General features: G+C 47.0%; 3 protein-coding genes, 1 long non-coding RNA gene and 1 pseudogene across 6 annotated transcripts; 1 reads left to right on the top strand and 4 right to left on the bottom strand.

Moving 5' to 3' along the window:
- Positions 1 to 34,206: 34,206 nt before the first annotated feature.
- LOC136456326 (uncharacterized) lies at positions 34,207 to 41,174 on the bottom strand. Of its 2 annotated transcripts, none has more exons than XR_010759412.1 (3): positions 41,066 to 41,174; positions 35,182 to 35,236; positions 34,207 to 34,447 (listed from the first exon to the last, which is right to left on the bottom strand). It is a non-coding gene; the product is annotated as an uncharacterized lncRNA (long non-coding RNA). The 2 variants fall into 2 exon arrangements; XR_010759413.1 differs by lacking the exon at positions 41,066 to 41,174 and adding an exon at positions 40,684 to 41,032.
- A 1,559-nt stretch (positions 41,175 to 42,733) lies between these two features.
- Positions 42,734 to 44,528, bottom strand: LOC136456321 (anthocyanidin 5,3-O-glucosyltransferase-like; annotated as a pseudogene).
- Positions 44,529 to 44,627: 99 nt separating this feature from the next.
- LOC136456325 (large ribosomal subunit protein cL38-like) lies at positions 44,628 to 45,254 on the top strand. Its single transcript, XM_066456147.1, has one exon. The coding sequence runs from the start codon at positions 44,716 to 44,718 to the stop codon at positions 45,097 to 45,099; it is 384 nt and encodes a 127-aa protein (XP_066312244.1). The 5' UTR covers positions 44,628 to 44,715; the 3' UTR covers positions 45,100 to 45,254.
- A 2,175-nt stretch (positions 45,255 to 47,429) lies between these two features.
- Positions 47,430 to 52,233, bottom strand: LOC136456324 (iron-sulfur cluster assembly protein 1-like). Its single transcript, XM_066456146.1, has 3 exons — positions 51,775 to 52,233; positions 49,070 to 49,124; positions 47,430 to 47,958 (listed from the first exon to the last, which is right to left on the bottom strand). Exons 1-3 carry the CDS (start codon positions 52,100 to 52,102, stop codon positions 47,799 to 47,801), a joined length of 543 nt encoding a protein of 180 aa, XP_066312243.1. The 5' UTR covers positions 52,103 to 52,233; the 3' UTR covers positions 47,430 to 47,798.
- A 150-nt stretch (positions 52,234 to 52,383) lies between these two features.
- Positions 52,384 to 55,657, bottom strand: LOC136456322 (1,4-dihydroxy-2-naphthoyl-CoA synthase, peroxisomal-like). 2 transcript variants are annotated; one of them, XM_066456145.1, is made up of 10 exons: positions 55,614 to 55,657; positions 55,292 to 55,571; positions 54,991 to 55,113; positions 54,777 to 54,878; positions 54,175 to 54,213; positions 53,981 to 54,079; positions 53,736 to 53,783; positions 53,444 to 53,539; positions 53,233 to 53,355; positions 52,384 to 53,139 (listed from the first exon to the last, which is right to left on the bottom strand). In XM_066456145.1, exons 2-10 carry the CDS (start codon positions 55,556 to 55,558, stop codon positions 53,023 to 53,025), a joined length of 1,014 nt encoding a protein of 337 aa, XP_066312242.1. In that variant the 5' UTR covers positions 55,559 to 55,571; positions 55,614 to 55,657; the 3' UTR covers positions 52,384 to 53,022. The 2 variants fall into 2 exon arrangements, with proteins under 2 accessions (XP_066312242.1, XP_066312241.1); XM_066456144.1 differs by lacking the exon at positions 55,614 to 55,657 and having other exon boundaries at positions 55,292 to 55,605.
- Positions 55,658 to 71,289: the final 15,632 nt, after the last annotated feature.

Here is a 71,289-nt window from a genome sequence, read left to right as displayed (position 1 = left end):
AACTCTAGTGGATTGCTCGTGTCATTGAGTTACCTCACTTGTGGGTAGGTTCTTGCGGTGTCCAATTGTGCGGACGAGGTTCTTGCAACACCTCTTAGCTGCCGAACCACCAAGTGTTGGTTGACACAACGGGGACTAGCGTGCTGGCAAGCACGTGAACCCCAGGAGAAAAATTGGTTGTCTCTTGCCCTTTGGTATTCTCCCGATTATTGATTTAGTATTCATCTTGTGATTGTTTCACTCCTCTACACGGCAGTATAATCACCCTACCCACTCATTTATATTCTTGCAAACTAGTTGTGGCAAGCTCTTTAGTGTAATTAGAATTGAGAGCTTGCTTTGTTATTTTAAGTTCATCTAGTGGAGCTCTTTAGAGTAGCAAGTTTGAGAGCTCTGAGTGAGTAGTAACATTGCAAGTTGTGTGACTAGTAATCATTGCAACTAGAATTGTTGGATAGGTGGCTTACAACCCTTGTAGAGCTAGAGCAAGTTTGCATTTCTCTATTTGTCATACTAATCAAATTGCTCCAATTGATTTGTAGATTTTTAAATAGGCTATTCACCCCCCTCTAGCCATATTAGGACCTTTCAAGCCCGCGGCCTCGGTGTCGGGTGAGGCGGAGCCCGTCCTTAGAGGTTGGGCGAGGCGAAGCTAGCCCTCACAGAGGTCAGGTAAGACGGAGCCCACGGCCTCGGTGTCGGGCAAGGCGTAGCCCGTCCTCAGAGGTTGGGTGAGGCGGAGCCAGCCCTCAGTGGTTGGGTGAGGTGGAGACCATGGCCTTGGTGTCGGGCGAGGCGGAGCCCACCCCTAGAGGCCAGGCTTGGCGGAGCTTGCGCACCTGGGGGTCGGTTGGAGCTGTAGTCATGCCCTTGACTGCTCGGATGAATCAATGTTGATGGTTATTAGCTCCTCTTCAGGTACCTTAGTATTGGTCCCCATCAGTAGCTCCCGAGCCTACAGAGGAGTAGAATACTCCTTCGGAGGCTTTTCTGAAAGGGAGGACTCTAAAGGCCTCGGCCCTCTTTTGTTGCCCACAGCGTGACCTTAGTGTGGTGATTCCCTTTCCTCGAGCCCCCTCCTTTAGTAGGGGCCCGGTCCAGGATTAGTTCGTCTTTGCGATTGTCTTCCCTCAAGCGTTTTTTCCGATAAAAAATGAAGGGGCCGAGCCGTGCCATGATTTTCCTCTAAGGACGAATCACGACACCCGGTGAGCTGTTAATGGGCTAGTCTGAGTGGGGCCCCTGGCATCCCATTCGTGGAGATCCGGGTTGGGTCAGCTTAGTGACTGACCCCAGATTCTCAGTGGTCAATCCATATAGTTCTCAGGTCCGTTCAACCGATATCGAGTGCTAAGTACCTTTCTTTGAAAAAAATCATGGATCATAACCGGTCGACACTCGAACGTGGGCCGGAATGCCCTCGGTGCTCGTGCGCCTGAGTACTGGCCGCTAGCGGGCCCATCCCTTTCCACCTCTCACCCTAAAGGTGCCTGGAGCGGTTGTCGAACCTGTCGATGGGTCGACCTACGAACTCTTAGGCCCAGTCGAGCCGTAGAGGCGCTTTTAGATCCGTATTCCTCTTACTCGTGATGAGTCGTGGCCTGTCCGGAGAGGCGAAACGTCCAGCGAGTTTTCTGAGGGAACGAACAGAGATTGCGTGCGCACGTCCTGTAACACCCTTGGTGTTACGAGCTTGTTTAGCACCGCGATTTAGGCCTAAGAGAATTTTCTGAAACAAGTTTCTCGGATTTTTGATTTAAAACGTACTCGACGTGATGAATGAATCCTGTGTGACTTAATTTTGTGGACTCGAATAGACGCCCAAGTTAAATTACTCCATGCATAAAGATATTTAGAAATATCGAATGACGATGCTAGAGAACGGTTTGTTCTATTAGATTAAGCATGAAAAGCAACTTTTATAAATAAAATAAATCTATTAATAAATAGAATGATATATATAGCTTTTTAGTCTAATTTAAATTCAAGCTTTGTTGAGGTTAATCTCATGCTGGCTAGCCGTGTCGGGACTTGTTCTGCGTGCAGGGTCTTGCCGCCGTTGTAGCTCGTACTGCGCTGGCTGCACCTACGACGTTTGCCTCCCTCACTAGCGTCTTATCCGTAATTAAAGGGTGCACGTGGTCCTGTTTCTGCCTCAGCTCGTGTCATTTCGCCGATGTGACCGTGCCGAGCGGACCGGGCCACTCTGTGCCGTTGCTGCTGCCCCTACCCTAGCTTCTTGAGGACGCCGAGTTGTTGCTCTCGCTCTGCTTTTTCCTGGCCACCATCCGCTCTTCCTCTCTCTACTGCACCGCTGGGCCACGGTCGTCACCGCTCGCCCGTCGCTTTTTCCTTTTCCCTTCTACGAGTGCGCCCCACCTGGGCTCGCGTTGCCCCACGCCGTTTCCATTCTAGGATGGCCACATCACTTTGCTACCCCACGCACGCCTTGGTCGGCTGCCCACGTGCGCTTGCTTCCTCGTCGGTCCCGCTCTCGTCCTTCCAGACCTTGGCCGCACTCGCTGCTGCTGCTGCCCTCATGCGCCTTAAGCCGAAAGCTGAGCCACCACTACCGTTTTGCCCCTCCCTCGCGCATGAAGCCCCCAGCCCGCACTGGTCCGCTGCCCTGTAGCACGCGCCTAGCCGCGACGGCCGTGCCCTGCCCCCTTCACGTGGGTAGGCGAGCGCGCGCGAGTTTCCTTGCCCTGAGTCAGAGTCGCTACCCTAGCTCTGCTCATCCTTCTCACTCTCTCATTGTTTTCCTCTCGCCCGCAGCACCGCCGTGGCCGCGCTCTTGTCGCCGGCCACTGCATACGCAAACGCACGGGAACCCCACTGTCCCACGCTGCTGCCGCACGCCATCGTTGCCCTGCTCTAGGTCTACTCGCCAGTGCCGGTCCTCCTCATATTTCCAGTGCTCAATAAATTCTGACACAATTACAGTAGCCTACACATGACCCCAATAGTCTACTGTACAAATTTCATTTCATTTGGAGCCATAGCCCCACTACGTGGCCCTATGCCGCATCCACACCGTCCGTCGCCGTCCGTGGCCTAGTCTCCTCGCAAGCACATGCGCACCTCGCGGCTCCGGGCGACCTCAAGCGTGGGCTCGCGAGGTCAGCCGGCTCATCCGCACCCTCGTGCCCCTTATGCGCCGAGCCAGCCGTAGCGCCGCGAGCAGCACACCGGTGTACTCTGTTCGCCAGAGACCACCACCGTGCCACCTCAATCTCTTCTCTGGCATGGTTTAGCTTAAGGTGGGCACCCACATCCCTCCATCACCCCAGCGTCTCCTCTTCGCACGCACGCGCAGACGCACCATGAGCGGCGCGACACCACGCTTGCGCAATCAAGCAGGGCATGCTAGTAGCCGACTGTGCGTTTCTAGCTTGTTGACGTCATCCCTGCGTCACACCCATTATAGGGCCATTTTCTTGTAGGAAAATAAATCCCAGAATGCATTAGGAATACCTGCATGGCCTATTGGGCTGTGGCTTGCGCACCTGGCCCAACAGCGCCAGCTACCGGCCTGCCGCCGCCGCACTGGGACGCTCGCGCCTGTGCCCCCGTCGTGGGCCGGCCTGCTAGCATCAACCTTGGTCCACTGTTGCCTGGGCCGTGCACGCGCCTGTGGGCCGTGTCGCGCTGGGCCAGCCATCATCGCTCGCGCCCACGCGTGCAACCCGCCCTTGCCTAGGCCACCGCGCCTTAACGCGCTGCTGGGCCGGCCGGTGGCCACCGTCTGCGCGCTGGGCCGATCTCGTGCCTCCTGGCTGGGCCGTTGCTGGCGCCTAGGCCGTGCATCTACGTGGGCTGTTTTGGTGGCTGTCAGTCCTTTCCAATTCTAAGTGCTTTTCTAAACAGGTTTCTAGTTTAACTTGTAAAATCAATATAAAAATTTGTAGTTATCCAAAAATCATGAAATCAGTTTTGTTGAGTTCCTAAAATTATGATTTACCTAGTAGTGTATTTTGTTCACATAGACTTGATATGTTTTTAGGGTTGCTCTAATTATTTTAAAATGCTTAATATTGTTAAAAGGAGAACTTATAGGAATTTTTGTGGTAAATTGGTAATAGTGTTGGATCTAAAATTTCTACAATAGGTTCCTAGCAATATTAGGTACTCATTGTAATTGTTGTAGCTCCAGGATAATTAGTTAGCTAGATAGATAATGATGTCCTATTTTGAATAAAGATTAAATTGATAGAACGGAATAAAGAAACAACTTGGGTTTGTATAACTAAAACTTCGGTTGGGAAGTAACGCCTGATTCGACAACATGGATATGTAGACTAGCGCGTTAGAACTATCCTGTTAGCTTGTGAGACGTAATCGGATTTCTAAGCATTTCGATTGTCGACGATTATTTACATCTATGCATTTGCATCAATGCATATCATATAGGTACGATGATGGCTCAACGGATCAATTGAAGGATGATTGAGAATCCGAAGATGGTGTAATGGTATTCTCTCTAGGAGAGGATGCAATGACTTTCTATCCAGATGATGGTGGATGATCTGAAGATGCAGATACTAACTTTTTAATATAATCTTACCCAGACAAGTCTCGGCGCATAACCCCTACTTTTCTGTAGTTTAAATTATATTTATGCATTAAGTTTAAGGAGTTGAATGAAACCCACTTGCATATATATCTTTATCCTATGAGTCTTACTAGTATTACAGGATTGTATAGAATGATATGCTATAGGAATCTGGTAGAAGTCGAGTGATTGCCTGTCACTCGTGAGAGATAGGAAATCTATTACTGTATTATTATCACTTGGAAAATATAAATGGTGGAAAGGAAAAATGGTGACCGGGCAGGGATATAGTTTAGGTATTGGTGGGTGTGAGAGGTTGTGTCGCCGCGGACGCGGGATATAGCTTGGTTACACTGTTTTCCCTGTCTGTGTCGGTTAAGGACCGGTCGTTGCATAAGACGCTAGGCAAGTCACAGATTTATTATCCTGAGCACATACTTGTGTATGGGCGCTTGGAAGACTTGTTGCTCTCTTGTTGTGAATCCGCCTCTTTTCGGATCAACTGTCAGGGTGGTTTTTTTTGGGTTAGGAGGTCCTTGCACTGCACTAAATTCGGGACTCAGTGGCGGGGGCTTGGAGTCCTAGTTTGGACAGGGACCTGGACACCCAGGACAGGAGGATGATGGGTTAGTCCTGCTTGTGCCTGGGGTACAAGTGGGGCGTGTGTTTTCGGGGTACCCAGCTGGAGACATTGGTTCGTGAATCGCCATCGAGTCAGTACGACTTGTCTTAACTCTAGCACCGTAGTAATAACTGATAGATGGAAGAAGGAAATTCTGATTGCTTACCACCTGCTTGAAAGTAGCACATGTGCTTACATAGAATGGTTAGTTAATGAACCAATACGACTGTTAATAAAAATCGAATATAAGGACGCACACTTAGTAATGCTTCCTGCAAATATAATAACCCACAAGTCAGATAGCCTTGTATATCTTTGGAGTCTCTTCTTTCCTCCTGTTGGGTAAGTCTTACTGAGTAAAATTGAGTACTTAGGGTTTCATTCCTCCTATTGCAGGTGACAGGCGGATGCTAGAGCTGACTCTTGTGTGTGGACTCCTCCTGGTGGGCTCAACGAGGATTCCTTTACGTTGCGATCGTAGTTTTTATTTGTAACTCTTACTAAATGTTTTTGTAAATAAAAGTTTTATAATCTATTGTCATAGTTTATTTATCACTGCTTCATCATACCAGGAATAGATAATTATTTTTGTTGTAATTCTGATCACATGTTTATATTCCGCTGTTACATTAAATTGTTCATAACTCTGATAAGATGATTACATTCTACTGTTATACAATAACTATTATACTCTGATGTTGTATTAAAAGTGATGTAAGAAATAGTTAAGAATGATGTAAGCTTTATTCTCTCATTTGTGATCCTGATGAAAAAATGTGGATTTTTGGGTTCTCCCCTGCGGTGTGTCCGACGGAACCGAGTAATTTAGTGTTCTCCTTTGGGTGCTTAGTGTCTAATAGAAGACGAGCACTCTTGGGAGGCATTAGATTAGGCGGTTCTGCCACATGTGGTATCAGACCATAAATGAGGAAATAAAGGTTCAAAAACCTTTTCTAAACTAAAATTTGACAACCTATTGTTGTAAAAAGTTAGGGCGTTCAACTGCGAAGTTATATAAGTAGCCCTATTACTATAGTTATGTATCCATGATAGATGGCACTTTGCTAACTTAGGTAGGTTTAATCAAATTTTCTGTAGGTACATTGACTCGAGCATAGTTCAATAATATCGACTAGCACAGGGAGAGAACGATGTGCCAAAAATCTAAGAGCGGTTGCCCTATATGTTGGCAACAGTGGAAGGACGTATAGGACATGCATTCATGCATATCCTGTTTATGCATGGTAGCCCTCGTATTGCTTATAGATACGCCATCATAGGTGTCACGTGTGTCGTATTGTGCATGACTGACCCGTTTCTGTTCTAGAGTTAGGTCTGCACTGTGGCTTCATGTTTCGTATTCGCCTGTGGTTCACGCCTGTCGTGACCCACGTCTCCCCGTACCCCTTTTTTGCGCTCTTGTCGAACCCTTGCCCTGCAGTCGTACTAGTCAGTAATGGCCTCGGACATCGCGCGTCTCGAATGCACGAAAAATTTGGTCGATTCATTCGTAGTGATCCCACGCCAGGACCACTGAATGCTCCGCCTTTATAAGTAGAACCTGGCTTAGCCATTGGTACCACCACTTGGCGCACTTTAGCTCGCTTAGCTTTTCCTTTGAGCCAGCTTTTCGCTCAGCCATCCTCACAACCACCGCCAGGGATGGCAAGAGCCTGGGTTAGTAGTTATTGCCTGAATGTTGAGGGTTTTCCCAGAATCCTGCATTCCACCCTACAAAAGCTCGGAGTCAAAGATCATCTCAAGTATGAGGGCCATGAGTATGAGGAGCATGGCACCGAGTGGTGTGAGGTTACCGTCTACATCGGGAAGAGTGAAGAGTTCCTCGACCTCACTGAAGCCTGGAGTGTGACCGCAACCGGGTTTAGCTTCATCGACACCTACCAGGTTGTGGCCCGCAAAGTCTTGCGGTACCGTTGTCAGATCTATGAAGAGCCCATTGCCCGTACCCCCATGAGATTCTTTCCACCTTTGGACAAGAATCAACGGGTATGGAGGGCTCGCATAGAGGCTTTGCAAGGGCGGGATGCGCAAGAGGACAGTCCTACCATAGTGCACTTGACCACGTACCTGCTCGCACTGAATGAGCACTATGACTAGCAAGCCTTGGAACTAAGGATCCGCCTCCAACGAGCGGAGGAAGCTGAGATCTTCACCCGGATGCTCCAGGTGCAACTGGTGGAAGCGCATGCCAGTGCTGTAGCCGCTGAGAGCCGGGAGACTGTCATGTCGAAAGCTTTGAAGGAGGCTGAAGATCGGCATGTCCATCAGCTATGCGAGGCCTATCTTGTCACCAGGGCCAAGCGTAGGACGCTGGCTGCTGAAAGGCAGGATGCCCCGATCTTAGAAGGGATCCCTGTCCACCCGTTAGAAAGAAGGAGAACCGGCGTTGCAGTGTGTGGGGGTATTAACCCCTATACCCTTATGGCTAAGCTTGGACCGGCCTGGATCGATGGGTCCGGTCCACCCGAAAGACGATGTGCAGCCCAGCCAACCTGATCGGAGTCCCGCACAAGGAGTCAAGGCAGATTTGGCGATCAAGCAGGATCCTGGTCGATTAGAATAGGAATCCTTATCCGGCCACATATGGCAATTGTAAATGACTAGGATTAGTTTCCAGATCTGTAACCCTGCCCCTCGGACTATATAAGGCGGGCAGGGGATCCCTCTAAAAAACATCTCTCATTAACAGACAGCAATACAAATCAGACGCAGGACGTAGGTATTACGCCTTCTTGGCGGCCGAACCTAGATAAAACCTCGTGTCTGTCTTGCGTCACCGTCTTGTTTGTGGCTTGTGCATCTGTCTGCCGACAATCTACTACCTTGGGTATACCCCTAGGTAGACTGCCGACCATATTTCGTCGACAGTGGCGCGCTAGGTAGGGGGTGTGCATATTGCTCTCCAAGCAAACAAGATGGTCATCGTCTCCGCCTCCATGGCTACGCCGAACGGCCTCACGTTCACCATCGGCCAGATCACCTAGACCATTGGCTCTGACGACTTCATCGCCATGGCCACAGAGGAGGCGTGGATTCAGTCTATGCCGACCACTGCTTCACCTGCATCGGCTACGGCTCCGACCACGACAGGTACGGCTCCAACCACAATAGATCTAGCTCCGACCATGGTACATCTGGCTTCGACCACGCCTGTATCATCTTCAGCCACACCGACAACTCGTCGTCCGCTTCCCCGCTACAAAGGGAAGCAGATCGACAACACCGACCTGCTCGACTCCATCGATCGGGTCGACACCAAACTCGCTGAAACCCTAGCTCTGGTAAGTACAATTCAAAGTCAACCTAACAAGCAGGTAACCGCTCCCCACAACAGATCTACCCGACTAGCTCGGACCAGTCGTCCTGCATGACTCGGTACAGATCTTGTGGTCATATCTACTCCTGAAGGGCGCTCCGCTCGTCGCCGGCCAGCCTTCGCGATGGGTCTCCAGCTCTCTGAGTACGAAGCCTCGATAGAGAACCACTAGGTCCAGCCCTATGGCATGCGAAACGCTGCCTGTAGCTACGCATATAACCTACAACACCGCTTGGATCTGTGTTTTACGCACCGACCTCGGCTGAAGCCACATGACTTCGTCAACATGATCCGGACTGAAGATTATTAAGAAGGATCCGTCCACACAGTCCAAGAGGGCGACTCTAGCTCCTCGTCTGGCATCACATCTAAAGCATCTGTCCACACCGAGCTTCAGCATCACAAAGACGATGGCGCCAAGTACGATCTGGATCTGCCAGACCACGCCCTAGGGTTTTCACAATTCCTGTCTTTCCCACCAAGGCGAGGGGATTTGATCCATGTTGTCAGCAATGACGAACCGCCAGCGGTTGGCGAAACAGAACAAGAAAGGACCACGTGCGAAGCATGCAATATTGACCGGTTTAATCGTCGACAAATCGAAGCCGAAACAGACCAGGAGGCACGACGCATAAGGGTCCAGCCACGTGACCTCAATGATGCTTTCGACAGGGTGGGGGACAAATAGGTCTTCATGACTCCAAGTGCCAACGTTGCCGTCGCCATGGCAACAATGCAACGGCTACCCAACACCCCGGAAACCCAAGCGGTTCGCGATGAAATACAAGCCTATCTGACGGCTGCCATGGCCCAGACCGTAGAGATTGTAAATCAAGTCCGGGCTCCATCTGTCTCAGTCGAGTTAAGCCACAGCCGCCAGCTCCCAAGTCGCTCACAGCCACTCAACCCACATGGCTCGCGCAACAACGACCCATTAGACAACTGTCAAGGCGGAAACAGTGGCCACGATGGTGGTCAGGATGACAACCGCCGTCGGGAGGACAACCATCGTGACGTCCGGGACAATAATCGCCGAGACAACCGCGACAATCGCCGCGATAACCGTGGTCTTAGGGCTAACCCAGATGGCAATCGAGATCGCCACGATGGCAATAACGACCTCCACCATTACCTCGGTGGATGCGATCTACGCGCTCGCATCAACCAGAGAGCCAATGATCGAGCATCCTACGAAAGCTATCGTCGTATGGAGTATGACACCGCCCACGGTCCACCGGGTTTGAAGCAGTTTACTCCACACCTTCACCAAGTCATATGGCCTAAGAATTTCAAGCTCGAGAAACTTTAGAAGTATGACGGCAAGGAAAACCCCAAATTATGGGTCATGCTCTACAAAACTACGTGCAGATAAGCCATGGCTGATGAGCACGTCATGTCTAACTACTTCCTAGTCGCTGTCGGCCATGTAGGTCACCAATGGCTAGTCAGCTTGTCGGCGAACTACTTTGATTCTTGGCAGGAGCTTAAGCAAGCCTTCATTGACAATTTCATCGCTACTTGTGAACAACCGGGCAACAAGTATGATCTGCAACAGATCCGAGAACGAAAAGATGACCACTGCGTGAGTACGTCCGGTGTTTCTCAGAGATGCGCATCAAGGTCCCATCAATCTCCGACAATGAGGCAATCGAGGCTTTCATCACTGGCCTCCGCTTCCACGACGCCCTAAGAGACAAGCTCCTCCGGAAGAGACCAGAATCGGTCACAGCGCTCCTAGCTACCGCTAAGAAATATGCGGACGTCAACGATGTTAAGAAGATAATTATTGAAGAAGCAGCAAGGGTTCCACGCTCCGACCACCCCCCACACCGCGACGACTATCGCGGTAACCTTGGTCGAAACAACAATTTTGACCGCCACAACCAGCGCAACGACTCCCATGACCACCGCGACCAACGTAATTAGCGGCGTAACTGCCGTGACGATTACAGGAGCAAGCGTGCTCAGGAAGACAACGGCGAGGTCAATACCATTAAAAAGGGTGGCGGACGTCGTAATTACGAAGACAACTACGCCAAAGCATTGAAAGGGCCCTGCCAGCTCCATCCTAAGTCAAACCATACCATTGAGAATTGCCACGTTCTCAAGTCTATCTATACGCGTCAACAGGCTCCGGACACATCCGACAAGCCTAATGATGCAGGGGAACAACGCAACGAGGATAACGACGACGACGATGCAGACCCTCGTCACAAGTACGTCAAGCCAACCGATCGCGTGCACACCATCATCAGAGGCAAAGTGTCCATCAAGACTAAGCGGGAATGCAAGCTGCTCGCCCGTGCTTGCTTGAACATGGCCAACGTCGATAACCTCCTCGCTGATCCATGGCTCCCTCCGTGGTCTCACCGCGAAATCTCTTTCAGCAGAAAGGACCAATGGGCCACAATACCGGAGCTAGGACATTTTCCCCTAGTCCTCGATCCATGTATCAACAAGGTCCAGTTCAACAGAGTACTGATCGACGGCGGTAGCTCCATCGATATACTGTTCAAGAACAGTCTGCCCGCCCTGAAGATAGCTCAGGCGGATCTTAAGCCATGCGAGGCACAGTTCTAGGGTGTTCTCCCCGGACAGAGCTCTACACCTCTCGGGCAGATCACGCTACCTGTGCAGTTTGGGACCCCGGACCACTTCCGCACCGACTACGTCAACTTTGTGGTCGCTGACTTCGATGGCACCTACCATGCTATTCTTGGTCAACCGTCACTCACCAAGTTCATGGCCATACCTCATTACAGGTATCTGGTGCTCAAGATGCCTACCGAGAAAGGAGTCCTAACCCTCCGAGGTAACGTGTATGCCGCTTACACCTGCGAAGACGATAGTTTCAAAATAGCAGAGGCCCATGACCTCTCTATTCGCATGGCCGAGACCATGCTCGATGCTAAGAAGACCTTAGCCAACCACCTGGAGATCCCAGAGCTCGAGGCTCCATGCAAGAACATCAAGTCAAAGGAGCACAAGGTGATCCAGCTGGTCGACGGCGATTCCAGCAAAATGGCCCTTATCGGGGCCAACCTGGATCCCAAATAGGAAGACGCGCTCATTGGGTTCTTGAGGAGCAACGTGGATGTGTTCGCATGGAAACCTGCCGACATGCTCGGTGTACCTTGGAACTTGATTGAGCACTCCTTGAATGTCAACAGCAAGGCCAAACCTATCAAGCAGAAGCTACGACGTTTCGCTCGCGATAAAAAGGAGGCGATTAGGGTAGAAGTTACACGGCTTTTGGTAGCCGGATTTATCAAAGAAGTGTATCATCCGGAGTGGTTAGCCAACCCGGTTCTTGTACACAAAAAGAATAATGAATGGAGAATGTGCATTGATTACACTGATCTCAACAAACACTGCCCTAAGGACCCCTTCGGCTTACCTCGCATAGACAAGGTCGTAGATTCAACCGCCGGTTGCGAGCTCCTTTCCTTTCTTGATTGCTACTCTGGTTATCACCAAATCGCTCTCAAAAAGGACGATCAGATCAAGACGTCTTTCATCATGCCTTTCGGCGCCTACTGCTACATGACTATGTCATTCAGGCTCAAGAACGCCGGGGCTACATACCAACGCGCCATTCAGGCCTGCCTCACAGACGAGATAAAAGACGACCTTGTAGAGGCCTATGTGGATGATGTAGTTGTTAAAACCAAGGAAGCACATACCCTTGTTGACAACCTAAAACGCACCTTTGCAGCCCTCAATACATTCCAATGGAAGTTAAACCCAAAGAAGTGCATCTTTGGTGTTCCTTCTGGTATATTGCGAGGCAACGTCGTCAGTTATGACGGCATACTCCCTAATCCGGAGAAAGTCAAAGCTGTCTTAGACATGAAGCCCCCAAAAAGGTGAAGGATGTCTAGAAGCTTACCGGATGCATGGCTGCTCTCAGCCATTTCATATCAAGATTAGGAGAAAAAGGACTACCGTTTTTCAAACTGCTCAAAGCATCCGAGAAGTTTGAGTGGTCAGAGGAAGCAGACGCTGCCTTCATGCAGCTAAAACAATACCTTACATCACCTCCGGTCCTCACTGCTCCCAGAGAAGACGAAACTCTCCTACTTTACATTGTGGCAACTAATCGGGTGGTCTCCACTACCATGGTGGTCGAGCACGACGAGCTGGGCCACGCCTATAAGGTATAGCGGCCAATTTATTTCATCAGTGAGGTACTCAACGAATCCAAGACCAGGTACCCACAGATTCAGAAACTGCTCTACGCCATACTGATAACATCCCGAAAGTTGAGACATTACTTCGATGGATATCGTGTGGTGGTCATGACCAAGTACCCTTTGGGGGACATCATTCGCAATAAGGATGCGAACAGGCGCATCATCAAATGGGCAATGGAGCTATGCCCCTGCTCCTTGGAATTTGCAAGCCATACTACAATCAAGTCTCAGGCACTTGTCGATTTCATCGTCGAGTGGACAGACTTAAGCACGCCTGCCTCTCCGGGATCCGATGAATATTGGACGATGTACTTTGACGGCTCTCTCAACATTGACGGTGTGGGAGCAGGAGTTCTTTTCGTGTCACCATCCAAGGAGCAGCTCCGGTATGTCCTCAGGATTTATTTCCCGGCATCTAATAACGCCGCCGAATATGAAGCATGCCTGCATGGTTTATGCATTGCGGTTGAGCTTGGTGTTAAACGTCTCTACGTCTACGGAGACTCGGCTCTTGTCATCAACCAACTCAACAAGGACTAGGACACGACTAGCGAAAAGATGGACGCATACTGCAAATCGATAAGAAAGCTAGAAGGCAGGTTCTATGGCATCGAGTACATACACGTGGTCCGGGACAAGAACCAAGCAGCGGATGCGCTATCAAAGTTAGGATCATCCCGAGCCAAAATCCCACATGGCGTATTCGTCCAAGACCTGCTCACGCCTTCCATCGAAGAGGAAGATTCCATGGTCGACAAAGCTCCAGACCAGCAATTGGTGGCTACGGTTCCGATGCCGAGCACAACCGAGCCACCTCTGACCACTCATGAGCCAGACTGGAGAACACCTTTCATCAAGTACTTAACAGATGGCAGCGGTTATACTGATCGGACAGAAAACGAGTGCCTAATGCGTCGCAGTAAGCAGTATCTGCTCGTCGATGGCAAGTTATGGCGTAAAAACGCAAAGGAGCAAATCTTGATGAAGTGTATAACCCAGGAGGAAGGCCAACATCTTCTGGACCAAATCCACTCTGGCTCCTACGGCAACCACACGGCCTTAAGAACACTGGTCGGTAAGGCTTTCCGAGTAGGGTTCTATTGGCCGTTAGCAGTAGCCGACGCAGAGAAGATAGTCCGCCACTATGAGGGTTGTCAGTTCTTCGCTAAGAGAATCCACGTACCAGCACATGAGATTTAGACGATACCAGCCTCTTGGCCCTTCGCATGCTGGGGACTGGATATGATTGGGCCTTTCAAACCGGCTCCTGGGAAATTTACATGCGTCTTCGTGCTGATTGACAAATTTTCTAAGTGGATAGAATACATGCCTTTGGTACAGGCATCCTCAGAGAAGGTTGTCACGTTCCTCGACCAGGTCATCCACCGTTTCGGCATACCCAACAGCATCATCACCGATCTAGGTACTCAGTTCACCGGGAACGCTTTTTGGGACTTCTACGATGAAAGGAGCATAGTAGTAAAATACGTCTCGGTGGCGCACCCTAGAGCTAATGGACAAGTCGAGCGGGCAAATGGCATGATCTTGGACGCATTGAAGAAGAGGATGTACAGAGAAAATGACAAAGCTCCTGGAAGATGGCTCAAAGAGTTACCAGCCGTGGTCTGGGGCCTCAGAACTCAGCCCAGTCGTAACACCGGCGTCTTGCCATACTTTATGGTTTATGGCGCTGAGGCAGTCCTTCCACTAGATATAGCTTTTAGATCAGCACGGGTAGAGAACTTCGATGAAGGCAAGGTCAATGAAGTACGGGAGCTAGAAGTGAACAGCGTAGAAGAGAAAAGGCTCGATTCTTGTGTACGTACGGCCAAATACCTTGCTGTTTTGCGTAGGTACTACAACAAGAACGTTAAAGAGCATTTCTTCATGGTCGGGGATTTGGTCCTGAAGTGGAAGACGAACCAGGCTGGTGTCCACAAACTCGCAACCCCATGGGAGGGACCCTTCATGATCAAGGAAGTCACACGACCAACGTCTTATAGGTTAGCTCACCTGGATGGTACGGACGTACCAAACTCATGGCACATCGACAAGCTTAGACGTTTCTATGCTTAACTACTGAGATATGTACTCCTCTTGTACTTTCGATTTACTTTAATAAAGCAATTATGATTTCTCCGACCACTCTAATGTGTCACTTCAAATTTTATGGTTATTCTAACTTAGCCAGTAAAAGTCGACCACCACTCCTTCTATGGTTTTCGGAGCAGGCCCTATCTTCGGTTCTTCCCAACGCGTGCATGGGATCCGCTCTCTACATTACAGGTGATCGGCAGGTCCCCCTTGGTTTGACTTGTCCGCGTCTACGTGTGCACAGATCACCGTACCTCACACTCCGACCACATGGCAAACTAGGGCCGCACAAACTTTTCGGAATGATATGTCGAGCAAAATGGTACAACTAAACAGAACGTTAACATGTTCTCACTTAGTTACACCAAGATAAAGTTTCAAGCTTAAATACGTTTTATATAAAGCAAACAAGCTTATAATGATATACAGTTATGTTATTACAAGCTTGCCTGAAGAGGCTCAAGTTTACAATAACACAACTATGTCCTCCTTCTACAGCTCTAAGCCTATTACATTAGCTGGTCGGGGCGCGTGGCACTTACTGCTCACCGCTTCTGATATCCTACTCGAGTCTCGAGGACTCTTGTGCTAGTCGAGCTGAAGGGGATGGCCCCGCCGATGCCTGGCTGGTCGAGACCGCAGGCTTCGTTGGTTGGCTTGCTACTGATGGCGTTTCCAGCTGACTTGTTGATGGCGTATCCTGTACAGGTGCTGTCCTACCTCCACACAGGTTAATGTCGCCAATTATCTTTGATGACAAGTCCAGCTGGGCTATCCGAAGCTCCTCCACCTTGTCTGGGTCTACCTCCTTCGGGTACCCAGCCTCTAGGCATTTGAGATTGATCAGGGGTAGTGGGCATGCACCATGCTCAGTACATGGGCACCCGTGTACTCACCTGCCTCCTTCACGAACTCTTGGAATATCTACATCTCTCGACCAGTCCAAGCTGGGGCGTCCTTGGCTCTTCCTCTGTGAGCGCCGGGTCGATAAGGTCGAGTACGGGCACAATGCCAGTTGCCACTTCCTGGCACCGGTTCTTCCACGTGTCCTGCTCCTCAGTGGCCTCGAGGCATCATGCTTTCCAGTCATCACGCTCTTTGATCATGGCCTCTAGGTGCCTCTTGGCATTGACTTTTAAAACTGAACACCATACAAGACATCAAATGTAATGACAAGACAAGACAAGGCGGGCAATAGAATAAGAAAGGTGGTCTGGAATACTTACTTTTCAGTTCCTCCTTCATCTTGGTTGTGCGGTCCTGGAGTTTAGACTGGTCGCGCGCCATTTTCTCGTTGTCCTCCTTTAGGCGACCACATTCTGTGGTCACACGGCTATTCTCCCCTTGGAGGCGGGTCACTTCAGCTTCTAAACCTGCATTAAAACTGTTACTGCCAACAATGCAACAACACAAGTCCTACACTTGCTATGATAAGATTAAAGCTTACTTGTTTTCTCCCGCTCTTTGTTATTGAGCTGGTCGACCAGGTTTTGGTTCTGTGCCTCTCGCTCTGTCCTCTCCTGGTCGGCGGCTTCAAGTTGGCAGCGCAAGCGTTCCACCTCGGCCGCTAGTTCTTTATTGTTCGCCGTGATCCCCTCAATCTGGTCAAAGCACCTCTTTCGGTACTTTGCGGTCTTCATCAAGTCCTGCATATAGACAAGCTAAGTCAGGCAGTTCGACTATATAACAGGGTCAGGTGATCAAACCAGACATACCTAGACTTCTATCACCAGACGCTTTGCCGCTCGTTCAACTTTTAGGGTCTCTTCGACCTCTGGGATTTCTTCGTGCATAACCCACTCGTCGTTCCGTCAGCGCGACACATATACATGTTGTCGCTTATCTTGAGGATGACCTAGGACCTTTTCTACTTCGTCCTCTTCAGCCTCTTGTTCAGGGGGTGGCGCTGGTCTGGAGTCTGCAGTCTCCAAGACCACCATGGCTTTCCCACGAGCTGTTGCATCGGCAAGAGTGCTCTACGCCACCTCCAGCTGCTGCTCCTCGTCTCGGTTTGGTTCCCTTGGCGCCAAGGTATCCACCTCAGCAGGGTTAGTGCTTGGAACACTTGTACTTAGCTCGGCTATCTTCTCGACAAGCTGCTCGGGGACTCTCGTCGGGCTACTCGCCTGCTGAGGTTCTGGTGGAGTTTTTTCTATAGGTTCCTCCACGGATGGCTGCTGGGCAGTTTTTTCTGCCATTGCTGGCGAAGTCGTGCCGCACCTGGCTAGCTGGTCGGGATTTTCGGTGGACGCCGACCTGATACACCATGGAAGAGTTCAGAAGACAATATTATTCAATACAAATTACAAGTTTACATCAAAATCATAGATACTTACAGCTTTGAAGCACGGAATGATGTGGCGAAGGAGCGTCTCCTTGATCGCCCCTGCTCCGCATGCTCGGCGGGTTCTACCGGGTCTTTCCTGATGACCGGTACTGGCACCGGGGTTTGATGCTCGACACTTCCCTTGCTTGTCCTCTGTGTTGCAATGGTCGGTGATGCGATCACTGCTGGCACAGAGGAGCCACCCTGCTTCATCAATCCCATTTGTCTCCTCCTCTTTCGAGGGACGAGCCAGAAGATGTCCGCATCCTCTGCTTTGTCGTCTGAAAGGGGGAAGATGGCTTGGCGTCGTTTGTTGGCAGCCGGACGCTTGCCAGCAGCTCTGGTCGATGCATCCTCCATAGCCTCGAGTGCCACCCAGTGGACGTCGTCGGTCCTAGCGCTAGTCTGGGCGGCTGGGCCAGCAACTTGTGGCCAATCCACACCAGGGGGCGGAGACACAAACACTATTGCCCGATCACGACCATTACTCTGAGACACATAACGGAGACAACCGTCAATTTCTTGTTACAACATGATTCTACAGTTACAAGGAAGCATCATTTACATTTGGGGGAGGTCTGGCCAGCTTGAAGGCGTGCTCGATGTCGTTTAACCTGACGTAATTGGGATCGACCAGGTTGAATAGCTCCCCAATCCTGGCCTTGACTTCTATCTTATCGAGCGCCTCTTTCCTGGTCCTCGTTGGATCTGCGCTCCCCTAGTACTTGAAGCTAGGATGTACCCTCTTCTGGTAGGGCTGGATCCTTCGGTTGACGAAGTTCCCGACCACGCTTGGACCATCCAGTTTTCCCCATGGGATCATCCCGAGCAGTTCTGCGATCTGCTCCAAGTTCTCGGGCTTCTCCGACCAGCTGTTCTTCTTCTTCAGAATCAACCCCACGTCGTAGAGGGTGATTGTGTTCGGCTCTTCACGGATGTAGAACCACTTCTTGTACCATTCGTCTAGCGAGGTGTTCTAGGGGCAGTGCAGGTACTGGGCCTTCATGCCATCACGCAGATTGAGGTAGACGCCTCCAGCTATCTTCGAGCCACCGCTCCCTTTCTTCCGCAGACAGAACATGTGGTGAAAGAGGTCGAAATGGGGCTGGAAGCCACCATAGGCCTCGCAGAGATGGATGAAGGTGGAGACAAGAAGAATCGAGTTGGGATGCAGATTGCAAATCCCAATCTCGTAATACAAGTAGAGACCCTGAAGGAAAGGGTGCACTGGAACCCCAAAACCCTGTTTGAAGAAATCCTCGAACACCACAATCTCACCTGGTTGTGGGTCGGGGAAGCTTTTTCCTTCCGGCGCACGCCATCCTGCGAGCGCCTTGTTGTGGAGCACTCCCATGGCGATGAGGTCTTCGATGGTCTGCTCATTGCTCCTTGACTTCCACCACTCCTTCGCCATGACTCCGCCTTTCTTCTGGGCGTCTCTCTTTGCCATTAATCTACCCTTGCTAAGGGAATGGATGCGGTGGAGGGGGGATTGGTGATGATTTTTTGGGGGAATAGGGTTCGGCAAGAGGCAGAAGAAGGTTGCGGCTGCGAATGACAATGGGGAACGGTAAAAGTAACTTACTAGATCTACATTATAAATAACAAAGAGCCCCATCGTTTTGTCTGCCCAAGATTCTTGGGAGACGTGCGCACGTGCTGTAGACGGTTGTTCACACAACCTCTAGATCTACGCCAATAAACACGCCCCATCGTTACCAGTGCACGCGCCTCTTCGTTGATAGTGTAAGAGGGCCCACACTGATGCACCTCCATATAGGTGCCAAGCGACTGTTTTCAAGAAAAGAGCAAGAAGACAGAGTGACATACTATACCCGTCTACTTTTTTGACCAGACGTGTCAGACTGGACTTGGTAGAAAAAGGAGATAAATAAATACACCAAATAATATACGAGTGGCATTCATATTTTCGCTACATGTCTTGTGCTCAAGGATGATTCAGACTACTACAATGCTCGGGGACTGCCCAGACCACTACCATGCTCGGGGACTGCCCAGACCACTGTCGTGCTCGGAGATTGCTCTGACCACTGCCGTGCTCGGGGAACTGCTCCAACAACTGATGTGCTCAGGACTATCTCGACCACTGCTCGGAGAATGGTTCTCCTCAGGTACATGTGATTTGTACTCACATATAGTTGAGAGACATTTATTTAAACCTTGCTACAAGGCTCATACTTCGCCTTCCAGCAAGCTCGGGGACTATGTCGGTACGATGCACCTATCGGTGCATCTTGTATCGCCTGTACAATGATTGAATTCTTAACCTTGGTGGAAATTCTTTTTTAGACCCTGGCACCACATGCCTACGTCACCTAATACCAGGCTCAGGGACTAAGTGGGCACACTTCACCTTGCGGTGAATGTGTTTTAATCGACCCCTGTGCTTTGAATGATTGTAAGGATTATCAATGTGCTCGGGGACTGTCCCGACCACTGCTCGGAGAATGGTTCTCCTCGGCTACATGTGAGTTGTACTCACATACAGTTGAGAGACATTTATTTAGACCTTGCTACAAGGTTCATACCTCGCCTTCCAGCAAGCTCGGGGACTACGTCGGTACGATGCACCTGCCGGTGCATCTCATTTTTGTTTGTACGACAATTGGGTTCTCAACTTAACTGGGAATTCTTTTTAGACCCTGGCACCACGTGCCTACATCACCTACTACCAGGCTCGGGGACTAAGTGGGCACACTTCACCTTGCGGTGAATGTGTTGGTTTTTTTGACCCCTACACCTCTGACGTTCAAGGACGCTATGCTTCAAGACCACTTACATTTCTTTCCAGAAATACAAGTGGGCACACTTCTCAGGACGGAAATCTTTTTCTTTTTTCTTAAGAGCACCATACATTCTTCGGACAACTTACTTCTCCGGCGATGATGGTGGTCAGAAATGTCAAGAACTCAAGCCTTACTTGTCGAAGAAGGTTAAAATGGCGTGTCGTAGCACAATACATGGTGCTCGGGGACTAGCTGTGGGGGTATTAACCCCTATACCCTTATGGCTAAGCTTGGGCCGGCCCGGATCGATGGGTTCGGTCCACCCGAAAGACGACGTGCGGCCCAGCCAACCTGATCGGAGTCCCGCACAAGGAGTCAAGGCGGATTTAGCGATCAAGCAGGATCCTGCTCGATTAAAATAGGAATCCTTATCCGGCCACATATGGCAATTGTAACTGACTAGGATTAGTTTCCAGATCTGTAATCCTACCCCCGGACTATATAAGGCGGGCAGGGGATCCCTCTAAAAAACATCTCTCATTAACAGACAGCAATACAAATCAGACGTAGGACATAGGTATTACGCCTTCTTGGCGGCCGAACCTGGATAAAACCTCGTGTCTATCTTGCGTCACCGTCTTGTTTGTGGCTTGCGCATCTGTCTGCCGACAATCTACTACCTTGGGCATACCCCTAGGTAGATTGCCGACCATATTTCATTTACACAGTGCCACCAGCACCTCCACCTTCGGAAGTGTCAGAAGTAGAGCCCTCGATTCCTCTCACTCAGCCATTGCCACGAAAAGATGCAGATCCGTAGCCAGGGCGGTAGAAGAATCCGTAGGGCCTAGGAATGAAGATGCGTGGTCTAGAGTAGATCTGTTGCCTTGGGATGTTGTACCTGTAGTAGTAGTGCTTTTTGTCACTGTCCTCTAGTGTTGTACTCTTGCTGTTGTTGTCGTCCGTAGTGTTGAGATCGTCCGCCGTAGGGAAGGTGAATGATGTACCAGGAATGGGAGACTAGATGTCTCTATGATGTACCTATATGAGACCATTGGAATATGTGTTTTATTTATTTCGCTGTGTGATTGCGTCCATCTACCTTTAGGTCTCAATAGACGTGCTTAAAGTTTTCAAGGCAATATTAAGCGGGATACAAGAGAAGTTGCCATTCAGATATCAGCAAACCAGTCATGATTGGAGAACATTGGACGCTGTATTGACTAATTGTGGATGTCCCAGTAGAACACTTGAATCTCTTTAAAACAAATCTATTATTGGATTTGAATTCTTGTTGTGAAGGGAACCTTTGTTGTTTGAATTTTCCCTTGCATAGCGTGTAAGTTGGTAATAGTTGTCTAGTTAATAGCTTATGGTGCCACGATGAAACCGAGGGCTCCCTGTGGAATAGCTGCCACATGGTGACGCTGCTCGGCATGCGCTGGTATCAAGGTTGTTAACCAAGTTACACCACCATACTGCTTTTGCTACAAATAATTTCCTTGGAAATGTTTAGGTGTTCAAACGGGAAATCCACAACGGGTTGATAAGATAGTGTTCTCTCTAAGTAAACAAGAGGAGGTGGTTTTGGAGGAAGAAAGTATGACATGGTCTCAGTCTACATGAAAGGCGGATGTGGTCGAGTAAATGAAATAAAAAGAAGAGTAGTAAGGAAAGTTAGTAGTGGATAGTCGGGAGTGATTGTAAAAGCCTGAGTGGATGTCTTGTCCCAAGCCCTGTGTTAGTTGACCGCACTACGCTTGCCGGATTGTTTCACTGCGTGCCCTACGGACGCTGTCTTTGTTGGGTCCCTTAGCTTTCCGTTCTCGCGTGGCCACAAACTCGTGCCGCACTCGCCGTCCTTGTGCGCTGTGCGCTTTTCCTTTTTCTCTAGTATCCGGTCGGCTCTCGACCCCCACGTCTCTTTCCTCATACCGGACCCCCCCTTTTCCCCTCATTTCTTTCTTCTTTTGGAGACCACCCGCACGCTTGCCTCATCGAGTGGACCTCCCCCTCTCTAATTTATTTCCCATCCGTTCACTTGTGTAGGGACCGCACCATGGCTGTGTTTACCCCATAGCTTGAACCGTCTGTGTATTCCATCCACTCCGCCTCCACTTTCGGTGTGCTGCACCCCACCTCCATTCGCCTCTATAAAATACCCTTGGTCCTTGGTTTTCTTCTCCATCCCCATTTCCCTCGCATTCAGAGTAGAGCTAAGAGATTTAGTCGTCCTCTGAGGAACTAGGTTCATCAATCGGAGATGATGGTGTAATATGAGAAGAAGAAGGATCTGGTTCGTCGAAGAAGTTCAAGTTCCCTTTGGTTAGTTGGTCTTAGGGTTCCCGATGTTTGACTTCTCAGTCTCCTATTTCTAGATCTGTTGGACCTACGCCATGTTTTGGATACTCATTATCTTGTTGTTTCTCCATTGCTCTCGTCTATCTCGACTTCTGGATTAAGTCTCAGTTGTACTAGGTTGCTCTTAACCATGTATCCCTAGATCCCCGTGTGGTTTAGTATTCGAAGTCATGTAATATTTTGTGTAATCCCTGATCTACGGAATGTAATTGCATTTCCCCTTTTCTAGTTCTTGCTTCGAATCTCGTGATGAGATTCTTTTTAAGGGGGTTGGTTGTAACACCCCTGGTGTTATGAGCTTGTTTAGCACCATGATTTAGACCTAAGAGAAAATTTTGAAACAAGTTTCTCGGATTTTTGATTTAAAACATACTCGACGTGATGAATGAATCCCGTGTGACTTAATTTTGTGGACTCGAATAGACGCCCAAGTTAAATTACTCAGTGCGTAAAGATATTTAGAAATGTCGAACGACGATGCCAGCGAACGGTTTGTTCTATTAGATTAAGCATGAAAAGCAACTTTTATAAATAAAGTAACTCCATTAATAAATAGAACGATATATATAGCTTTTGGGTCTAATTTAAATTCGAGCTTTGTTGAGGTTAATTACATGCTGGCTAGCCACGTTGGGACGTGTTCCGCATGCAGGGTCTTGTCACCACTGTAGCGCGTACTACGTTGGCCGCACCTACGATGTTTGCCTCCCTCACTAGCGTCCTATCCATAATTAAAGGGTGCATGTGGTCCTGTTTTCGCCTCGGCTCGTGTCATTTCACCGACGTGACCGTGCCGAGCGGACCGGGCCACTTCGTGCTGCTGCTGCTGCCCCTACCCTTGCTTCTTGAGGATGTCGAGCTGCTGCTCTCACTCTGCTTTTTCCTAGCCACCATCCGCTCTTTTTCTCTCTACTGCATCGTTGGGCCATGGCCGTCACCGCCCGTCTGTCGCTTTTTCCTTTAACCTTCCACGAGTGCGCCCCGCCTGGGCCCACGTTGCCCCACACCGTTTCCCTTCTAGGACGACCACATCACTTCGTTGCCCCACGCACGCCTTTGCCAGCTGCCCACGTGTGCTTGCTTCCTCATCGGTCCCGCTCTCATCCTTCCAGACCTTGGCTGCACTCGCTGCTGCTACCCTCGTGCGCCTTAAGCCAAAAGTTGAGCCACCACTACAGTTCGCCCCCTACCTCACGCGCGAAGCCCCCGGCTCGTGCTGGTCTGCTGCCCCGTAGCACGCGCCTAGCCACGCCGGTCATGCCCTGTCCCCTTCGTGTGGGCAAGCGAGCGCGCGCGAGTTTCCTTGCCCCACGTCGGAGTTGCTGCCCCAGCTCTGCTCGTCCTCCTCGCTCTCTCGTTGTTTGCCTCCCACCCGCAGCACTGTCGTGGCAACGCTCCCATCACCAGCCACCACATATGCAAATGCACGGGAACCCCACGGTCCCACGCTACTGCCGCACATCGCTGTTGCCCTGCTCTAGGTCTACTCGCCGGTGTCGGTCCTCCTCCGTCGCCGTCCGTGGCCTGGTCTCCTCGCAAGCGCGTGCGCACCTCGTGGCTCTAGGCGACCTCCAATGCAGGCTTGTGAGGTCAGCCAGCTCATCTGTACCCTCACGCCCCTTCTGTGCTGAGCTAGCCACAGCGCCGCGAGCAGCACACCGGTGTGCTCTGTTCGCCGGTGACCACCACCGTGCCACCTCCATCTCTTCTTCGGCATGGTTCAGCTTAAGGTGGGCACCCACATCCCTCCATCACCCTGGCGTCTCCTCTTCGCATGCACGTGTAGACGCACCATGAGCGGCGCGACACCATGCTCATGCAAGCAAGCAGCCAGCTGTGCGTTTCTAGCTTGTTGACGTCATCCCTGCGTCACACCCGTTATAGGGCCCTTTTCTTGTAGGAAAATAAATCTCGGAATGCATTAAGACTTCCTGCACGGCCTATTAGGCCACGGCTTGCACACCTGGCCCAACCGTGCCAGCTATCGGCCTACCGCTGCCGCACTAGGCCGCTCACGCCCGTGCCCCCACCATGGGCCGATCGTCATCGCTCGCGCCCACACGCGTGCCCCGCCCTTGCCTGGGCCACCGTGCCTTACCACGCTGCTGGGGCGTCCGATGGCCATCGTCTGCGCGCTGGGCCAGTCTCGTGCCGCTTGGCTAGGCCATTGCCGGTGCTTGGGCCGCGCATCTGCGTGGGCTATTTTGGTGGTTGCTAGTCCTTTCCAATTCTAAGTGCTTTTCTAAATAGGTTTCTAGTTTAACTTGTAAAATCAATATAAAAATTTGTAGTTATCCAAAAATCATGAAACCAGATTTGTTGAGTTTCTAAAATCATGATTTACCTAGTAGTGTATTTTGCTCACATAGACTCAGTATGTTTTTTAGGGTTGCTCTAATTATTTTAAAATGCTTAATATTGTTAAAAGGAGAACTTGTAGGAATTTTCGTGGTAAATTGGTAATAGTGTTGGATCTGAAATTTCTACAGTAGGTTCCTAGCAATATTAGGTACTCATTGTAATTATTGTTGCTCTAGGATAATTAGTTAGCTAGATAGATAATGATGTCCTATTTTGAATAAAGATTAAAATGATAGAGCCTATTTTGAATAAAGCCCTTTTCCAGCAACTCTTCCAACTGTTTCTTCATTTCAGCCAATTCCTTCAGAGCCATGCGGTACGGGCATCGGGAGATAGGAGCAGTACCAGGCTCTAGCTCAATGGAGAACTCCACCTCTTTGTCTGGTGGTAATCTAGATAGATCTTCAGGAAAAACATCTAGGAACTCACATACTGCCGGAATAGAGGCAAGATCAGGAGAAGATTCAGCATGAGCAACAACAGGTAAGGGTGGATCTGAGGGTATCAGAAGAGACATTCTATCCTCAGAAGAAGGAAGTTGTAACTCCATAATTCTCTACTTCAAATCCAAAACTACCCTATATACACATAACCAGTTCATTCCTAGAATAGCATCAATGGCTTGCCTAGGCAGTATCATGAATTGGAGATGGTAAGTGTGAGTGGCTAATACTAAGCTCACTGTGTCTGTCTGAGTGTTAATGCACATCTGCACACCTAGAGTACTGATTCTATAGACAAACGGTATAGCCATAAGTGGTATATTGTGCCGGTGTGCAAAATCCATGCTCATGAATGAATGTGATGCACCAGAATCAAATAACAAATAAGCTGAATGGGAATCAATGGTGAACATACCAGCCATCACCGGTTCATTTTGCAATATCTGCTCAGCCTCCATGAAATTCACCTGTCCAGATCGGCTGACTGGCACTTTCTTCTTGATCACTGTTCGCTTGACTAGCCTAGAGTTAGTCGATGGCTAAGCAGACTAGGCCGATTGGTTTTGCGGACACTCTCGGGCATAGTGGCCATCCTTGCCACATTTGAAACAAGCACCCGACTTGTTTTCCTATCCTAGACGAGGTGGGACTTGCTATCCTTGGGGCTAATGATGTTGCACCTGGTGAGTAGGTGCACGGTACTGTGTGGAAGGAGCCTAAACAGTCTATTGAGGCTGTCGAAACGAATGCCCACCTAAAGATTGATAGGGCACCCGCCTGACAACCTATACTTTCTGAGTATGGGGGTGACTAGAAGACCTCGTAGCCACTCGCTTGTGCTTCGATTCTACCTAGGAATCCCACTACAAGCCCTCCATGGTGATGGCAGCATTCATCATCACCCAAAAGGTCTCATAGTTCCCAGTATAAAGCTCCTTCTGTAAGCTACAAGAGAGGCCACGATAGAAGCGGTCCCTCTTCTTCTTGTCTATATCCACATGAGTTCCAGCATACTGGGATAAGTGATTGAACTTATTGATGTAGTACATCATGAACATACTCCCTTGCCGCAGGTCTAGGAACTCAGTCAGCTTCCTGTTGAGAACACCAGCAGAAATATAAAATTCTCTAAATGCTGCGGTGAACTCCTGCTAGGTCACCCGGTGATCTAGCTACTGCATGGCATTGAAGGTATCCCACCATGCACTCGTGGACCCCTTGCGCTACAAAGCGCACTTTCTGCTCATCCGTTACAGTGAGCAACATAAACTTTTGCTCTAGAATGCGAAGCTAATGCTCCACATCTAGGGGCTCAGCCGATGGTGTGAACATGGGCGGGTACGTCTTGAGGAAATCCTGATAAGAGCAGGGTCCCTCAGGACCGTGGGCACCACCCCCGTTCCCACCATTGCCCTCATGTCCTCCACGGGCGAAGCCACCAATAGCATGTGCCAGCAGCTTCATGGGACGGGCTAACTCGCGGCGAGCAGCCATCATTTCTGCCATCATCTCCACGTGAGTCATCGGAGGTGGCGGTGGTAGAGGAGGAGCCAGAAGTGGAGCCTCATGGCTCTCCCCATTGCTGTGCTCATTGGCCCAACCACTTTCACCTTAGCCTTCGCCAAGACCGTGGCCCACCTCGGCACTGGTGCTCCCATGACCGAACCTCAGGTTCATCTATAACAGATAGGAACCAACCACTTAGGACAACCTTCTAGATCAGAAGTAAGGGATTAGATAAATAACAAGATATTTATTAAAGCATTCTTTTTGTTATCCTATCAATTTATTAATCCAAATTATACGTGTAGGGGGATTTTAGTTTAAGCAAGATTCTACTATCATGATGCATGTATCGGCTTGTACACTCACTCAAGCCATAATATAGCAGGATTCACAAAATTTCAGCCCATCGCACACTCACTTTCTGTATGCTAAGCGATTTCTTACGCAACGTAAGTCGGTGTACCTACAGAAAACTCATTAGATAAAACTAGTGTTGCTATCCTAGATAGACCATATTGCTAGGGCTTATACTTATTTACATAATTTTAGCACATCCTACTTTTCGTAAAACTTTTGTTGGTCAAATTTTAAGTTTTAGAAAAGAGTGATGAAACTTGTAAACTCATTATTGGCTCTGGTACCAACTATGGCAGAACCGCCCGAAATAACACACTTATGGAGGCGCTCGTCTTCCATCAGACACTAAGCACCCTGAAAGCATGCTACAATGAGCGGTTCCCTCAGGCACACCCCAAGGGAGAGCCCGAAAGATCCACATTTTTCCCAATGATCCAATAATGAGAACGAGTTACAATACTTAATCCATTTCATACATCCACAGTTCTTAGAAATTCATTATTACATTGCCAAATTCAGAGTGCGGAATATTAAACAGTGGAATGATAATAAACATCTATCGATAATGAACAAGGATCCATCTATGCCCACCAGAAGAATCCTTCACACAATGGCAACGTCTCAAGCAGTACCTGTAATAGGGGTAAATAAACCCTGAGTACACAATGTCCTCGCAAGACTTATCCGACTAGTGGGAATAATTTCCCAGCTCTAAGGGATATGCAAAGCTTTGTGGTTTGCTGGTTTTCTTTTTCAGAAAGCAATACTAATAGTGAGTCCTTATTTATGTCATTATTAGTAGCCATGATTAATTTATTATCTAGCCATTCTATGTAAGCACTTGTTCTACTTTCAAGCAATAGTTGAGCAATCAGTTCCATTTCTTCACCACTCATCTTTCAGTTCTTACTATGGTGCTAGAGTTTAGATAAGTCGGACCGACATGGTGGCAATTCGCGAATCAATATGCCTAGCTGGGTACCCCAAAAACACACGCCCCGCTTATACCCCAGGCACAAGCAGGACCAACCCATCACCCTCCTATCATGGGGTCTAGGTCCTGTCCAAACTTGGACTCCAAGCCCTCGCTCCTAAGTCCTAGACTTAGTGCGGTGCTTAGACCTCCACCATCCCTGCCTCTAATCAGTCGGTCTGGAAAGAGCCAGAACCCACGACAAGAGACCAACAAGTCTTCCCTACGCCCATACCCAAGTATGTACTCGGGATAATAAATCCGTGACTTGCCTAGCGTCCAATGCAACGGTCGGTCCTTAACTGACATAGACAGGGAAAAAGTGTAACCAAGCTATGCCCTATTGGCCTCAGGACACAACCTCTTAGCTGGCATCAGGTGGTTACGCTGGCCAGACCAACCCTTCCTCACCCTATCTATGGAGCCGATACCTGCCTAGGCATGAACGCGAAGCACTAGGCGAAGGAAGCATGAGCTGGGGCGCCACAGTAAGGTCAGACCATGGTGGCGGAGCTCCTACACTAAAAACCGTGATGTTCCGGTGAGTTACAACAACATCGGGGTAAATAGGGTAGCTAGTGAGCTCCACGCACTCACCACAGAAGCAATCGAGGTGGTGGTTCGACCGGAGGCGGCCCAAGCCAAGCTAGCCACGTGCACACAGACGGTGCGATGGTGCATGGCGGTGGCAAGGCTGCGTTAGGGGAGGCTCAACGGTGGTAGCGACTTGGCAAGGGTGCGCAAGGTGATGAGCAGGTGGAGGTGAAGTTAGCGGTGCAACGAATTGAACGTGAGCAGCTCTAGAAAGGGGGCTTGCCGTCGACGCATACCGACACGGTCTTATTGACCTAGCGGAAAGGAAGCTCCAAATTTGAGTGTGGCACGGCGAGGCTCACTACAAGCTAGGGTCAGGTGGTTGGCTGACTACACGACGGAGCCGCGGGCAAGGTTAATTGGACTGAGGTGCCTCCATTGACCCAAATTGAGAGGAGCGGGTCCAGCGACCATGGCGACAGAGGAACAGGGGATGGGCGGCATGGCTTGGCCCATCGCTGCCGTGGCATGACACGACTGTCAATCGGTGTAGAATCACGCATGGGCTACAGGGTGATGGGGAAACAGCCAGCATGCTCAGGACAGTGGGCCGCACGGCCATAAATTGCAAACCGACGGCGGTGGCTCGGCCCTGCACGCCATAGAGGCATGGCGCCTAGGGTTGAAAATGGTCGGGAATGATCGGGAAAACACCGTAACCATTCGCACTCCTGCATTATATGACCGGGAACGGTAGCGGGAATGAGAAAGTTGGACGGGAAAACGAATTCGATATTACGGGATATCGGGAACGGAATACTTCGATCGGGAACATGTCGATTACGATCGGGAATCGATAACACAAAAATAGGAACATCGATATACATGTAGCCACTTAAAACAGTTAGCTCGACGCAATAATTGCAACCATGCATATACGGATGAAAGCAACACAGAATGACAGCAACATATCCACACCATAGCTTGAGTGCTTGATAGAATGACAGGTTGACAGCAACATAGAACAAAAAAAGAAGAAGAGATGTCTACTAAATACACATAGGCTTCTGCCAAGAGAAGTGGAAATGCAGAGATTATCACATCAGCACAACTGACCTCGCCGGATGCATGATCTTGAGCGCGCTCACGTCCTTGGTAACAGACTTCAGGAGCACCTCTAACGTCCTCACCCAAGAGAGTAGCTTTAGCCTGAAGCTGCAACAAATAGAAAATAGACAGCGCATAAGCCCAACGACCCGGCATCATTTCGCCATCTCCAAATCAATCCTAGCCGAGCCTTGAACTCACCTATGGATCTGGCTCTTCATCGACCCCTCTGGTGTGCTCCCGAACCTGATCCACGCCCTGTTCATCTACAAATCCAAACCAATCCATCAGAAAACCCAAATGCGGGCGACACCATGGGTACCCGCACGAGCGTGGCCATGGGGTGGGAGGCGGGCACCTTGTCACCGTGCGGCCCCCAAAGGAGATGCTACGCTAGAGATCCCTCAGAGTCGACGACGACAGAAGGGCGCCATCGGCAGCGGACGCTACGGTGGAGGCACGCGGGAGGGCGAAGCACCAGGCGCGGCCCTTGACAGGGAAGACGACGATGTGGGCCTGCATCGCGTGGCACAGCGCGGCGAGGTGGGAGTGGGAGTGGGAGCAACCAAGCAAGGGCAGGGGGCATGGTGTGGGAGGCGGCGGCGTGGGGGAGGCCTTAAAAATAGGAATTTCCCACGGGAGTTTTCCTGTACAAATATGGGATCCACTAATTCGGTCGGGAAAACACTCTAACCGATTTTGATCCCGAATTCACCGTATTTTTCCGGATTTCTTCCTGAATCCGTTTTTTCCTGAGAAAATGATATCCGGTCAGGAATTCCGGTATTCGGTGCCGGTCGGTACGGGAATTTCCCATTCCCGCTTTCATCCATAATGGCGCCGGTCAGCGCAGCGTCGCATCGAAGTGGATGTGATGGCAATGCAGGCAGGACAAGCCCACGCATGTGCAGTCATGAAGGGTCAGCAGCAGCAGTGGTCGGGCGAGTGGCGGTTGGAGCGCTGCGCGACCGGAGACGCGGCTCGGCGTGACGGCGAGCAGAGTGGCTCTAGCGGACGCGACGGCGGGCAACAGCGACACCGCGCGACAGCAGCCCAGGCTAGCCAAGCCATAGGCCAGCCATGTCTAGACCAAAGATGGCCACGAGCGCTTAGTCTTGCACAGGCGAGCATGAGGAGGCAGCGCGGCTCAGGCAGACGCGACGGCGGGCGATAGAACGGCCAGGCTCGCTGGGTCCTAGCGTGCGCGTGTGCACACGAGTCGCGTGCCAGGGCACGGCAACGACGGTGGGGGCCTGGGTGGCGGTGCGTGTGGGCATGTGCATGTTCGCTTGCGGCGACGCTGGGCAAGTCACGGTGACCTCAGCCAGACATTGCACCTGTTCGGCAACGTGTCATGCACGCTTTTTAAAGCTGCACAAATATCCAAATCGATGATCCAGTTGCTAAACCACCTATTTTACGCTTGAGATGGTATATCAAGCTACTAAAACAAGCCCTAAGACCATACCACTACCGAACCCGATTCGCCTATAAAAATTCTCAAACTTAGCCTTGTCACACCATTTTCTAACTTAAGAAATTTGGTTAAGTCTCGCTCGGATTTGCGTCGACTTCGATTTCCAAGCTACCAACCATGCTAGCTAGCGAATCTGGTTCTCGATCGCAAGTATTTCATCGTCACCTACGAAGTTCGTACTACCAACTTTATTAAAGTTTCATCTATGCGTTCTATAGAATTTTCATTCAGTAAAATTCGTTTAGAACTCTAAGTGATATAACGCGACATGAAATATAACATTCGTTTCGTGTTTCCGATGAACGTTTCGAGTCACAGGAATTGATTTATACACTATCACATAAACATGATACACATGAAGTTTTTGAGCAAAAGATTGTATAGTGTAACACCGAGGGTGTTACAAGCTCCCTCCCTCGGATCGCCATGGACACGCCTACGGGCATCGAGGGTGTCACGCGCGTCACGGTTGTGGCCGAGACGCTGATGTACCGGGACTACGGTGCATAGCCTGTCGCCTTATGGCGCTAGGTGGACTGACGCGTCCTTGTCGGGTCGCTTCGAGGGCGTGCGTTGGCTGGCGTCGAGCTCGTGTCTCTGAGGGTGTGCTGCCACACGCTCGAGTAGAGTGCGAATCTCGTGATGGGCCCGATGATTTTCGGGCGTCGCAGGTCCTGGAAACCCCTAGAGCAAGGCGGCAGCAGCAGCGATGTTCTGGCTGGCCCGGGCGAAGTGTGGGAGCGCTTCATCATGCTCGATGATCCTTCGGTTCATGTCGCGGGCCATGGCACGCGCGGCCACCATGTTCGTGGCGCTCGAGCTCCACATGTTCCTGCTCGAGCTGGAGTCGCGCTTCCTCGAGCTCTTGGTGCCGGGCCTTCAGCTGCTCCACCCACAGGCATGGTGGGGCCCCTACATCCCTCTCGACTTCATCATCGAGGTCGTTCATTGGGGTAGCCTCTTCCTCGTGGATGCTTCCGACATGTCCCTCGAGGGTATCTACCATGAAACACTCACGAGAGAGGCAACGGCTCCCCCTGTTAGAGTTAGAGGAGGAGGGTGACTCCATTTCTCTCGCGAGGAGGTCATGAAAATATTCTACGACATATTCGGTCACCCCCATGGACCCATCATTCACGGGGGACGGAGGCATGCGTTGGGCCGCAAGGTGGCCATCGGTCTCTGTGCCGTTGCGGAGACCGAACAGGAGCGCTGTCAGGGCGCTCCAGATGAGGTATTCCTGAGAGAGCGGCTCTCCTTTGGCAAGCTATGCCAGGACATTAGCAAACGAGAAGGTGAGGTGGCGTAGGTCCTCCTGGGACGGTCGAGGTCCCAAGAAGGCGCCGAGCTGGCGCTCTAACCTCTCATAATCAAAGTCGAGGAGCTGGTCACTTCTAGGGCGCGGGCCTCCGGTGCATGTAGCTGCAGCTCCTCAAGCGCCTCGGCGATCGTGTCGAGGCCAGCGGAGTGGAGAGGTCGGACGGTGGTGGGAGCCATCGCCAACTCTCCCTCCATCGTGATGATGAAGTCTAGATCCTCGAAGCGCACGTGTGTGCCTAGGACCCAGCTGAGGTTGTGACTAGCCATCTAAGGCCTGGTGTGGACATTCTGCCCCTACCTAGCGCGCCAACTGTCAATGTTTTGAGTTGCCACCAACTAGTAAATTTCTAATATTACGCGTTTAGCTCGTATGGTATGCTAAGAGGACATGAGGTTTATACTGATTCGGGTAAAATGTCCCTACGTCTAGTTCATTGCTGCTGCTCGTGTTACTAGCACTGAAAGTTCATAGTAGGGGTTATAAATGGTCGAGAAAGGGATGGATCCCAAGTCTCTGGTGAGAGGAGCGAACGGGTGCCGAGAGCTCGGTCGCTTCCCGACTGTGTGCTTGTGTGTTCTGATCATTCTGGGGTTTGATGGGTTCGAGTCCCCTTCATGGGACATCCTGCTTTCTCTTTTATAGGCCAAGGGAAAGCACGGGTTACAGTGGAGAAAAAGGAGAAGAATGAAAAGGAGAAGTCCCACAGGATCGCCGGGTCCGTCTTTTCCTTCACGCGGGTCCCGCCGACCCTATAGACGTCAACAGGGACAGCTCCACGTCACGGCCCTGTCCGTCACTGGCGCCATGCGCAGGCATCGTCTCCCAGTCGTGGCGCTCCACTCTGTCTTGGCGGACATCATGGTGAACTGACGCGCCAGTCAGTGCTCGTACGAGGGTTAGGCAGAACAGCAACGGTACGCTCAACGTTGTTCCTGATGTGAATCCCCAAGTATGGCCTGTCATGACCATGGGTTATATCGAGGCGTGCCGATCACCTCCCTGTTGTCAGAGCTTTGTCCCAGGCCCATTCGCTTGGACCTGGAGTGGTTGGCAGCGGTATGGGTCTCCGTCAGGTGAGACGGATCCCCCGGCCTTGTGGTCGATCGAGGCGGAGTCCCCCTTAGATGCCAGGCGAGGCGGAGCGCAAACCCAGGGGTCGAGTGAGGCGAAGCCCGCCCCTAGAGGTCGGGCGAGGCGGAGCCTGCCTTCAGAGGCCGGGCGAGGCGGAGCCAGCACTCAGAGGTCGGGTGAGGCGGAGCCTGCGGCCTCGGTGTCGGGCGAGGCGGAGCCCGCCCTCAGAGGTCGGGCGAGGCGGAACGCAAACCCAAGGGTTAGGTGAGGTGGAGCCAACCCTCAGAGGTCAGGCGATGCAGAGTCCACGGCCTTGGTGTCGGGCGAGGCAGAGCCAGCCCTGAGAGGTCGGGCGAGGCGGAGCCAGCCCTCAGACGTCGGGCGAGGCGGAGCCCGCGGCCTCGGTGCCGGGCGAGGCGGAGCCCGTCCCCTGAAGTCGAGCGATGCGTAGCCCATCCTCAGAGGCTGGGCGAGGTGGAGCCAGCCCTCAGAGGTCGGGCGAGGCGGAGCCCGCCCCTAGAGACCGGGCGAGGCAGAGCTTGCGCACCTAGGGGTCGGTTGGAGCTGTAGTTGCGCCCTTGACTGCTCGGATGAATCAATGTTGATGGTTATTAGCTCCTCCTCTTCGGGTATCCTAGTATTGGTCCCCGACACCATGCCATCCTCGAATGCAAATATTTCCTTTGATCCAGTTTATATAGCATTTAGCGTGCGTCAGTAGTCAAATTTTATAGTCTTTAACCAATAATTCTGCAAAGAACTTTTAACTGTTGTAATAAAACTTGATACTGTTAGATTTGTAGTCAAATGTACAATCCAATAGAAGCATTTATCTTTGGCAATAAGCGGTGGGGAGTCATGGACTGAGAAACATATCAGCTCAATATACTTCACGGCAGAAACTTTCATGCTTCAGCAGCCTTCTCTGAAGGACTGTCTTCACCCTTTTGCCCCATCTTCGCCTTCTTGGCTTCGTAGTCTTTCACGGCAGCTTTAATCGCATCCTCGGCAAGCATGCTGCAATGGAGCTTTACTGGTGGAAGGGACAAGTGCTTCGCAATCTCACTGGAAAACAGAGTAACAAACTCAGTTACAGTGGTGTTTGCTAAGGGATTCTGACAGTGCCCAGAAAAATCTCACCAAACAAGCCCTAACAGCTGCGAGGGTGCTAAAGTAAATGAAGGGATTCATCTTTTTTAAAAAGGAAAGCAGAGAATAAGACCACAAGTCACATCTTTCCTCTATAGTATAATAAGCACATGTACCATTTCCAATTACAGAAAGTCAAACATCAGAGAAGCAAATAATGTTGCTGAATAAAAAGTATAGAACTAACACATCAGATAATCTGCCACCACTCCAAAGAACAAGGGAGAAAATTATAATGATTACCCCTGACAGCTGAAGAAAGATCATTTTATAGCAACTTACAGAACTCATCTAAACCGAATGTGACATTAAAAATACTAATCATGCTTAACCATGTACTGTTATATAATAATAATAAAATATAATCGAAGTATCAAATGGCCATGTTTAGAGAGAGATGCGCATATAACAACCAGTAGTGAAGTCTTCTCAGATACAAACCCCCAACATTCTCACAATGGTATTCACATTATAGAGAGCAGAACGACGTTGTAAAGGAACCCAAAAGCAGCAAGTGTGTGAGTTTGTTAAAGATGTAACATAGACAACAATTCATTTTTTATGAAATACAATATTAGCATGTTCAGATGATTAATAAAGTGGATAATATTAAGCAAGCCGAAAATATTGGAAGATGATGGATAACTTACGTGTTCTTGATTGTCAAAACTTCATCCATTGGTTTTCCCTTCACCCATTCAGTAGCTGCAAGGAGAAAGATAATATAATCAACGTTAAACATTCAGCAGCTGTAAGAAAATATAATCACAACAGATAAGGTATCATAAAATTTAGAGAAAACTACGAGCAGACAATTAAGCACTCAAAGAAACAGTACTTAGGGCATTCTGTTTTATTAGGGATAAAGAGCTTCATGGGATCACGAATCAGGAATGGTTCTGGCTTACAAGGTACAAGCAACCAGAGGGTCCACTCTTTTATGCAAGACCAGATGATACTTAGCACTCATTTAATATAAAAGTAATAAAATATTCTATAACAAACAAATTTAGGGGAAAACCTCACATCCCACATTTGAGATTATATTCCAGTCATTTAGGACTAATATAAATAAATTTAAGTTTCAACTGGCAAATTTGTTACCATGGTTGTTGGCTTACAAGTAACACAGTACAACAGAATGTCCACATTTTGTGATTCATAGCATTTTCATGCATAACAATGCAGTAGGTTAGGTATTATATGCATCACATTATCAAACCAATGACTTGAAAGTTGCCCCAATCATTCTGTTGACTATTTCATTATTTGCAGAAGTATCATCCTAGACATATTTCCGTAAGCAATCTCCCATTATTAAGTAAGTAAGAACATCAAAACTAAAGCACAATGTCCATCATCTCTGAACCAATTTAGTTCAACAACTAAAAATTATAAAAACTACAAGTATCTGAATCTACCAACAGAAATAAGAAAAATTCTAACTACCATGTTATCATTTTTATTAATATTAAGATGTAACTCTAGACCCTTCAGGGTCATTCTCCTTAAGCTGCACAATTACAATCCAAAAAAACATGGAAGAACAAGCATCATGACATAACACTCGGCATACGCTTATTAGATCTAAAATAGCAAAATTGATATAAAAATTTCAGTTCGGGATTAACCATAGAATGAGTATGCAACTGCAACTCATACGAAACTACATTGCCATACAACTTATCTGTAGCTAAAATGGTCACATCACACATGTCTAAAATTCAACACAATTAGCCAATTAGGTCCAAAGCACCAAAAATAAAATGGTCACATCACACGTCTAAAATTCAACACAACTAGCCAATTAGGTCCAAAGCACCAAAAATAGGCAAATTGAAACGAGGGCTTCAATGATCCTACAGCAATACAGATGAAAAATTAGCCATACAGTTGAAACCATCAAATCAAACTGATCATTTATAGCAAATTGTACCTCACATAGTCCCCGATAAAACGGCACATATAAGAAACACATTACTAACCTAGCTGCAATTCATCTTTCTCTGCTATGACCATCGACAATCGGAATAAAGGCATCGGGATAACTAGATAGCCAATTAGTGATGTAACTCAATTCACAGAAAAAGGAGGATTGAGCCTACACGCTACACCCGAACCACCTAGGGGAAATTGACGGGAACTCCAGACGTGGCGCTAGGGCTGAGGGGCCTCACTGACGGACAAGGACGCGATGGCGGAGCGGCAGCCACATGTCTCATTTCACAACTCCTCGCCCCATCGCCTCAAAAGTCATAGGGGTTCGCACCAAAGTAATTTTAAAAGTGTCGAGGGGCTCATTTCGTAACTCCTCGCCCCATCGCCTCAAAAGTTACCGGGGTTGGTGCCAAAGCAATTTAAAAGCGCCGAGGGGCACATTTTGCAACTCCTCACCCCCTCGACACAAAAAGTACGAGGGTCGGAGACAAAGTAATCTAAAAGCGCCGAGGGTCTATCTTCGCCGCTTCTCGCCCATTCCCCCCATAAAAGACAATTGGAAAAGACACTAAAGCAATCATACCAGCATCAAAGCACCAAATCCCATCAGGGCACCCTCTCCAATAATTCCTTCATTCACTCTCATTTTTGCCACCCATTTCGCTATCGAAAGTTCAATGACTCATTGTTCAAGACTTTGGTCGAGTTATGGCGAGGGGCTTCGACACCAACTTTGACATCATTGACAACGCTTTCATCAACATTTTGATGGGAGGCTTTGCCATTGACTTCAACTTCATCAACAATGTGTTCATCAGCATCTCTGGAAGGGGCTCCAACTTCGACATCATTGGCTACAAGTACGTCAACATTTCAGCAAGGGGACTTGCCATCAGCTTGGGCCTAATCGACACTGCCTTCACCGTTTTAGAGTAGGGGGTCGCCATCGCCACTTTTAACTTCACCTTCGCCAACATTTTGGAGCGGAGGGATCAACGTCAGCATCTTTTGATTCACCTTCGTCGTCAATTTGGAGCAGAGGGATCGCCATCAACATTTTTGGCTTTGCTTTGCCGTCAATTGGGGTGCATGGATCTCCATCTATGACATATTTGACATCAACCATGCCTCCATTGTTTACTTCAAGCATGTGAAAGAATTTCTCACAAGCGTCGGCTAATGGGGGGTGGCGAGAAACGCATTGGATAAACAATCCACTTGAATAAGAAAGCTTGAAGACATGTCATGATTATCTACGACTACTGCACCTGCGAGTGAAAGCTTGAAGACGTGTCATGATTATCTGTGACTACTTCGCCTACGTCAACTACCTCACCTACTTCGACTATGGCAATGTCTTCGACGAAGGCTCAATTATGAAAAGAAGGTATCGAGAGCTCAAGGTCATACGAAGGAGCAAGATACCAAAGACATGGTCATGGAGGTTCAAGAAAAGGTTGCCACTGAAAATTAGCTGAAGATAAAAAAAATCATCCCCACCTATCTCTGTATAGACGAGAGTCTTGTGATGAGTCTGAGTTGTAATTGGGCCACACTTAGTTGTATCTAGCTATTGGGTTTTATGCTTCTGAGCAAAACCAAGTAGTTGAGGGGCTATTGTTGGGTGTGTGTTGTATGTTAGGGACCCTATGTTTAGGGCCCAATTACATAGTTTAGTGGCTACGTGGGATAATATTTATGGCCCATTCGTGGCCCCTAAAGGCTTTTTTTGTAAATACAAGACCCACTAGGAGAAATAATGAAAACCACCCCTCTCACCTCTCCTATAAAAGGGGAGAAGGAGAAGGTGGAAAAGCACTTTAGCCCTTCACTTATTCGGCTCTCTCTTTATTTCTCTTCATTCCCACCTCACATGTTCGGTGATACACCAACACTATTCCTGTTTGCTATCTACCTTTTGCTTCACCTTTGCTATCGCATTGTTTATGTTCCGATCTGCGATAATTCATCGACCAACTAGTGTTCAAAGACTACGGTGTAGAAACATTTTGCTTACATTAGAGAATTTCTAAATTATTGCACCATCAAATTTTTGCATAAACTGCAATACTACAAAAACTCCTGAATCATACCTACAATTTATGAAAGATTTGTGAAGGTTTGTGGGAACATAACTTGTTTACAAAATAGTTTCTTTATAAATTGAATGAAAAAATAGGATGTCTTATAATAAAACAACATTATTGTATGATTGAAAATTGTAATTGTTTTTATAATAAGCATATCAAATGAGTATAGTATAATCACCTGAAATTACACTTTGGAACCTTTGAAGCCTCTCGCTTGTATCCACATCGAGTGTTCCAGGCTGCCATTGTGGGTTTGGGATATATATATAGCTGGCTACGAAATAACTTATTTTGTAGCCACTTTGAGTTACGATAATTACTATGTTAATTTACGAGATTATAGTAATCCCTTACTAAATGGTTTACTATAACGTTATGATAAATATCCCTATGTGTTATAGGAACCCAACTATCGTAAATACAATTAGTATATAAAATTATCGTAAATGAAGGTGGCTACAGAATAACTTATTTTGTAGCTGGCTACTGAATATACTCTCCCGGGAGAGGCTATTCAGTAGCCGTCTACAAAATAAGTTATTCTGTAGCCACCTCCATTTACTATAATTTTATATACTAGTTTACCATAATGTCAATACATATTTACGATAGTTGGGTTACTATAACACATGGGGATATTTACCATAACGTTATATTAAACCACTTAGTAAGGAGTTACTATAATCTCATAAATTAACATAGTAATTATCATAACACATGGGGTTATTTATCATAACTTATTCTGTAGCCAGCTACAGGATAGTATATATATATATATATATATATATATGGTCTCGATGCACCGGACCCAAACTGTTGAATTTAGACACACCAATATTGATTCAAGTGATTCGTTCCATGATAAGAAAAATAATGACTTAGGGATTGAAGAAGTGACTCAAAATTTATATTTAAAAAGAGAATTTGAAGATATATAAAAGGAAAAAAACTCGCTCGATGAGTGAGCGGTCAGATTGCATCTCTTTGGGATGAATGGCTGGATTTCGCTCAGCCTAGCAAATGCAAATCCCGCGGACACAAAACTCAAGATCCTCTAACATAGTTGGAATTACGTCAGAGGGACGTCGAACGCCGTGCGCCGTTGATGGTCCATCCGACGGCATGCCTTGCCAATTGCCATCCAACAGAGGGAAGGAGCACACGGACGCAGCCCAAAGGGCGACCATGGCCGTCGGCCGCTCATTGCCGCTCGTCTCCTTTCCCAGCGCAAATGGAGCAGGTCTCTGAAGAAGTCTTCGCCGCCGCCGCTCTTCACCTGCCCCGTTCTCGCCCCCGCGTCCTACCCACGCAGGAGCTCCGCTGCCCCAGCGTGGAGTTTGAGAGCTCACCACAGGCAGCACCAACTCCAGCATCCATGGCGCCACTGCACATGTCATTCGTGGAGGACGACGAGCTGCTGATGGAGGAATGAAACCTCATCAGTCTGCCTTTTTTATGGTTCTGGAGGATGGCGACGGAAATAGATAAGCAGAAATTCAGAGTACAGAAATGTCGTGACTGGTTGTTGAATTTAAATAGTAAATTGATGTTAATTGATATTCTCAATACTGAATCTGATGGTTGAATATATTTCACTTTGTTTGACAAAGCTGCCGGCCAACGCTTCTGTCAAGGTCTTGTGGACTGAATGTGATCTAAATGTTTGTTTCAGAGTAACTGAAGGTTGTTACTGAATTGAGATCGTGGTCTTGTGGACTGAATGTGATCTGAATGTTTGTTTCAGACTAACCGAAGGTTGTTACTGAATTGAGATAGTGGATGTAGACAATGTATTGTTAATTTGTTGTGTCAATTTGAATATGTTAAGATTGTAAAACAAAATCAATTTCATGTGAAAATTCAGAAGTGCTATCCTTTTGCACTTCAGCTACTGCATATTGCCAGCATACGTACACAGGATAAGTGGCATGCTACCAGAATGCTCATATGTAAAATAGCAAAAGAAACTTAAATTGAACTAGAGTATTCTGCATGATTTTCATCTCTCCATGTCTGTGTTTAAATAAAAACAGAATTCTCCATGCTGAACCTTGAACACAGTACACAGAATTGCATACAGTCCTTCGCCGTGCCTAGGATTGCCCAAAAACAAAAGTACCTTACCAGAACGTCAACCTCTAAAAATAGTTCAGCATCAAGAATGTCATCCGTAATTGATCTCTGCAGCCCTCATCCCCCGTGGCCCGTCAATGCATGAACCATGAAACCGCCGTCGCTGACGCAAAGATCGACCTTGATACGAGGACAGCTGCGCTGCACGCGGGAGACAGCGCTGGCACGAGCTAAGGATAGGACGGCGGAGGCGGGCGGTGGAGGAGAGCACTTTCCCGGTGACCTGCTTGCCTGCTCCAGTGCCGAGGGAGGCCGCGAGCAGCAGCAGCAGCCGCCGGCCGGCGGCCATCTTCGCGGGCACTGCAACGGCAGCGAGTGCCTGGAACACTCCGTTCCTTTGCAGAGGATGAGGGCGATGGAGGAGAGAACTTGCCTAGGGACCTGCTTGCCTACTCCAGCGCCGGGGAAGGCCGCGAGCAGGGAGCAACAGCAGCTAGCCGACGGCCATCTTCATGGGCGCGGCGGCGGCGGTGAGTACCTGGGTCCAGTTTAGTTGCAAAAAAGTTTTACAAAATTTTTCAAAATTCTTCGTCACATCGAATCTTTGACGCATGTATGAAATATTAAATATAAATAAAAAATAAAATTAATTATACAGTTTAGACGAAATCCACGAGACGAATCTTTTAAGCTTAATTAGACTATAATTGGACACTAATTGTGAAATAACAACGAAAACTGCTACAGTGCTATTTTGCCAAAATTTTTGGCATCTAAACAAGCCCCTGGACGACTTCCGTGCTTATTTCTGCTGCGCCGTCGGATGCCCAACGAACGTCATTGGCCGTAGGTACGTCCCTCTGCTGTAGTTCGGAAGAGGATCTCGTTCCTTCCGAAACGGGCGATTTGGATAGGAAAGATGGCAACGGCCCTCGATACCTGATACCTGAGTATTTGATCTATTAGGGAATGGAGATGGAATCATATCTTTATCTGCGGGTATTTAAATGGGCAAGAATCCATCCCGACAGATATAACGGGTACGAGAACGTTCCGTGTTTACCCGTCTCCGTTACCCGTTGGGGAACCCAACTATTTGAGCTGTCATGCGAGTATTAGGCCCAAAGAAGCTCAACATAGGTATTTTGGCTCAAACCTGAACAATCATATATATAGATTGTGTGTTCTAAGAACCCTAGTTTAATTTTTCCTCACCATCTCCGCCAGCAGCACAAGCACGCCTGCCTCACGAGCGCTCGTGCCCCCCACTTCCTCAGTTTGGTCTCTCTACCACCTTTGCTCGTCTTCCTCGCAACATCGCTCCTCCTCGACATCTTCGAGACTCCGACACTTATACCCGGGTGAAGAAGAAACGTCTCCGATTGCAAAGCTGCGACCCCAAGTGTCCTTATTTATCGGGTATGTAGTACCCATCGGGTATCTGTTACCCGACCGATGTCCGATGGGTACGGGGATGGACAAAAATCTATACTCAAAACAGTTAACGGGAACGAAGACAGGATGAATTCTCTGTAACGAAAAAAAAGAACGTTCCGGCTATACCGACGGGTAAATCCCGTTGCCATCCTTAGATAGGACTCGAAACATCGATTTGCAAATATGGGACTCTTGAAACATGGTTGTTTGCACACCCACGTTCATAAACGAGTCTTTTACTTGTATGCCATTAAAAAAGATGGTCTAATCGTCTATGTCCCTAAAAAGTTCGATCTATCGTCAGTGTCCAAGCTCAAAAAACTTTTCTCTCTCACGCCATTCTGACACTAACGGTGTGAAATATGGGTGGCAAAGGACTTGAATGCCCCTGGAACTTTTGTTTCTCATGTGCCACTGCTTGCTGGGCAGATGTCTTGTCATCTAATCCTCTTCAGTTTCTCTCTAATTCTCACCAAACTGAACAAGGCCTCGTTGAGATAGCGGGGCATGAGTTGTGAGTGTTTGACAAATACATGCATTATCTTCTGGGTGATGAGGAACTGCGAGGTTTCCTCAGTAGCATATTCTAGCTCAAATCAGAATATGCTATAGCTACAATCATCAGTGAATTGATTCGGAAAATAAAGTAAATTGACAATCACAATCACATTTGATCAATTCTACTGATCCAATCCAATTTTACTGCCATACTACAGATGCAATATTTAATCTCTTACTATCAAATATCTATATCATTTCGCAGTTCATCTGCCACACTAGCACACCTTGATCAATTCAATTGCATTCTCCGTTTGCGGAGCTGCTCTTGTCCAAATCTCTCAAGAACTCGGCGAATGCCACTTCAGAAGACCCGCCTTCCTTAGTAGCCCCCAACGCCTTCTCTCTCGCCACCCCGAGCCTCTCCCGAAGAATCCTCCCTTCCTCGGCCTCCATCACCAGTCTCACCTTCGCTTCCACCTCCTCCGCCTTGACGAACTCTTCGAATCTCCCCAGCGCCACCGCGATCTTCATCTCCTCCACCATGAACACCTTGTTCAGCCCCTGCTCCGCGTACAGCGGCCAGCATATCATGGGCAGCCCCGACACGATGGCCTCGAGTGCCGAGTTCCACCCGCAATGCGTCACGAATGCGCCGACAGCCTCGTGCCGCACCACCTGCGCCTGTGGCACCCAGTTCTTCACCACCATGCCTCTGTCTCTGTTCCTGTCAAGAACCCTGCGGGAAGCAGCCGCCCCAAGTCCGGGTCCGGTTCGGGAGACTGGCCCTGTTCTTCCGGCGGGCTCCTCACGACCCACAAGAACCGGTGGCCGGAGCTCTCCAATCCGCGGGCGATCTCCTGCAACTGCGCGGCGGAGAAGGCGCCCTTGCTGCCGAAGCAGAGGAACACCACGCTCCGCTTCGGCTGCGCGTCCAGCCACGCCAGGCACTCGTGCCTCTCGCCGCTCTCCCCCGTCGTGCTGCCGTCGTTGACCAGAGGCCCGATGCAGAAGACTCTCGGCGTCGGCCGGCCGGGCACACAGACGCCGTCGCCGAGCGCTCTCAGGGCCCTGGGCTCCAGCCAGTCGAAGCTGTTGACCAGCACGCCCCTCCCCTCCGGGATGCGCTTCCACTGGTACATCCGGACCTTGGCCGCGTCGCTCTCCCTGTCCCGCACCGTCCACGGCATGTCCAGCACCTGGATCGGCGGCATGCCGGAGCAGCGCACCAGCGCCTCGCCCATGTCCCTGAACGACGACGGCAGGGTCGGGTAGAGGTACGGCAGGTTGAGGAACACGGCGAGGTCGCCCTCCGCGGAGGCGAAGAAGAAGTAGGCCGGCACGCCGAGCTCCGCCGCGACGTCGAGCGCGTCGACGCAGAACATGTCGAGGAGGAGCGCGTCGGCGCCGCCGGCCAGGGACAGCAGGAGGTCCCGGAGCGCGGGGTTGGCGAGCTGGAGCGTGTCCTGGTCGCGCTTCACCGGGTGCGCGCCGACGTCCGGGCTGGCCGGCGCCGGCAGGAGGCGGAACGCGATGGCCGGGTTGGCCGCCGCGAGGCGCGCCACCGCGGCGGCCGACACGGCGTCGGTGTCGGGCGGGTTGATCAGGTGGCCGACGCCCAGCGAAGGGTAGAGCACGAACGTCCTCTTCTTCCCCGTCATGGTGCTGGATCGGTGGCGTAGCTCGAGCTTCAATTCGTTCGCCGGACCCGGACTGGCAGGGACCCTCTTCGGTGTCGTGGTCCTCGCGTGCTTTCTCGTGGGCTGCTACCTGCTGGCAGGGACCCTCTTCGGGAACATGGCGGAAGCAGGTACCTCCTCCGTCTCTGCGCAATTTCTTTCTTGCACGCGGTGATCGGAAGCAGCAAACGTTGCCGCCCAGCAGGCAGTGAGAAACAAAACTTCCAGGGGCATTAAGTTCTTTGCCACCCATATTTTACATCGTTAGTAATAGAATGGTGTGAGAGAAAAGTTTTTCGAGCTTGGACACTGACGATAAATCGATTTTTTTTAAGGACATAGACGATTATACATCTTTTTTTAATCGCATACAAGTTCGCATACAAGGAAAAGACTCTTCGTAAACAGCCCCTCCCGTCTTATCCCAAACACAACGCTCTGCTCCCCCATCCGAAGCAGAGCAGCGAGCATGTCGCCGGTCACCGCGCTCCTGGCGGGCACGGCCGTGCCGCCGGCCCCGTACCCGTCCCCGGCGCTGGCGAGGCAGCACGCCCGCCACTACTCCATCGGCTTCCCCTCGCTCCCCGGCGCCGGCGGGCGCGCGGCGCTGGCGGTGGAGTGCTCGTCGCGGCCGCAGAAGAAGGGGACCAAGCACCACATGAAGACGCGGCCCAAGAAGACGCAGCCGTGGGACATCAAGCGCCGCCCCACGCAGTACCCGCCGCTGCCGCCGCTCCCGCCCGACTGGACGCTCGTCGCGTCCGGCGCTACGGTCGACGTGGAGGAGGCCACCGCCGCAACCCCCGTCCTCGAGGTGGTCGCGGCCGTCGCCGCACCCGCCGCCGCCGACTGAGGCCGCCGCGGCATGTCGCTGAAGTTGTTCCCTGCTTGAGCTCTCCGCGTATGCTGTTTCCTTTTTGAGATTTATTATAATGGCTGCCCTGATTTTGTGATTATAAATTTGGAATCTTTTATTTATGCTAGTCCAATGGCTGTCACTGCGTCCAATTCAGTCCGTTGCTTGATGATTTCTTGGTTGCTTGCTGTGTGCAACGCTGATTCAGCTAGTCCATGCCGCCAGTGGCAGTGTAGACTGTAGAGTTGTTAGCTACTCCATGTCCATAGGCTGCTCGCTGGTTCAATTACATATATGGCGTTGCTCTGTTAAGTTATGATGGGGAATGGATTGCCCAAATATAAATTTCAGAAAAAAGAACAAACAGCCCAACAGGACATCTCCCAGGAGTTAATGAACTTGTATCTTGTTTGACCTTAGGGGCTCTCTGTTTGATTTTTGGGCAGTTGCCTGACATTGGGGGAGATTCAGTAAACAGTAAACTCATCATAGATGGCAATGGCACCAACAGCCATTGAACACAAGCACATTATAGTAATTTTAGGAAGTAGTTTGGTTCCCATAGGACTCGGGGTAGTTTCTGACCTAATTGTTTGTATTGGTGCCTTAATTCAAGTGCTGTGGAAAGGGGCGATTTGTAAAAATGAGACTCGAAACATCGTTCGTTTGCAGATTTAACATTGGACCTACATTCATAGACACAAATGGACCCACTTGACTTCCCCACGGAGGCAAATTCTGAAGGACCCGGCCCTTCCTTCATCCTGTACGACATGGCCTTCCCGTGATGTGGCGAGTTTCCGGCAAGGGTTAGACAACGACCATCAGCAGCGTGCGAAGTCTTGAGACGGTGGTGGTTTTCTCCATCGGCCTCTCCTCACCGGCGGCGACGGCAATGGCAGTAGTAGCTGATTTTGTGAGAGAGAAATACTGTAGCGGCTGAAAGATGCACTGTAGCACGTGAGGGGAACAAGCCGAACCAGCCGGCTGGTCTGAAACTTTCAGACCAGCCGAACGCGCCCGGGGATAGAAACGGCGGCCTTGGAGGATGATTGATGATATATATTAAGAAACTCGGCAAGGTTGACTTGTCAAGTAATTTTCTGATGGTTTTCTTTTATTTTTCTTTCACGTGTGAACGCTGTCGCCGCCGGCTTCATCCCCATCCATCTCCGGTGGGTTTCTTCCTCTTTTAGCTTCCTTGCTCGTCGTGATTCTCTGCTTTGCCCACTCCATCCCCGGTCTTCACATCGCTGCTGTGCTTCATTGGCCGGTGCGTTCTGGGTGCCACCAAGCGAGGACGTTTCCGAGTACGTGGCCTCCATGAAGCGCAGCATCGTTAGCCAAGCCATGCCAACAGCTAGCACAGGTCACCAGCCGCTTTCTTTCTAGAGAAATCGAGAGTGCTGGAGGAGAGAGGAGGCTATGAACGACAGACTTTGCTGATTTCTTGTGGGCTGTTGCGATGGCCAGTTTATTAGAGTTAGCCGTTACACCGTTTTGCGACCAGACCAGGGTTGTTTTATTATTCACAAGTGTAGGGATTGGTTGCATGCATGTGTACTTCATGAATCTCGCACGTTTATTCATTTGATTGATTTGAAGTAAATTTTGTATTCTTACGTCTATAAATAGTTCTGTATACATTGGTCCTCTACTCCTCCACGAGTTCTTCACCTCGACCTTACTTCTGACTGTCTCAGTACGTATATACGCGCAACGTCTGCTGCTCACGTACACAGCAACGGCATACATATTGAACTGGCTTGCTCACCTGTTGGCTATTGCCCCATCTGGACTTCAGCTCGACGATGAGCGGCTGCTCCTACAGTCCTACGCCGTGAGGTTGCCACCGCGCACGCGTCACGTACGCTGGGGCGGAGGCCACCTGAATATCACTGTCGCCGGCAGCTCTCCCCCCTGCGCTTCAGACCTACACACGATGCAGGGTACTGTATTGTTCACAATTGATAACCAAGGAAGTACGTGGTGCGTGCATGCGTACCCGGCGGGTCGGTCTAGGTTGCTGCACCCGCCGGCGCCGTTGAGGGCGCCAGGGCACGCCGTGTCGCCGCGAAGTACTTCCACGAGCTATTCGTCAACCTATATTGCTGTCCCCTGGTCTGCCAAGGCCAGTAAAACATTCTTTCTCGGAAGAAAAAAGTATCCAGTAGTAGTGACATGGTATCACAAACATCGTCATGCGGTGCAACGCGGGTAGGACGTATTATGCGACCAAACCGGTGGATCGGGCATGTCTATCCTCATCGCGATATGCATTTCCCATCTCAGTATTCCTAAAATCCCAGCCGCAAGCAACGTTAAGATTACACCAATCACCATAGTCCATAGGCATTCCGTACCATAAACAAAATATGCCAATATTTAAAAATAGCCTTTGTGCAACGGCGACCTTAATTCCATTACGTATGTTGACAGATAACACTTCCAGAAAAGCTCTTGTACATGCGCACATAGGTGTACTTTCTTCTAATTCTATAAGATGGCAGCAAATTTATTTGAAATTGGTCGTCACCATCCTTAAAAGAGTTAAGGCACAAGCCGCACTACCAGAGTTGTGAACATTACACACAATCCCTCGCCTCACAAACAGAAGCATTTATCTTTGGCAGTAAGCGGTGGGGAGTCATGGACTGAGAAACATATCAGCTCAATATACTTCACGGCAGAAACTTTCATGCTTCAGCAGCCTTCTCTGAAGGACTGTCTTCACCCTTTTGCCCCATCTTCGCCTTCTTGGCTTCGTAGTCTTTCACGGCAGCTTTAATCGCATCCTCGGCAAGCATGCTGCAATGGAGCTTTACTGGTGGAAGGGACAAGTGCTTCGCAATCTCACTGGAAAACAGAGTAACAAACTCAGTTACAGTGGTGTTTGCTAAGGGATTCTGACAGTGCCCAGAAAAATCTCAACAAACAAGCCCTAACAGCTGCGAGGGTGCTAAAGTAAATGAAGGGATTCATCTTTTTTAAAAAGGAAAGCAGAGAATAAGACTGCAAGTCACATCTTTCCTCTACAGTATAATAAGCACATGTACCATTTCGAATTACAGAAAGTCAAACATCAGAGGAGCAAATAATGTTGCTGAATAAAAAGTACAGAACTAACACATCAGATAATCTGCCACCACTCCAAAGAACAAGGGAGAAAATTATAATGATTACCCCTGACAGCTGAAGAAAGATCATTTTATAGCACCTTACAGAACTCATCTAAACCGAATGTGACATTAAAAATACTAATCATGCTTAACCATGTACTGTTATATAATAATAATAAAATATAATCGAAGTATCAAATGGCCATGCTCAGAGAGAGATGAGCATATAACAACCAGTAGTGAAGGAATTCATCTTTTTCTAAAGAAAGAAGAGAATAAGAGCATAAGTCACATCCTCTAATGGAATAAGCACATGTACCATTTCTGATTACTGAAAGTCAAACAACATCAGAGGAGCAATAATGTCGCCGAATAGGAACTGTACAAACTAACACATCAGATAATCTGCCAGCCACTCCCAGGAACAAGGGAGAAAATTAAAATGATTACTCCTGACAGCTTAAGAAAGATCATTTCATTGCCACTCAAAGAACCCATCAAAACGGAATGTGACATCATTAAGAAATCCTAATCATGCTTAACCAGGTACTTGGTTATATAATAAAAAATAAAATCAAAGTATCGAATGGTCATCAAAGAGAGATAAGCATATAACAACCAGTGAAGTCTTCTCAGATACAAACTCCCAACATTCTCACACTGGTATTCACATATAAAGAACAGAACGATGTTGCGAACCCAAAAGCAGCATGTGGGTTGAGTTTGTTAAAGATGCAAACATAGACAACAATTCATATTTACAAAATACAATATTAGCATGTTCAGATGATTAATAAAGTGGATAATATTAAGCAAGCCGAAAATATTGAAGATAATAGATAACTTACGTGTTCTTGATTGTCAAAACTTCATCCATTGGTTTTCCCTTCACCCATTCAGTAGCTGCAAGGAGAAAGACAATATAATCAACGTTACACATTCAGCAGCTTAGAGAAACAGCACTTAGAGCATTTTGTTTAATTAGGGATGAAGATCTTCGCGGGTTCGTTATCTAGGATCGATGTTACAGAGAGATGGAGACATTGATGCCGACGTTAGCAATAGAATCAAAGCAGGGTGGATCAAGTGGCGACAAGCTTCTGGCGTTCTTTGTGACAAGAGGGTACCACAAAAGCTAAAAGGCAAGTTTTATAGAACGGCGATTAGACCGGCTATGTTGTATGGAGCAGAATGTTGGCCTACAAAGATTCGTCATGTTCAACAACTGAGTGTTGCAGAAATGCATATGTTGCGATGGATTTGTGGTCACACAAGAATGGACCGAGTTAAGAACGATGATATACGTGACCGCCTAGGGGTAGCACTAATTGAAGAAAAGCTTGTCCAACATCGGTTGAGGTGGTTTGGCCATGTCCAAAGGAGACCATCTGAGGCACCAGTGCATTGTGGAGTCCTAAGCCAAGCTAATAATGTGAGAAGAGGTAGAGGTAAACCGAAATTGACATGGGGGGAGGCAATAAAAAGATATTTGAAAGCTTAGGATATACCTAGAGATCTATGTTTCAATAGGTGTGCTTGGAAAACAGCTATTGAAGTGCCTGAACCGTGACTAGGGGCTCTTGGTGGGTTTCAACTCTAGCCTACCCCAACTTGTTTGGGACTGACAGGCTTTGTTGTTGTTGTTGTTGTTGTTGAAGATCTTCGCGGAATCAGGAATGCTTCCGGCTTGTAAGATACAAGCAACCAGCGGGTCCACTCTTGTATGCAAGACAAGATGATACTTAGCGCTCATTTACTATAATAGTAATAAAATGATCTATAACACAGAAAATTTAGGGGAAAAAACTCACATTCCACATTCAAGATTATATTCCAGTCATTGAGGACTAAATAAATTGAGGTTCCAACTGGCAACTTGGTTCCCATGGTTGTTGGTTTACAAGTCACACAGTACAACAGAATGTCTCCATTTTGTGATTCATAGCATTTTCATGCATAACAATGCAGGAGGTTAGGTATTATATGCATCGTATTATCAAACCAATGACTTGAAAGTTGCCTCAATCATTCTGTTGACTATTTCATTATTTGCAGGAGTATCGTCCTAGACATTTCCATAAGTACTCTACCATTACTAAGTTAGTAAGAACATCAAAACTAAGGCACAATGTCCATTATCTCTGAACCAATTTGGTTCAGCTACTAAAACTATAAAAAAAACTACAAGCATCTGAATCTACTGATAGAAATAAGAACTTTTCTAACTACAAGGTTCTCATTTTTATTAATATTAACGTGCTGTTTGGTAGCATCTGAGGTAACGGAAACGAAAATGAAACAAAGTTATTTTCGTTACCAGCGGGAGACAAATTTGAACTACTTCCATTTACTTTTGCGGTACTATGCAAGGAACCAAACAACACGTAAGATGTAACTTCTAGACCTTTCAGGGTCATTCTCCTTAATAAAAAAAAAATAATAATAAAGAGCATAAGCTGGACAATTACTGTTAAGAGGTGTGTGATCACCGCATGAGACCGCATGAGACGCGGGCAGGAGAAGACCAGGCATGCGGTGGAGCACCCTCACCACGGGAGACTGGGCAAAGGAAGACCGTGCATGGCCTAAATTTAGGAGAAGACCAGGCATGCGGTGGAGCGCCCTCACTGCACGAGACTGGGCAAGGGAAGACCGTGCATTGTCTAAATTTATAAGACCAGGCATGCGGTAGAGCGCCCTCACTACGCGAGACTAGGCAAGGGAAGACCATGCATGCGGTTGCAAGAATTGGAAGGAAAAGCCTTCTCTCTTGCTTGGCCGTGGGCAAGGCCCAGTTACAATCCAGAAAAACAAGGAAGAACCAGCATCACAACACAAAACTCAGCATACACATTTTATTTAACTCTAAAACAGGAAAACTGATATAAAAAAATTAGTTCAGGATTAACCATACGATAAGTATGAAACTGCAACTCATATGAAACTTCTTTGTCATACAACTTATATGTAGCTAAAATGGTCGCATCACACATGTCTAACATTCAACACAACTTGCCAATTAGGTCCAAAGCACCAAAAATAAAATGGCTGCATCACACATGTCTAAAATTCAACAAAACTAGCCAATTAGGTCCAAAGCACCAAAAATAGGCAAACTGAAACGAGGGTGTCAATGATTCTACAGCAATACAGATGAAAATTAGCAGTACAGTTGAAACCATCAAATCAAACTGATCACTTATAGCAAATTGTACCTCACAGTCCCCGATAAAAATGGCACATATAAGAAACACAATACTAAGCTAGCAGCAATTCATCTTTCTCTGCATATGACCTTCACAATCGGAATAAAGGCATCGGGATAACTAGATAACGAATTAGTGATGTTACTCAATTCACAAGCTCCAATTCATCTTTCTCTGCAAAAGACCTCCACAGTCGAAATAAAGGCATCGGGATAACTAGATAACCAATTAGTGATGTTACTCAATTCACAGGACAAAAAAAGGAAGATTGAGCCGACACTACAAGCTAGGGCTGAGGGGAAATCGACGGGAACTCCAGACGTGGCGCTAGGGCTGAGGGGCCTCACCTACGGACGAGGACGCGATGGCGGAGCCGCAGCCAAAGGTCTTGAAGCAGGCGTCGACGATCTTGCCGGACCCCTCGTCGACGCGGATCTGCAGCTTCATGACGTCCCCGCAGGCCGGCGCGCCGACCAGCCCAGTGCCGACGTTGGGGTCCTCCTTGTCAAAGGAACCGACGTTCCGCGGGTTGTTGTAGTGGTCCACCACCCGCTCGTGGTACGCCCTCACCCTCGCCGCCGCCGCGGCCGGGCCCGCCTCGCCGGCGGCGCCGGTGCCCAGGCCGAGCCGCCGGAGCCCCGGGGCGAGGAGCCGCCTGCCTCCTGCGCGCAGCATCTCCCACAAACCTGGAGTCGCCTCCGGATTCTTCTGATCTTTTCGGCTTCCGGATTGGAGCGAGTTCTTTTCTTTTTCTCTGCGTTGGCTCAGTATTGTGGCCGTGGTTCTATTTGTTCTGCGGCGGTGAGGAGGAGACGGGGATCCTGTGCAGCAGGGCTATCGCAGGGTATGGCCGAGATGTGTACGTGGCGCGGTATTTGTGGACTGAATCGTTGTGCGGTGTGCTGCGGCCGGCAGGAGATCCGGGGTCACCCCTGAGGAGATTGGAGACGCGACTAGATGTTCGGAGCAGGGAAAGGGGATAAGCGTCGGAATAGCTGGGCTTCCTTTGTCAAATTTGGGCCTCGTCAGCAATTGCGTCACGGCCCACAGCATCTTTCGAGGGTCTGGTTCTTTTCTTCTCCCGTGGACCAAGGGGCAAAGAAGAGGAATTCATCAATCAAAACAACAGCAAGCGAAACTCAACTTGTCAAACCAGCGTTTTCTGCTTATAAAATGAGGAAGAAAAGCATGAAATTTGCTCCGTTACTCGTTTTAATTAGCACGAATATTAAAGCGTCTATAATTAATAAAGCTGTTTTTATTATTTTATATATTTAACAAATATTACAAATCTCGGTCCTGCCCGGCCAGCGAAGCCAAAGAAAAAGTGAATTAAATACACCTAGCTTTATTTTCATTGATCCGAATGTTCATACAAATTACATTTTTCCTGTATGTATATAGATTGACAGAAAAATTATTGCCGTCCGTCTCCTCGATGTAGTAATAATAATATGCATAATAATGATCTACACAACTATCCACCGGTCGGAAATTCGGAACTATTTGAGACTGTAACTTCTCTTATTGACAAGTTGGGAAAAAAGATTCATTCATCAGTAAAATAATTGACCAGTTCATCAGAGAGCTGAAACTCAAGGTTTGCGTGGGAACTTGGAGAAGTCTGGGCGTCGTCTCTCCATGTACGCATTCTTCCCTTCCTTTGCCTCCTCTGTGCCATAGAATATGAGCGTGGCGTTCCCACCAAGCTCCTACAGCAGAAGCGTCATCAGAAATGCAACACACAGACAGAAGTTAACAGCAGCAGTTTCAAGGGAAGGTTAACAACATCTGGCAAGTTATACCTGAAGACCTGCATGACCGTCGTCTGCCGCGTTGAGTGCAGATTTCAGCACGCGAATAGCCATGGGGCTGTTCCTTAAGATCTGTCGGCACCATTTGACAGTTTCTTGCTCCAATTCAGCAAGCTGCATGTACAGAAGCGTGTGCGTGTCAGTGGATCAGCATGACTAAAAAGTTTGGTTTTAGTAATTAACACTGGTTTTCAGCACTTACTGGTACTACAGTGTTCACAAGTCCCATCTTATCAGCTTCGTCAGCTGTGTAGAACCGTGACAGAAACCACATTTCACGGGCTCTCTTCGGTCCAACCTGTTCATGAGAAATAATTGGAGCAAGAATAGCATGCCGCTTACTGTGTATCATGAATATGTTGCTAATATGAAAATGGAATGAGTGTGTGACAGGAGTAATGCAGCATTTTCTACTATCTCACTAGATTGATATGTGTTCTAGGACACTGTGACAAACATCGGCGGCAAGGAATCATAGATTAGAATGAACTCACCAACCGGGACATTATTGAAGATCCATAACCAGCATCAAAGCTTCCAACCTGTGATAGGAGTTACAAATTGGGATGTTGAAATACACTACATGTTTACAGTTTCGGCAAAAAGAAGAAACGGGATTATTTAATGAACACAGAAAACGTAATTCCACTATGAACTGATGATGTAAAATTTGATGTTTCACTTTATTGGTATTATCTGCATCCTGGTACCAAGATACCAAATAGACCAGAAAAATCACCTTGGGCCCTGTCTGTCCAAATATCGCATTGTCTGCTGCAATTGTTAAATCACACACCATATGCAAAACATGCCCACCGCCAACAGCGTAACCAGCAATCTGATAGTAATTAGTAAACGACACAAAATCAATCCATAGGACGACGAAAGGAGATAGCAAAAAGGCAAAGGACAGTTATGAACTAATGATCATACCATAGCAATGACAGGCTTTGGAAGACGTCGAATTTGCACCTGAAGAAATTGTCTGATGTTCTCATTATTAATGATAACTACTACTGTTTTACAAACAAAAAGATTAATCATTGTTCACACTTAATAAGACTAGAAGTGCCAACATGACAAGCAAAACCTGCTCCTGCAAATTTACTAAGTGGTACGTCAACATATACTCATCAGTAAGCAGGAATGCTAGTCAAACTATACGCCATCATCATATTCTTAGCTGAAGCTGAACGATGTACTCCTAAGTCAGTTCAAACCTCACTAAACAAATCATCTAAAAGTGGACAGCACGCCTCCATTGCGTGTAAAGAAATGAGAGATAGAAGACGCGCATTTCTTTTCTTGAAAAAAGAATTCCGTATCAAAAGAACAATCACAACGATCCTCATACAGAATAAAAATCTGCATTGCGTGTAACGAAATGAGAGATAGAAGACGTGCATTTCTTTTCTTGAAAAAAGAATTCCGTATCAAAAGAACAATCACAACGATCCTCATACAAAATAAAAATCTGTGCCCCAGAACTCATCAGGTTTACTCATACATTAAAGTGTCGAAGAAGTTCGTCTGACCTGGAGATCTAAAACGTTGAGGCGGCCAAAGCTGTCGAAGTCAACATATCCATCAGAATCTCTTAACGCCTGGTCACCGCCGCTACAGAACGCCTTGGTTCCCTGGTCAACCAAAACATCGAAATAAGCTTACCCACCACAGCTAACCCGACTCCATAGACACCCAAACATGCTTTTTTTTTTTTTTCTGTTTCTCCTCTAAAAGCATCCGTACCTTTCCTGTAAAAATGACGACTCCAATCGAACTATCATCTCTAGCATCGTTGAATGCGCGCATAAGCTCCTTCACGGTCAGCGGACGGAACGCGTTCCTTCTATCAGGCCGGTTTATGGTGATCTGAAGCAGCAATACGCATTGAAAAAAAACGAGATGTAAGAACAATGCACGCGCACGTGTAATCCATAAGCAGCAACGAGCCTTAGTTCTAAATGTTCTTGGAAATCCAGCAGCCGCAGCCGCACTTTTGCAAGGAATCCAAAGCTTGACAAGGATCGAGGGAAGAAAGAAGCCTCACCTTGGCGATGCCCTCTCCGACGGCCTTCTCGTAGATGATGTCGATGAACTCCTTCCCTGACTCGTCTGTGGCGGCGCGCCACTCCGGTGGCTCCGACGGCACGTCGCCGTGAACGCGCCGGTAGCTGTCCCCCGCCGGTGAGGACGACGACGAGGACGACGCTGCCGTGGGAGAAAGAGCGAGGGGAGGCACGGTGGCGTGCGGAACCGGGAACGACGGAACGAGGTGGGCGGCGACGCGGGCCAGCCTCCTCTCCGCAGCGTCCATGGCGAGAGCTAGCGCGGCAACGCGTGGTTTGTGGCGGTTCCGTTTGGGGGCGCTCTCGCTCTCTCAGTTTGGTCTTTGGATGAGGTTTTGTTTAGGAAGAGGGCCCCGCCAGGCGAGAGCAGATAAGACTTGCGTGTTGATGGGCCGGCCTACAGGCGTGCCAGTACCATGGGCCACGCAGATATTGTAACGTGGTCTACGACCGTTCCTGGCCTCGCCAAATTCTAAAAAAAACTTAGGGGAAAAAGCCCACATTATCTTCCTCAACTTTCGTAAAAATCCACTTTTTCTTCCTGAACTCCAAAACCGGGCAAAACACCCCCTCAACTTTTAAAACCGTTCATCTTACCTCCTTGGCCATGTGATAAGCAGTTTTGTCTTTTTTTATTTATTTCAGCTGAATCTTTGAAAAATCATAGTAAATCACAGAAAAATTATAAAATAGAAAATCCAATTTTATTGGACTCTACATGAGTAGATCTACACAGTAAATATATAATATGGTATGCTTTAATACAAAGTTTTTGTTGTGGCTTTAGATCTATGATTTTCTGTAATTAATTGGAATAATTCAAAGCTACAGTTTCTATGGTCTAATTGTGATGAAATTTTTATAGTGGGCTAATTATTGTATGATTGAACTATAGTAAAAATTTTATACTCATTAGATCATGTATAGCTTAGTTATAGATTTATTTATATTTAACAAGCGTAAACCTAAATAAAATCTATAACTAAGTTATACATGATCCAATGAGTATGAAATTTTTACTATAGTTTAAGCATATAATAATTAGCCCATCATAAAAATTTTACTACAATTGGACCATAGAAACTGCAGTTATGAATTATTCTAATTAATTACAGAAAATCATAGATATAAAGCCATAGCAAAAACTTTATACTAAAGCATATCATATTATATATTCAGTGTGTAGATCTACTCATGTGGAGTCCAACAAAATTAGATTTTTTATTTTATGATTTTTCTATGATTTACTATGATTTTTCAAAGATTTAGCTAAAATAAATAAAAAAGATAAAGATAAAACAACCTTCAAAACTGCTTATAACAGGGCTAGGGAAGTAAGATGAACGGTTTTAAAAGTTGAGGGAGATGTTTTGCCCCGTTTTGGATTTCAGGGAAGAAAATTGGACTTTCGCGAAAATCGAGAGACGTAATGTTGACTTTTTCCTCACTTAGGACCTGTTTCGTTGATGGCCTCAACTTACCGCACCGACTAGTGGGCCGTTTTCAATTTTCTTATTGGGCCTTTTGGTTGTTTCGACTGTTTCGTACTGTTTCGAACGTGGGCCGTTTTCAATTTCCAAAGTGACTGATGCAGTGTTTTGACTGTCCCAGAGAAAATATTTCACGTTTAAACTAGAAAGACACGGGCGCGGCGTTGCCGCGCCGCTTGTTTGGACACTGAAACTTGTATATCATGTTCTGCTCTTAGTTTTTTTTCAAATGCACCTAAATATCTTTTTTTACAACAGCACCTGTGTATCTTTGTTCTTATGCTCTTAGTTAATGTACTTTTAAAGTGTCTAATTTAGATCCTGATTGTAATTAAGTAGCATTGTTATGTAGGCAATAGATTGATAAAGGAGAAATAGTCTTCTCTAGTTCCGGTTACTTCTTTTGCTGCAGTTGCCTACTTGTGAGTTTTCTGGAGGCTCAACATAGATGATTTTGAAACATGGGTTCTTCATCTTCACATACTTTCTGATACATCTTGTATACCTGTTGATCCTGAGATGTTCCAGGTCTTATATCATGTTAGATTACACATGCAAGTTCATAATTTGAGATTATGGCATGGCAAAGTTGAAATAGAAGCTCAGAGTTTGACTGATATATCTAACATAAAAGAATGCCAAATTGGCCTTGACACTGAACGAAAGCTATAGAGTACTGCAGCTTATGAATTTCCAAAGGAAATGCATTGCAACTCTTCAATGTATATAGTTAAAGCAACAGCAGATAGAAGAGTTCAGTGGTTTAGATGGAAGAAATGTTTGACAACACAAAGTGCATACCAGATAACCAAGGTTCCCAACTACATTACCAAAATCAAATTCAGTTGGAATCTAAGGAATGGGAAAGTAGCATTGCTACTTATTGGAGAATGAAGAGATAAATTAGAGCAGCTTATGGATGAATATCTTTGTATCCATCGAATCGAATGAATAAGATAGATATGATTTTGAATAAAATAGGGAAAGATCACTCACGATGACTCATTGAAATTGTAAGTGAACCAGAGATGGCATTGCTTATTTTTATGAGTCATAGCTTGTCATAACAATTACATGGACTTCCGCAGAAACAGTTACAATGATGTAATAAACAGCTCAAGTTTAAAAGAAAAATGTGGAATGAACTCGCTCAATGTATTCCTGGATAAGTTCCTGAAAAAGGAAAAAAAAAGATCAAGAAATAGTCATTAAGCTCTATACTGTTCTGTGGGCAAGGACAAAAGCTGTAAAATTGAAAACTTGTTTCCAAGTTGGCCTTTTAGGTTTAGTCTGTTTGTATAGCAAAACTGTGAAGAATTATCTGACAGCTTCAATTAATCTAATTGGAGAGATCTGGCCTAAAAAAATGGAGAGATCTAATCAGATCTATCTCATAGGGAGTGGGGTTGAAACCAACAATGATATAAAAGTCTATAACTAATCAAATGAAATTTAGAAATGCCCTTCTGAACTTACAATGTCACTTCCACCAAATCGCAAAATTCTAAAAGGATGTATCCACTTAAATAATGTCATCACACATCAGAAGAACAAGAGTCACTTAAATGATCTCATTTGCAACTGATTTAACCTTCCAATTTCTGGTGGTATGGGCCCAACTAATCTCGATATGCAAAAATCCTAAATGAAGGTATAGTAGGATATTTTTGCTAATTTGATAGAAGATATTTAAATGTCATGCTCTAATAATATTTGAGAAATGCTATTCTATATTAAAAAACTAAATTACTAATGCAAAAAACTCTAGATGGCTATAAAATACTAAGCAATTCACAAAGAACTAAGATAACTTGAAGGGGAAATCTCATTTCAGAATATGCATTTGATATTTTTAAAAAATAGTAGCAGATGGAATATCTATTAGAAGTTTAGAACATAGGCTATGAGAAGGTTTCTCTTGCCTATAGCGTTGCTAAAGGGGCAGAAGGTCAAATTTGTATTGCAAAATAGATCACCTGGACAGTGATGGCAGAATCTCAGTCCAAGGTGACTTTTGAGTATACAGAAGCTGGTAATGTTTGTCCGTGAAGCTTAGCCCACAGAGATCAAACACATTAGGCATGATAATATCTCTAATTAAGACTAAAGACTCAGGAAGAGTTTTGCTATTATCTAGTATCCTTTCAGCATTGATGAGTTTCACATAATTGTCGGTTCAAAACCTGCTATACTTTGTCATCACTAAATGTAAATAAGGGTTCACTACATAGAATCAATAGTGTTTGCTTGTGGAATTGCCAAATACATATGATATATAGAAAATGCTCATGCTTCCACTGGTTGGGGAGGAAGCATCATGGTCTGCATTTCCACAGCTCTGTCAAACTGGGAGAATGGCGCGCAACAGCCTTCATATCAGTAATGTTTTCTCTAAAAACAGGTTGCCAAGTATCATAAAATCCTAGAGTTCAGGTTGCTGCACCAAATGGCAAAGTAATGCCTAGTGAGTCTGCATGCCTAACATGTGCGTATTCCATCTAAGGACAAATCTTAACTTCTGATTTCATACTACTGGGAGTACAATGCTATGGCATCGCAGCCCTGTTGGTCTTATAATCTCTAAAGATTGGGGAATTTATCTTCCATTAAATCTGATAATCTGATATGAATTATGCATACTCTGAATGAATAACTCGTTAAGATATGTTGCAAAATAGAAATTACTTGATGTCATAGATTTTGTAATATATAAGCAATAGTATTAATTCTAAATATAAGCCTATACCTTATGAGTCTTGAGAGATAATTATCATATAATATTTGTTTTTGCAATTGTGTAGTTGGAGATGTAGTATTCAAAGTGATGATATAGGTTAACAATATACATAGGAGGAAAAGATAGTGGCGAGCTCATGTTAAGAAATTACAATTAAATACACCATTTTATCTATGTGTAGAATTTCAGTTTTTTTTTTCAAAAGGAGTTTGGATTTGATGAGTTCTTACATGGATAATTAAATTATCTAACTTCTACCATTCACCTGTTTCATAAAAAAGCACGCAGAGAGGCTTGGCTAGTCGCTTTAGCTCTGCTTCCCAGGTAGTGCCTAGGCGCCATGGCTGCTTGCTCGGAGAATGCCTGTCTCTGCATGGATCTGCAAGATGGCACCTAACATCCCCTTCCAAGGCAGCCACGAGCAGCTACAACCGCCATGTGATGTGACTGGTTTACATGAGTAGGTGTCTGCCTGGAGCCTTCGGCTGCACCTGACGAAACTACTCCACAGATAGTTGAATGATCAAGTACAGGACAGTATGATAAGCTAATGACTGGAAGGCACCGAACGGATGCAAAATCAGCAAGCAGAGCCCTTTGAGCATTTCATCGAACACTTGAAGGGCACAAACAACCAAGAGCAAAGGAAACAACAGAGGGGCCCTCACAGTGCTCAAAGACACGGTGTATGTTGAGATTGAAGCACAAGAGAGGGGAAGTGGAGGGCAGATCGGAGCGTCGGTGTCAGTCGCACTACCTAGGGACATGGTCGCTCGTGAGGCCTTCCCTATGCCGAGCGGCGGATCCCCACCCATGGAGGCGCGTTCGATGGGCGTGCGGTCTCCACCCTCGCCCATGTGGCCAATGCTACGGGCAGTGGGGGCCACGATGTGGGAGGCCAGCGGCATGGGTGCGACGTGCCTGCAGGTCGAAGGCATGGCGCGACGCTGGCGCGGGCTCAACAGCGATGGAGGGGAAGGGTCTGGGACGGAGAGAGACGACTGAGGGGAGAGAAGTGGTACAGACAGACTTGGGGTTTGGATGGACCAGGAAGCTCCTAGAATAGGAGGCAGGCCGGCCTATTTAAAAGGCTTGGATCGAGGGTTAATTTTGGTAAAGTTTGAGGGCTTTTTTGAAAAATAAAATGAGAGGAGGTCTGGACTACGGGTTGATTCGACTAAACTTCGAGGTTTTTTTTGTAAAAATACCAGGGCTCGTATGATCTGGGCCGTCCGTGTGGACGATCCAATGGCCGGGAAAAGCGGGCGACGTGGCCACGCTGCCTGGCCTTCTTTTGGGTGCAGGATTCATATGGTAAGATAGGTGTCGTAGTTGACTGTATTGAAATCTTTGAGGGAAAAATGTTGCATCAAGTAGTTTTGAGAATATTGGTGTTGTAAACTAAATTACACATGTCATATAACATTTATATACAAAAATAACATATAAAAATGAGAAAATATATCAAATTCTTCCTTTCTGGAGTGAGAAAACAGCATATATAATATAATAATGGCATCGAAATTTGTATTTTTTAAGGAGTATCTTCAAGGTTTTAAATTATAGCATTGAAGTAGTTTTCCTGTAAAAAAGAAAAGAAATTATTATTATTGGACCAATTTGGCAGACATATATGAAAGTTGTAATGAAGTTACATTTCATGACGAGGTATACTTACATTATCAGCATATAATTTCTTCATAAATTCTAAGTTAGCCTTGTTATGTTGACTTGTTGCTATTCGAAATAGGAATTTTGCACGGAGAGGTAAGACATCAGCCGGTAATAAAAATATTTGAATTTTTAAGTTGCTTACAAAATAATTTTAGAATTGCAATACATAGAAGGTTTTATATAATCAGAATTTGCATAACAAGTAGATGTAGTTAATATTAAGCTTGCACTCAAGAATATTATGAGAAGAGATGTTTTGTGTTTGGGGGCAGAGGCGTTCATTTCGCAACTCTCGCCCCATCGCTCAAAAGTTATGGGGATTAGCGCCAAAGTATTTTAAAAGCGCCAAGGGGCTCATTTGGCAAATCCTAGACCCATCGCCTCGAAAGGTACGAGGGTTGGTGCTAAAGCAATTTAAAAGCGTCGAGGGGCTCATTTCACAACTCCTCGCCCCATCACCTCAAAAGTCACCAGGGTTGAAGTTAAAGTAATTTTAAAAGTGTAGAGGGCTCATTTCGCAACTCCTCACCCCATCGCCTCAAAAGTTACTAGGGTTGTTGCCAGTGCAATTTAAAAGTGCCAAGAGGATCATTTTGCAACTCCTCACCTCCTCAACACAAAAAGTATGAGGGTTGGTACCAAAGTAATCTAAAAGCGTCGAGGGTCTCTCTTCGCCGCCTCTCGCCCATCCCCCCCATAAAAAACAACTAGAAAATAGACTAAAGCAATCATACCAGCATCAAAGCACCAGATCCTATTAGGACACTCTCTCCAATAATACCATCATCCACTCTCATTTTTGCCACCCATTTCTCTATCGAAAGTTCGATGACCCACTGTTTAAGACTTTGGTCGAGTTATGGCGAGGGGCTTCGACACCAACTTTGACATTATTGACAACGCTTTGCTAAATGTTTCGATGGGAGGCTTTGCCATTGACTTCAACTTCATTGATAATGTGTTCATCAGCAACTCAGCAGGGGGCTCCAACTTCGACATCATTGGCTACAACTACGTCAATATTTTAGCAAGGGGACTTGCCATTAGCTTTGGCTTAATCGACATTGCCTTCACTAGTTTAGTGTAGGGGGTCACCATCGCCACCTTTGACTTCACCTTCCCCAACATTTTGTAGCGGAGGGATCAACATCAGCATCTTGTGATTCACCTTTATCGTCAATTTGGAGTGGGGAGGCGGTCGCCATCAACATTTTGGCTTTGCCTTGCCGTCAATTGGGGCGCAAGGATCTCCATCTATGACATATTTGACATCAACCATGCCTCCATTGTTTACTTCAAGCCATCTGAAGACGAAAGCTTGAAAACGTGTCATGATTATCTATGACTACTGCACCCACAAGTGAAAGATTGAAGACATGTCATGATTATCTACGACTACTTCACCTACATCAACTACCGCACATACTTTGACTATGTTAATGTCTTCGATGAAGGCTCAATTTTGAAAAGAAGGTATTGAGAGCTCAAGGTCATATGAAGGAGCAAGCTGCAAAAGACATGGTCATAGAGGTTCAGGCAAAGGTTGCCGCTGAAAACTAGCTAAAGATAAAAATCATCCCCACCTTTCTCTATATAGACGAGAGTCTTGTGATGAGTCTGAGTTGTAATTGGACCACACTTAGTTGTATCTAGCTATTGGGTTTTATGTTTCTGAGCAAAACCAACACTACTATAGATTGACTTATCACTATCGTCACTTTCACTGCCATAGAAATAAAAGCATCGGTGTGATACTTCCACTGTCGGTTGGACCGATAGGGAGGCCTCCTAAGGAAGGAAACTAGCAGTTGAAAACCATCAATGCGGCGATGGTAGTGGGGTTGAATTCCACCATCGTTTGGAACGCCAAGCCGACTGGGATAGGTGTTATGGTTGTTGGCCCTACACGACCATTTAGTGTACCAGCGGTAGTAAATTCAGCATGAGTTATTATTTCCCCATTTTCCAACTACCCACAACATAGTTGCATTACCATTACTTTCCTATGGAGTATGCCTCGTCTTCCCTGATGCTTATATTAATTGCTCCTCTCTACTTCTCCATCTTCAAGGTTAGCCTATTTAAGCCTTGGCTGGATGCGCTTCTTAGTAATCCACAAACTCCTTCCTTCTTACGGAGTAGATACAGATACATATAAACAAAGCTCTTGAGACAACTAGCTATATTTTCTTCATCGCCATGGCACTCCTTCTCCAACTCCTTCGGCGGTAGCAGCGGCGGTAGGAGAAGGCCTTCAAGATTGGGTACTACTGGTATCTAGGCACAGCAGGGGCTACTTGATCTAGGTGCTAGTGGAAGTTTTGCGATTAAAGGGGTTCGCTTATTTGGGCAACCTAAGGGGTACTCAATGCACTTTGGTATCCCTAGTTTGCCCTATGCATTTCTTGTGCCAATTCACCATGAGAGGTAAAGCAACTCACTGAGATGCTCCTCTTCTTGCCTCTATCTCTCTCGCACTCATGACCATGAGAGGTGCAGCAGCAGGGAAGGTAAAGCACCTCACTAAGATGCTGGTGGAAGTTTTGTGAGGTGCTACCTCGTCCTTAGCTTGCACTGCCTGTCTCCAACTCAACTATGGGATGTACCTATACTCGATAGGTCTTTGTTATTGTATACCTAGTAGTCTTCGATAGGTCTTTGTTATTATACACTGTGGAATGTAACTAAAGTTATTAATGAAATTGTTGTGATGATTGTTACTGTGTCGTTTATATATAGTTTTTGCCTTAAAAACAATTAATAACTGAATGGTTGTGATGCTTGTTACTCTATTTTTTGAAGTGTCATAGTATTTGCCTTGGCTACATAGACATGAGCTAAAGCACCTCACTGAGATGGTGCTGGGGTGGAAGTATTTGCCTTAGTTTATTTGCAAATTGGTTTACTATGTTTGTAAACTGTCATTATTGCAGCTCCCATCGCCGTCTCATACGGTGATTCAACATTAGTGTTAGATCGCAAAGTGTAGGGAATTAAATGGTTCATGTCGTCTTCCCTGCTCTGTCGCCTGTGACTCATGTGGGTGGCCGTGGATGTCATGAACCTTGACTATTGCCTTCTGAAAGCCCTAGTTTGGTTTTGGATAATTAATGAAACCTATGCACTAACCTTTGTCATGAGATGTAATATGAGCTAGGTTGGTGCAATCCAAGTGCGGAGCATGGTGGCACTCAAATGGTGATGCGGATCACATGAAATGATGAAAATGGCCACATGTGATGATGATCAAGTGCTAAACTTGGAAAAGAAGAAAGAGAAAAACAAAACCCTATGAATCTCAAGGCAAAGGTATAAATAGGGGTTTTGTTTTGGTGATCAAGACACTATAGAGAGTGTGATCACGTTTAGGGTAGATGGCCATACTATTAAGAGGGGTTCTTAACTAGATAATTTAGTCATCTAGTGCCACTAGGTGTTGGACTTCATTCATTGCATTTAGGCCTAGTGCACATCAGAGAGCAAGCGAAAACATTTATCAAAAATAATTTGAGAAAAGCTAACTTGGCTCTAACATATTTTGGGAAAACACTTTAAGAGTTAGCATCGCTTGTGAGAAGTTGCTCCAAGTTGCCGTGGAACGAAAACACGAAGAAGTTTGCAACTTGGGGAAGGGGTTGGTGCCTGGGTGGCACCGCCACCCCTTGTCTAGTGCACCGTCACCCATGTGGCGGTGCCTGGCTGGCCTGGTTGTGAGCGCGAGCGTCGGCGTGGTCATCGGACATGGCAGTGTGCACCGCCATGCATGTGATGGTGCACCATCGATGGTTGTCCGGCGCCACCACCGTTTTTTAACAGAGGCTATGACTTGCTAGAGTTAGGGCCGAGGGGGCACCACCCTAGTCACCATTGTGGGGTGGCGGTGCACCGCCCTATTTATCCAGAAAGGGGTGATTTTGGGGGCTCAGTCAGGGTGGCACCGCCATCCCCTGTCTGATGCCACTGTCACCCTATTCGGTGACCAACTAGCCATTGGTCGACCGTTGGAATTCGACCATTGGGGGCACCATCACCCCTATCCGGTGACCGCACTGCCCTGTCCGGTGCCCTCGTAGAAATAGCTCCAAAGGGGTAACGACTCTATTTGCTAAATAGAGGGTGTGGCCAGTCTTGGTCACTCTCTTGGCACCTCATAGACTTATGCACACCCTTTGGAAGCTGAGCAACACACTCTATTCACTTGATTTCATCATCTTGAGTGACTTTGGAGAGCCTCTTGTGCATTGTATTGAGTTGCGTCATCTTGTGGCACTAGTTGGGTGATTTGGGCTAGTTGTGAGCTTGTTATTCTTAGTGTTTGCTAACACCTAGATGGCCCGGTGATTGGAGGATCATTGAGAGGAGTTGGTGATTGTCTCCGGCTTCGATCGATTAATTGTGAGGGGTCTTGTGCCTTCCCTAGCGGAGCACCAAAGGAAACTCTAGTATATTGCTTGTGTCATTGAGCTACCCTACTTGTGGGTAGGTTCTTGTGATGTCCAATTGTGTGGATGAGGTTTATGCAACACCTCTTAGCCATCAAACCACCAAGTGTTGGTCGACACAATAGGGACTAGCGTGCTGGCAAGCACGTGAACCTCAGGAGAAAAATCATGTGTCCATCTTTGTGTTGATTGAATTTCTCTCGGTGATTGGATTGACTACATTGTGATTGGTTCATTCCTCATCATGGTGGTATAATCACCCTACTTAGTCCTTACATTCTTGGAAACTTGTTGTCAAGCTCTTTAGTGTAGTTAGTCTTTGAGAGCTTGCTAGTTGTGGTTAGTATGGCTCTTTAGTTAGTCTTTGAGAGCACACTAACTTAGTGAGTAGTGACATAGCTCTTGTGTGACTAGAGATCATAGCAACTAGAATTGTTGGTTAGGTGGCTTGCAACCCTTGTAGAGCTAGAGCAAAATTGCATTAGGCCGTTGGTTGTACTAATCAATTGCTCTAGTACTTTGTAGAAAATTTAAATGGGCTATTCACCCCCTCTAGCTATATTAGGACCTTTTAAGTGGTATCGAAGCAGTGGTCACCATTTGATTGAAGGCTTAACAACCTCGGTGTTAAAAGATGACTCAAATTGTGTTCAACCATGTAGGGGGCAAACCACCATTCTTTGATGGCACATGCTATGATTATTGGAAAAGAAAGATGAAGATATATCTTAGTTCAATCAATGACCAAGTGTGGGATGTGACCAAGAGTGACTATGCTATCATTGATCCCGACAACCTCACCAAGGGTTTGGAAACAAGCCGAGCGCTTGCTTCAAATGTGGTAAAGATGGCCACTATGCCTGAGCGTGTCCCCAGAACCAGCCAGCTCAGTCCGCTCAACCATCGGCGAACTCTAGGCTAGTTAAGCGGACCATGATCAAGAGGAAGGTGCCAGCTAGTTGATCTGGATAGGTGAATTTCACACATGCTGAGCAGATATTGCAGTAGGAACCGGTGATGGCTGGTATGTTTACCATTGATTTCCATTCAGCTTATGTGTTGTTCAATTCTGGTGCATCACATTCCTTTATGAACATGGGATTTGTAGATCAGCACAACATACCACTTATGGCTATACCATATGCCTATAGAATCCATATTGTGGGTTCGCAAATGTTCATCAATACCCGAACAGACATGGTAAGCTTGGTATTAGCCACCCACACTTACCGCCTATAGTTCATGGTGATGCCTAGGCAAGGCATTGATGCTATTCTTGGAATGAACTGGTTGTGGGTGTATGGAGTAGTATTGGATTTGAAGCGGAAAAGTGCCGAGTTACGACTTCCTTCTTCTGAGGATAGGATGTCTCTTCTTATGCCCTTAGATCTAGTCTTACCTGTTGCTGACCATGCTGAAGCCACTCTAGATTTTACCCCCATCCCTATGGTATGTGAGTTCCTAGATGTTTTTCCTAAAGATCTTCCTGGATTGCCACCGGACAGAGAGGTGGAATTCTCTATTGAACTAGAGCCTAGTACTGCTCCTATCTCTCGACGCCCGTACCGCATGGCTCCAAGGGAATTGGTTAAGATGAAGAAGTAGCTAGAAGAGTTGATGGAAAAAGGTTTCATACATCCTAGTTCTTTAATATGGGGTTGTCCAGCCATTTTTGTGAAGAAGAATGATGGTACTCTGCAAATATGTGTGGATTACTGCCCTCTTAATGCGGTAACAGTTAAGAACAAGTATCCTTTACCTTGCATAGATACTTTATTTGATCAACTAGCTAGTGCCAAGGTGTTCTCAAAGATTGACCTCCGATCAGGCTATCATCAGATCAAGATCAGACCACATAATATACCAAAGACAGCCTTTTCTACTAGGTATGGACTGTATGAGTACCTAGTAATGTCTTTTGGTTTCACCAATGCTCCCACATTCTTCATATACCTGATGAATTCAGTCTTTATGCCAAAGCTAGACAAGTTTATGGTAGTATTCATTGATGATATCCTGATATATTCCAAGAATGATGAAGAGCTTGCCCAACACCTTTGGATAGTACTGGCTCGACTAAGGGAGCACAAGCTGTATGCTAAATCCAGCAAGTGTGAATTTTGGTTAGATTGAGTGTAGTTTTTGGGGCATGTGTTGACACCTGATGGTGTTTCAGTAGATCCCAACAAGGTGCAAGATGTGTTTGATTGGAAGCCTCCTAAGTCTGTGCACCAGATTAATCAGTTCCTTGGTCTAGCTAGGTACTATCGGTGTTTCATCCTAGATTTCTCCAAGATAGCCCAGTCAATGACCAAGCTGCTCCAAAAAGAAGCTAAGTTTGATTGGAGCCTAGCCTGTGAAGAAGCCTTCCAAGCACTGAAGACATTTCGGACTACTACTCCTATGTTGGCCCAACCGAACATTGACAGATGCTTTGATGTATATTGTGATGCCTCGAAGATGGGGCTGGGGTGTGTGCTTATGCAAGATGGGCGTGTGATAGCTTATGCTTCACGCCAACTGAAAAAACACGAGGTGAATTACCCCACTCATAACTTAGAGCTGGCTGTTGTGGTCCACGCTCTAAAGATTTAGAGGCACTATCTGTTGGGCAATAAAGTGCATATCTTTATGGACCACAAGAGCCTCAAGTATATTTTCACCCAGTCTGAGCTGAATATGAGGCAAAGAAGATGGTTAGAATTGATAAATGATTATAACTTGGAAGTCCATTATCACCCAGGAAAGGCCAATGTAGTGGCTGATGATTTGAGCTGAAAGTCACATCAGATTGAAGAAATACCTTTGTCTCTCAACCATGCAGAGGTGTCGGCTCACATTGCCTTAACCTCTGAATTGCTTGAGCATATTATTCTAGAGCAAAGGCAAGACCCCAAAGAAATTCCCTACATCAGAAAATTGATCTCTGAAGGGCATGGCCCTCACTTTAGTGTCGATGTAACACCCTAAAAATTGCCCCTTTTTAAATAGAGTTAAAATGATTTAAGTTGGAATTTTTGTGCACATGAAATATTGGAAATAAAATTTTTCATTAAATTAAAATGCATCATAAGGTAGTAACATGTGTGAGCATATATGCTGTTGCATCTTATTTATTGTGATGGATGGTGTTGATCCAAAACTCCAAAGTAAATTGGAATGTTTTTGAAAAGAGTTTGAAAATGGCTTTGAAATAAAAGAAAAGAAAGAAAAGAAAATTAGAAAATAAAAGTGTTTTTTAAGTTATAAAATTTATCTTGGAAAGCCTAACAAAATTGTCCATTTTTATTTGAATAGGAGAGTATATTTGAAACCATACTCGGATTGGATTTGAATTTAGCTTAGAATTGGAAGATTAGAAAAAGAAAAGGAATTGGAAAATGTAAGAACTTAAAAAGTTATTTTTGGAAACTTCCCAAAAATTGGTTCATCTATGTTGGAATTAGAAAGTATATTGAAATCATATTTATGCTTGATTTGGTTCATATTGGAAATGGTTTTGAATTAAGAAAAGAAATAGAATTCAGAAATAGAAAATGATTTTTTATTTGAAAAATATCCCTTCTTTCCTTTTCAGCCCAGCTCCAAGGAGTTGGCCCAGCTAGTCGCCTGGCCCAGTTTCCCCGGCCCGCTCCTTTCTTCTTCCCGGCCTCGGCCCAGCTGCCCCTTCCTTTCCCTCTTTTGGCCTGCCTCGCGCAGCTACTCGACCTGATCTGCTCAGCAGCCCACCAACGCGGCCCGCCAGCTGCTGCTCCGCACCAGCCTGCTCGACCTTTAGTGCCACGGCCTAGCCCCGCACCCCGGTCCACTTAGCTCTCAGCGCTCGCACACCGCCCCTTCCCCCTCACTATCTTGCGGACCCTGCGTGTCAGCACCTCTTCTCCCTTTCCTTTCTTCTCCAGCTGCTCTTTCCTTTCTTGCTTCTGTCGATGGCGCACGCCTGATTGGAAGGCCACCGCACCGGCGCTCTTACATGGAAAGCGACCGAATCCGCCAGCGCCCCGCTCCCCCTTCTTTCTACACCATGCTGTCCTATCTATAAAGCTGAGCCGCACCCCTCCTTCTCCCCTCTCCTCTGCCCCTCTCCGTTCGTGCTCGAAGCTTGCCACTGTCGCCGGTGAATCCTCCACTCCTGAGCACAAACCTCGACGCCGACGTGACCTTGAGCTTCGCCTTGTTTCACCACGCCCGTAGGTATCTCCGATTTTGTGTTTTGGCCTTGTTTTGCCTAGATTACAACTCACCCGCACCTCCGTCTCTCTCTAGACACCACCGCCGCCGTCGACTCAAGCCGTTGGAGCCTTCTCGGACGTCGCGACCATCGTTGTTGGAATCGCAGTGAGTTTCTCCATCTTCCTATGCCCTCCGTTCGTAGCTTTGCGCATTGCATCATCGTATCCGCAAGCACCGGTCACCGCCGGCCATGGCGTCCTCGTGCGGCGGGACTATGTAGCCGCCGGATCACCCGCGCACACACCTGCGCCATCGGTTTCGCGATGAAGGGCCACGATTAGAACACACCGGTCCGATGTGTAACCGGTCCACCGTGGACCCGTGGACACGGTCCACAGCGATGCGTTAGTGCTGGCCCACACCCGCGTGGTGCACCGCACCAATCACATCCTGCCGCGTGTCGCCCAGTCAGCGTCGCAGTCAACCCGCTGTCAAAGCCACAGACGTTTTGTAGAAAAGCCCCGCGTTTTCCTGTAATCAACCCGCAATCCAATCAGTTCAAAATAATTTCTTTTAGGCCCTATTTTTATTCATTTAGGACCCTATAATTTCTAGAAATAGTATGCCTAGTCCAAAATCCGTTTAAATTCAGATTTTTAATTGTTTTAATTCAAATTTGAGTTCAAATATTTACAGAAATGCCATTGAACCTTATTTCATGCGTAACTTTTGCGTTTTAAGTTCGATTTGACCCGTTCAAATTGTGTTAGGACCATATTTACGTTTTCTACATGTTTATACAACTGTTAGGCATGTTTTCAACACTTGAAATTCATGAGTAGATTTAATCTATTATTTAATTAAAGTAAAACTTGTTTAAATCGTAACTTATTCATTTCAACTCCGAAATAGTCCGTTCAAGTTGCGTTTGTTTCATAACGTCGAGATCTACATATTAGTAATGATGTTTACTACATTACTATTTCATAAAAATCATAGTTTAAATCATATCTTCATTAAAGATTATGCAACTAGGTTTTATACATAAAATATGATTTGTTTTACTTTTGTTTTATAATTTAAATCTAAAATTGACTTAATTTAATCTATATTATTTATAAAATATCTTTTGAATATGAATTCATATGGTTAACATAAATGAAGCCTATAGCTTTCTTTTCCACGTATAACACAAATCTCTCGGTAGCTGTAACTTTTCAACCGTAGCTTCGATTAGCGTTCTTCTCGTGACTGTGTGATCGTAGTGATACGTAGAATCGTATATCAATCTCTTTTACTTAATTTTTCTATGATTGGTGTAATGTTCTGATATAGATGCAACTATATGCTATGCATGTATGTGTATGGATGTTTGTGTGGTGTTCTACGATTGTCCAGTCGGTGAGATACACATGGTGATCCAGAAGAAGAAGGACATTGAAGATAAAGCTTACTGAAGGATC

This window comes from Miscanthus floridulus, chromosome 6, assembly GCF_019320115.1.
Source record: "Miscanthus floridulus cultivar M001 chromosome 6, ASM1932011v1, whole genome shotgun sequence".
In the NCBI taxonomy this organism is placed as follows: Eukaryota; Viridiplantae; Streptophyta; class Magnoliopsida; order Poales; family Poaceae; genus Miscanthus; species Miscanthus floridulus.
The sequence above is the reverse complement of the archived record's forward strand: the minus strand, read 5'-3'. Positions and strand labels throughout refer to the sequence as shown.

Bases quoted from the DNA above. Each gene is read 5' to 3' on its own strand.
- LOC136456325 (XM_066456147.1), top strand. From the start codon at position 44,716: ATGTCGCCGGTCACCGCGCTCCTGGCGGGCACGGCCGTGCCGCCGGCC.
- LOC136456324 (XM_066456146.1), bottom strand. From the start codon at position 52,102: ATGCTGCGCGCAGGAGGCAGGCGGCTCCTCGCCCCGGGGCTCCGGCGG. The intron at 49,125-51,774 runs GTGAGGCCCCTC...TTCTCCTTGCAG, and splicing joins CATCGCGTCCTCGTCCGTAG to CTACTGAATGGGTGAAGGGA. The intron at 47,959-49,069 runs GTAAGTTATCTA...TCTGTTTTCCAG, and splicing joins GTTTTGACAATCAAGAACAC to TGAGATTGCGAAGCACTTGT.
- LOC136456322 (XM_066456145.1), bottom strand. From the start codon at position 55,558: ATGGACGCTGCGGAGAGGAGGCTGGCCCGCGTCGCCGCCCACCTCGTT. The intron at 54,080-54,174 runs GTATGATCATTA...AATTACTATCAG, and splicing joins CAAAGCCTGTCATTGCTATG to ATTGCTGGTTACGCTGTTGG. The intron at 53,356-53,443 runs GTAAGTGCTGAA...CTGTACATGCAG, and splicing joins TTGTGAACACTGTAGTACCA to CTTGCTGAATTGGAGCAAGA.